The sequence below is a fragment of the Barbus barbus genome (genome assembly GCF_936440315.1).
Source record: "Barbus barbus genome assembly, chromosome: 25".
Classification (NCBI taxonomy): Eukaryota; Metazoa; Chordata; class Actinopteri; order Cypriniformes; family Cyprinidae; genus Barbus; species Barbus barbus.
The window spans coordinates 21,046,716-21,118,804 of record NC_136753.1 but is presented as its reverse complement, the minus strand read 5'-3'; the positions used below and the strand labels follow the sequence as shown (position 1 = coordinate 21,118,804).

General features: G+C 37.8%; 3 protein-coding genes across 3 annotated transcripts in view; 1 reads left to right on the top strand and 2 right to left on the bottom strand.

The window, feature by feature from the left end:
* Positions 1–3,780, bottom strand: part of LOC306844704 (uncharacterized protein) — a 4,768-nt gene extending 988 nt beyond the window's left edge. The window contains exons 1-7 of the mRNA XM_079377039.1: positions 3,647–3,780; positions 3,085–3,135; positions 1,721–2,053; positions 1,313–1,624; positions 763–1,098; positions 333–460; positions 31–211 (exon numbers count right to left, since the gene is read on the bottom strand). Coding sequence (XP_079233165.1) covers positions 31–211; positions 333–460; positions 763–1,098; positions 1,313–1,624; positions 1,721–2,053; positions 3,085–3,135; positions 3,647–3,767 — 1,462 coding nt within the window. The 5' untranslated portion in view covers positions 3,768–3,780. The remainder of the gene's footprint in view (positions 1–30; positions 212–332; positions 461–762; positions 1,099–1,312; positions 1,625–1,720; positions 2,054–3,084; positions 3,136–3,646) is intronic.
* A 17,701-nt stretch (positions 3,781–21,481) lies between these two features.
* LOC306845275 (rho guanine nucleotide exchange factor 25-like) lies at positions 21,482–31,757 on the top strand (the record flags this gene model as incomplete). Its single annotated transcript, XM_079377982.1, has 15 exons — positions 21,482–21,742; positions 23,119–23,245; positions 26,607–26,950; positions 27,415–27,489; positions 27,577–27,701; positions 27,785–27,851; positions 27,925–28,028; positions 28,119–28,188; positions 28,310–28,399; positions 28,481–28,573; positions 29,864–29,914; positions 30,017–30,094; positions 30,292–30,483; positions 30,569–30,749; positions 30,853–31,757. The coding sequence occupies 15 exons, from the start codon at positions 21,482–21,484 to the stop codon at positions 31,032–31,034; spliced, it is 2,040 nt and encodes a 679-aa protein (XP_079234108.1). The 3' UTR covers positions 31,035–31,757.
* Positions 31,758–34,862: 3,105 nt separating this feature from the next.
* On the bottom strand, positions 34,863–58,388 carry LOC306844706 (beta-1,4 N-acetylgalactosaminyltransferase 1-like; the record flags this gene model as incomplete). Its single annotated transcript, XM_079377041.1, has 10 exons — positions 34,863–35,077; positions 35,318–35,555; positions 43,676–43,816; positions 43,896–44,083; positions 48,305–48,403; positions 48,516–48,696; positions 48,789–48,826; positions 55,952–56,058; positions 57,201–57,377; positions 58,174–58,388. The coding sequence occupies 10 exons, from the start codon at positions 58,386–58,388 to the stop codon at positions 34,863–34,865; spliced, it is 1,599 nt and encodes a 532-aa protein (XP_079233167.1).
* Between the last annotated feature and the right edge of the window lie 13,701 nt (positions 58,389–72,089).

The window sequence follows — 72,089 nt, the reverse complement described above, 5'->3', positions numbered from 1 at the left end:
TCAAAAATTTAGTTGTTTATAGTCACTCACTGAAAATGAAGGCTGAATTGCTGGGCTGAGACTTTGGTTTCATTTTTGAAGACATAAGTTGGAATATGCATTCATACTCTCCTTGAGGAACTGGGGCATACTGTGTGATAGATTCGGTGTTGCCTGGTTTGCTGTAACTTTGACTCAAATAAGCACCGTCCCTTCTAAACTCAAAGTACCCCTAAACAGGAAAAAAAAAACAGTTTAAAAGACACGTGCTGTCTATGTACCTAAAACATAATTTGAAATGTAATTACAAAACAATTCAGTATAAAAGCAAAAGTGTGAATATGGTAATTTACATAGTCTTTTGAATTTAAATAAGCGGAGTCAATGGAGCAGGAGATTTTCACATTTTCTTTGTCCCTGACGTACACTTTGGTGGCAGGACCATGCATATCCACAGACAGTTTAGGACGGGGCAATGCATCTGGCAAAGTGGAGAGTGAAAGGAAGACATTTCTTAGAAAGATAAAAAGCATGAGGGAATTAGTCAGGGCCCATGAGTTTCATTTGTGGCTCAATGGACAAAATGTCGAGGATTAATTTTGCACTACACTGATTTTTGTCATCCCCCCCCCAATAGTACCTGGAGCTGACTACCAAGTAAACAAACAAATTACGGATAGTTAAAGGTAGTTTAATTAGGTCATGTCATGGGGCCGTTAAAAAATTTTCTGGTAAAATGTCATTGCAATAATTTTGTACAAATAATCTCAATAAATGTCTCACCTGAGCAAACTATATAGAGCATGCGTCTCTGTTTGCAATCTTCAATTTGCTCCACTGGACAATCCTTGATTTTTTTTTCTTTCCCAGTGCATCTGATGCCCCCAACTGTCTGTGTGAACAGCCGTCTGTCATCCAAAAGCCTTTCCCACTTCAGCACATTCCCACATCCCAGTTCCCTGCACACCACTTCAGCTGTGGCAGCAGCGGCAGATGAATCAGCTTCAGTATCGACTTCCCTCTGACAAACAGGTTCCCACTTGCCTTTGAGAGTGACATCCAGAAATCCTAGACAGCTCTCTCCACGGTCCTGCTCCCAGAGCCGAACCGGAAGCTCTTCTAATGGAGCACAAGGGAAGAAAATATACATACACACTGGACTTGTATCACAAATCACACTTGACTTGTATCCCAACTGTTTCTTCTAGACATCAATGAAATGAAAATTCTCAGATTTGGTAAATATACTGAATATAATTTCATTTAATTAATGAAACCACACACATAAACACTCCTATTTCCATGTAAAAGGGAATGCATTGCTTTTCTGTACCTGGGATGGCTTGCTCACTTTTGGACAGAGATGAATGTAAGACTTTTCCATTGTACAACATCTCCATACTGCAGGCAAACTCTATTGGGACAACGACATTCGCCTGTCTTAAAACAATACTAGTGTAATTTGTGAGAAACAGCGAACCAGCAAAGGTCCAGTTGGTGCCAGGGGTGACAGGGAGGATGCGGTAATACAGACTCAGTGTGAAGTTTGTGGCTAGGTTATTGGCTGGTTCACACTGTACAGTGTAATTTTCACCCTTACGAAAAAGATTGGGGTACACAGTCACTTTGGGATGAGAGAGGGCAGCTGGGAAAGAGAGAAAAAGAAACACAATGACATTTCAGTAGGAAATGTCTAATACATAATACATTAAGATATAATCATATGCATAATAAAACTTACATACGACTAAGGTAATAGGGCTGCTTAATTCAGAATATGGATTCTTTGAGTCAGTTTGAGTGGATTTGTACCAGCACACAATTTTTCCTTCATACTTGGCCGTTGCAGGGATTGTGAAATATATTATATCTGATCGTCTGATGACCTCAGATGTCACCCAGGCTTCTGTGGTTTCTGGGGTCTGCGAGGGGCTTTCCAACTTGCCCACAGACACAGTTATGGGATACTGAGCCCTCCAAGTGGTGCCACAAGCAACCTCTACTATAGAGTTTAGCTCAATATTACTTTCATTTATTCTGAATCGATAGCTGAATGTAGGGGCTGGAGCATATGCTGGAGGTGAGAGACAGAATAAAATGAAACAGAAAAAGAAAAGGGAGGACAACACTTATTATTAACAGCAATGTTGGATCAGCATTTCTGCAGCAGCTTTTCATTTAGTTTACTATGCGCTTGTTCATTTCAAATCGATTATTATAGACAGCAAATCCTATAAGAAACACTAAATAAAAACAAATCATACAGGCACACTGTTTCAAACATGAATTCTTGAGTAAAAGGTTTTTGGCTTAAAACACACAAAGTTTCTCAAGTTTGTGCAAGGAAGATTGTTTTTAAATAAATGTATATTTTTAATAAACAAGGACACATTAAATTGGTCAAAAGTGACAGTAAACACATTTATAATGTTCCAAAATATATTATATTTGAAATAAGTTCTGTTCTTTCTATTTAGCAAAGAATTCTGAAAAGAAATGCATCATGGTTTCCAAATACAAAGCAGCATTGATAATAATATAAAAAGTGTCTTGAGCACTAAATCAGCATAATATAATTATTTCTGAAGGATCATGTGAGAAACTGAAGATTGGAGTATTGGTTGTTGAATTAAAATTTCAGCTTTGCCATCACAGGAATAAATGACATTTTAAAATATAGCAAAAAACAAAGCAGTTATTATAAATAATAATAATACAGACTTCTTTCAAAAACATTGCGGGGCAATTAAAAGTGAAACATAAGCTTGGTCAAAATGTTACTGCAGGCATGATGAGCTGATTATTATTAATGCACATCCGACTGAATGACTATTCATGTTTTTACAGACACAGTATATTCTTTTTTTAAAGAATCCCAACAGCCTATATTAACCTTTAGTTAATGTATTTTTAACTAAAATATTTTTACTAATGTATTTTTATGAACAGGACAGGTTAGTGAGAATACTTCTGCACACAGCATGATAGATAAATGTAATATGACTTGACTGAAGAAGAAAAAAAACTGCACTTCCTTCTTCATACAACTCACCTGACCATATGTGTGTATCAGCTTGTGTATAGGAGTAGGTGAATGATTCTTACCCTGAGATGCTGTGTTTCTCACACACATTATCCAGCACACCACAGCTAGTGCTATGAAGAAAGAGTGATTGCGATATAGTGTGAAAAACAGGATTTTCCCAAATTAAAGTACATGAAATATGCATGTTGCAAAGTGCAACATGTAAGACATTAAAATAATATATGTAATTAAAAATATGTTTATATTTTACAGAGTTAGTTTTTAGGCCTAGTGTTTGCAAATACATTTGAACTTTACAAACATGTATTATTGTGAATCAAATTAACTCAAGATTTGGAAAAGTAATGTTTACTACATTTCTACACTGGCCTGACTGACCTGTCTAAATCTGATCAGTCCTGCTTACTCTATGTTCTATATGTTTCGAAGCAATAAAACTGATATACTTTCAGTGATATATCTCTCACTGTGAAAAACTGGGTACCCTCATTCACACCTTCTAATTTATACTGTTAGTTGCAATTTACTAAATATAATTAACTGAAAAAGTTCATTGGAATTCAGAGTAGTCAGTTAATACTCCAATAAGTTTAAACATCAGGAAAATTAAATATCCCTTACCTCCAATGTTGGGAAGAATCATTCTGACACCAGCAAATGAAACTGTGACACGATAAGAATGAAGAATGCTTAAATTCACAACAAAACCGAGCTGAAATTTCCAACTGGCGAAACACTGCATTGACTAACAGGATGTTCGTTGACCTCAAAACAGGATGTAACATTTTTTTCTTTTAGTCCACTATATTGTGGGTAAACAATTTGAAAAAGGTGTTTTTATCTTTAGTTTTAGTATGTAGATTTATTCATTCATATTTTGTTTTGCATAGGCTGATACAAGCTTAAATTAAGCACTAAAATATTTTTATTTGCACGCTTCATATATATTTTTTCTACTATTAACCTATTTTTCTAATTGACCTTAATTTATTTTGACACCTCTGTCCATACATTAGAAATCTTAAAGAAAAATCGAAAAAATTTTCTTTTAAATTTATATGGTGTGAATTCCTTAATTCTAAAATGTTATGTTGTCTCTATGGCAACTCAGTTCATTTCAGATCTAGTCTTTATGTTTTGTAATATTGGGAGCACAGACTTTATCTCTCCTTGCTGATATGGATCTTATCACTACAAAAGTGATTCCAGAGCATGTCCTTTAGAAGCCATGGCTCATGATCCCAGACTTACCTAGAGACCTCTGCTTGACCTGAGTGACCCGGCTAGATCTCTAATCCTGCATGGCTTTACTGCTGTTCTCCACATGGTTGTGTTGCATAACTGTGAGAGAGCAGATTACTGACTGTTCAGCCTCACGTCTCTCCCTGCAGTGCTGTCAGAGATGATACACAGGTGGGAGAGAGGGTAAGAGAAAGCCAATAAGACCATCTTTGTGTACTACGACAAACATAGTTTATTAAATCATATTTACAGTATGTTACAATGGATCATACATATTTACAAACATAATACATTATCAAGTCAGTCGTGATTACATTTGTTAGCTTTCACCCTGCACAAAATGCTACAACACACTCAGAAAAAATACACAAAACTGTCACTGGGGCAGTACCTTTTGAAAAATAATATGTATTATAATATGTATAATATATATGGTTCTCAATTCTAGTCCTGGAGTTTTGTATGTCTTCCTTCTTTAACACCTGATCTTCATCTCATTAGGAGAGAATCCATCAAGTGAACTGAGTGTGTTAGACAAGAGAGAAGGATCTCCTCAGGACTAGAGTTGAAAACCACTGCCTTTAAAAGTTACTAATATGTAGAGGTAAAGAAGATACAAGAATGTACCTTATAGCTTTTGTACTTACCCCAGTGAAAGCATTGTACTTTTTCTGAGCGTGCAGTTGCTGCCAAAAATGGTTCATTTTATTAGCAGGTGAACAGGGTACATGTTGTCACCTGACCAAACCGCAAAACAGGTCTCATCACATCCGCTTGCCAAGAAAGTATTAATAGCAGGATGGATGGATAGTGATATATGAACTTTAAAGGTAACCAAGTTATTTGTTTTTATTGCTGGAATTTATTCAGCTTTAATATCCAAATGTTAGTGAGAAGAAGAAAAATATACATTTTTAGATAGCAATCTGTGTTTATGATTGACATTGGTTATGGTTATCTTTGGTATCTGCTTTGAAGGCATCTTAAGTAAAAAAAAAAAGTTCCATATTTAATGAAGCACATACATAAAATCGTTCTGTGAAATAAAATTGTTGCACATAACCCTAATTGCTGTGGGATACAGTAGTTTTGCAAGTAAACTGTGGTTAATGTAATAGTTTTGCAAATAAACTTTTCAGTGATAGACTATAAGTAATAAATTAGTTAAATATGAACTGTAATATTTTTAAGCTTTTTTTAAGGTTAAGCACAATTCAGTTCTGATGATGTCTGTGATTATTTAGATGCAGCATTCATTCAGGAATGATTCTACATGTAAATCATCCAATCAGAGACCTTAAAGCCTACAAGACTGACTGAAATGGTCATAGATAAATTGCCCCAATAGGAAGTTGGAAGTGATTTTCGTGAGACAGGAATGCACCACTGAGATTTCAAAATGCTCTTCCTCTTTTCAGGGCCCATGAATTCTTCACTGCATTGCTTCACCGATTCTGTCATCACACATTTCCCCACACACAATTACACTGAAGGCATCTACAACCTCTTATTAACCAATCTTATTCATCATGCTTTTGCCTTTTTCCTTGTCTTTGCTTTTCTTATCCTTTTCCTTCTCTTCCTTTTCCTTCAACGCTTTCTTCTCTTTCTTCTTCTCATCCTTAGCCTCCTTATACTTCCACTTTGGAGGCTCAAGGTAACCTTTCTGCTTTTTATTCTTCTTCTCCTTTTTCGGGGTGGGTTCAGAGGATTTGGTAACTTTAATCTGTTTCCATCAAGACACATGCAACAATCACACATGCAACAACTGACCGGCTTGAGCTGCGATCATTAGAGCAGAATCATTGCCGTCATTGTCTTGGTGGTTAATATCCAGATGTGGACAGCCGTGCAGCTTGTAAACAATTGGAAGAAAGCCTTTATATGCAGCCACCATCAGTCCATTCTACAAGAAAGAATCATGGTGTGTTACAAACCTCTATCAATATAATTCTTAAACAGGTGAAAAGGTAAAGAGATATAGAAAATATATTCTGTAGAACATGGACACTTTACATCAACTGGTAACTATTTCATAATCAACCAAACCATAATAACCCTGCACTGTAAAAAAATATTTTGTTGACTTAACTCATTATTTTTTGTTATCTTTTTGCATGGGTTTTTTTAAGTTAAACTAACTTATTTGATAAAGTATACCTGACAAATATGGAAAGGTTTACCTGACAAGTTATAAAGTACAATTAACTGATTTTATTTAGTTAAGTAAACTTCGAATTTAAGTTCAGCCAACTAAAGTTTAAGTTTTCTAAACTACATCCAATAAGTTCAGCCAACTAAAGTCAAGTTTTCTAAACTACATCCAATAAGTTCAGCCAACTAAAGTCAAGTTTTCTAAACTACATCCAATAAGTTCAGCCAACTAAAGTCAAGTTTTCTAAACTACATCCAATAAGTTCAGCCAACTAAAGTCAAGTTTTCTAAACTACATCCAATAAGTTCAGCCAACTAAAGTCAAGTTTTCTAAACTACATCCAATAAGTTCAGCCAACTAAAGTGGTGTTTTGAAACTTTAAAACCTGCAGCAGTACCAAATAATAAATTACTACTCGAACATTAATTTGTATAATACATTTGATTTAAACAAAAAATTGATGGCAAATTAATGATCACTGATCCAATTTTCAATACAAAATTTATTGCAATGAACGCCTTAGTTATCAATTATCCATGCTCTCAAGCTTCAACAAATTCATCAATTGACCTCAACACTCTAAAATGTCACTCTCCCGCAACATACAATAGGTATATAAACATCCTGTTCACAACATTTCTTTCAAAAAGAAACTCTGAAAAGCATTAACACATTAAAAAAAACTATGAATTGGTTTCATAACACTTTAATCTCAACTAAGAAGATGCTTTAACAAATTCATTAATTAAATTGAACATTACTTGTAAAAAAAAAAAAAAAAAAAAAAGCCAAAAGTTAAAAGCACTTCACCGCATTAGTTTGTTTTTCAGTCCATGAACTTTTGCGGAGCAGTTTTCCGCATCAATCTTCATGACGATCCGCTGGATCACCTCAAAGGTGTATCGCAGCTCTTTTGGATAGTTGATAGTTGATATTTAAAGCGTAAAGCAGTCCAAACAATGTGACGAAGGCATTTGGAATGTCTTGGAGATCCACAATGACAATCTCCCCCTCCAGTATCACAGCCATATTCACAACATCGTCTGAGAAGGCACAATCTTGTCTGGTGTCCTCGCTCACTGACAAGATGCCCACCTTAACACTCTGTACAACATCAATATCATTGTCAGTCGGCTGAAAAAAAAGAGAGAGAGAGAGAGAGAGAGATTAAAGATTCAGCGGTGGACTAGAACTTTCATTACCACATTAAACATACATTACCAAAATGTAAATGTTGTATTTTTTAGTCTATGCCAATAAAATGTTTGTCTATGCCAATCTAATTTTTCTAGAATGATTTTCCAAATAGAGCTATTCAAGTAATCTGATAAATTCTTGTACTTTTTATAAAACAAAAATCACAGAAAAATGTCAAAAGGAGGTGTGCACTATGCACAATCAGCTGTGTTTTTAAATTCAGAATAAGGGTATGTTTACATGACAATGATGTACTAAAAACAGACAACAACGTTGTCAAAATGTTCCCCGTTCACACGGATCTGCGAAAACGATGGTAGTTGGCGATGTCACTTCATCAAAAAACACCTTATGAAAAAATAATATGTACACGTGAGCATTGTTCACTTCAGTTTTTGTGTAAACAGCCCTTAAGTTTTAGAATAGAAGTTATTGATAAATGATTATTTGTTTGTGAAAATGTTGGTATGCAGATTTCATACACAAACATAAATCATTTGTACATATACTTATTGAATGAGATCCAGTTTGCTTGGTACTTTTTTTTTGTCTTGTTTGACAGCGAAATAATTCAGAACAATTCACAATTAAAATTGATGATTCACAATTAATGATTCGATTCTGCATTTTTAATATAGGGAAATTAGTTTAGATGTACTGATAAGTAGTGTTGTTTTTGGCGGCCTGTTTTAATTTTAGTCTAGTCTTTGTGTCAAGCTGTCGTTTCAGTTTTTATTAGTTTGTCACGTTCATACTCTTTTTAGTCTAGTCAAGTTTCAGTCGACGAAAACTGATGACATTTTAGTCTAGTTTTAGTCAATGAAAATTGTATTTTAGTCTCTTTTTAGTAATGCAATTCTATTTAACCCAGTATTTCAAACAAGGTTACTTTATTATATTTAGGGCTGTGACTGTGGCAGTTTTTTTTTACCACCGCGGTGGTAATGGACCAACTACCGGCGGTGGTTGTTTAAAAAAAAAAGATATATTTTATATTTCCACACAAAGACGCGTGATATAGCCTACCACTCAGCGCTTTGAGAGGGATGTGGGACACATCTCTTTTCTGATATCTTCATATTTTCTACTTGATGTCAATTGGTCTGAAGAGCGAATTTTATCTTCCACAAGGGCAAGATATTTAGGCTATGTTATGTTTGAGATTGCGCTGCCAGAGAAAGTGGAACTAAAAATCACCCGCGCGTGTGAAGCGTGCTTTACAAATAAACTTGACGCGCCTTACCATGTCTAATAACAAGCACAAACTGTGTTAAAAAGAATTTGACATGCAAGTACAAATGTAGGCTCTCTGTACAGCGTTTTTCTAAAGAATATGAATATAATAGGCCTAATTAAAAGCGAACCCATGAAGAAACGTTTATAATCCCCTTAGAAAATGAGTGAGATGTGAGTGAAGATTTGGGAAAAGAAACAAGAGATTCCATGCAGGGATGAGTCACGATTTTTGAATATTCGATTAGTTTATTTAATTATAGAATATGGAATAGTTGTGCGATTATTCTCTCAAATAAAATCTGCATGTTCTAGTGTTGATGCGGTGGTGACGCATTCATGTAACCAGAGGGTGACGCTGCCAATAACGCACATAACAGCTGTCACATAAAACCGGCAAAAGTAATGATTATGAATATGTCAAATATATCAATGAGACATTTTAATGGAATAACTAATGGAATAATATTGTTAAATTCACTGATAATCGGGTGACTAGATCGCAAACCAGAATTTAAAGCCGATAAAGCTGGGTTCAAGCACAACTCTCTCATTCGTCGTGACGTTATAACATTTCGTCTCGTCTCGTTTTGGTCAACAAAAATGTAGAGACATTTTAACATAGTTTTTACGTTGTAAACCACATTTAGTCTCGTTTTTATTCGTCAACAATATTGCATTATATATTTATTTTAGTCATCGTCACATGACCAGCATTTACGTTGCGTCTCGTCTCGTTTTCGTCAGGTGATAAAGGTTCGTTGACGACTATATTTCGTCATAATTTTCGTTGACGAAAGCAACACTACTGATCAGTCACATGAAAAATAGTAAAACCAACATGAAAAATTATTGTGATAAAATCGTGAATCGTTATAGTCCTGAAAATAATCGTGCTGTGATATTTTTGCTATATCGCCTACCCCTAAGTTGAAAGAAAATATGATACAGCAATACAATACATTTTAAAAGGCATAATTAAGCATAAAATAACTGAAGGAAACAACTAAAAATAAGCCAAATAATGATTCATATTCTTATGGCTTCAATGAAAATACAGGCATCTACAGTGCGTGCAGAATTATTAGGCACATTGATTTTCTGATCATATTTTATTCCCAGGCACATTTTGCCAATTCCAAACCATATTAATCTTAATAACTACTATTAATTTTGTATTTAGTCATTTATAAGTGATATATAATTGTTCATGAAGGCTGGAAATGAAAAAAGCCTTGTGTCTTCTAACATGTGTCTTTTCTTCTCCACCTGTTTTTGCCTGACCCTGCTGACCTGATGAGCATTTCACTGTCCAATGGTCATGCCTTAACTGCAATCTCTAGTATATCATTAGTATTGTATCCTTCTCATGGGCATTTAATAATTTTTTGACTTTTCAGTCTTCGTTAAATCTCTTTTTTGGCTTATTTTATTATCTGTAAAAGAAAACGTGCCTAATAATTCTGCACACCTGAATTAAAGGCTTTTTTCATTTCCAGCATTCATGAACAATTACGTATCACTTATAAATGATTAAATACAAAGTTAATAGTAGTTATTAAGATTAATATGGTTTGGAATTGGCAAAATGTGCCTGGGAATAAAATATGATCAGAAAATCAACGTGCCTAATAATTCTGCACACACTGTATAATCGGTATCACCAAAATATAAAAAGTACTAAATAAAAGCATCACTATCATACTAAAGTGATATTGGTGCATCCTTATTCCAGTGTTAATAGGAAAAAAGTACTCAAGTTTTTACCTCACAAACTCTGAAGAAGTTTTCTGGATTCTCCCTCGTGTAGTATGGAAGGCCCAAAATAACTGCTCCCCTCTTCTTCTGGTTAGAACTCTGCAAAATAAGTGTTTTTCTTCTTTTTAATAGAACAAAAATAACTGAAGTCTACTGTTAAAAGTACTGGATCGATAATTATAGTAATAACGTTAAAACCTTAAGGATACCCATCCCTACTCATCTTCGGAAAAATCATTCTTTATCATATTGCATGAGAACTGTGACTTACTGTGAACAACTAAGTTATTTAAATAAACAATTAAAAGTGCCACAGAAGTACCTTGAAACATGCAGCATTATTTAGTGTTTACACAGTTAGACAAAGTAGGGTTGATTGAGCAGCTCAAATTCCATTTTAGTTGTATGATCAAAATTATGTCTAATTAATTGAATTCATAAAAACAGCTTAAATGTAGAAGATCTTATGATTTTATTTTATTTTTTGTTGAAATTCCTGTGTATTTTAATTTTTCTGGTAATCAAATGGAGGCATAAAACATTTATTTTTTAAACCAAATGAAAATTAAACAAACCCTTTTAAAATGCTGTTAAATGAATTGAAGTTTTTTTTTATTAATTTAAACGTTATTAATAATAATTAAGTATTTTTTATATAGTTTCATCTATATTAAAGCTGTATTTTGTTGTTTTATTAATATCAATGACAAAAAACTATATATATATATATATATATATATATATATATAAGGGGTGTAACGGTTCACAAAATTCACGGTTCGGTACGATACGATACACTTGTGTCACGTTTTTGATACAGCAAAAAGAAAGAAATGCCAGATAAATTTCCTTGATTTATTTTTTTTTTTATTCTTTTTTTTATTAAAACTAACATCATAAAGTATGATATATTTTTACTTTGAGCAATTCTAGAGCTATAATTGACTCTTCTTAGGAGCATATAAAACAAAAAAGCTCCTTGGAAAAAATTAAATGTAATATTGTAGTAGTTATAAATAAAGGTTTATTTTAGTTCAGATTGACATTTGAGGGCAGCAATTGTATTCATAATGTCAAAATAAAACCGACGTAATGTTACTTGAAGGCATTATGCCTACTATTCCTGCCAAACTTCCATGGTTGCAGTTAGTGTTTCTACAGTAAATCCATGGTGAATGTTGCTGATCTGTGGACACTGGATAGTTCATTCATGGCACAGTGTTTCTTCCTGCTTTCCGCGCGCTGTTTGATCCGTTAATAACGGAGAAATGTGAATGTTTCTCACTAGATCTCGCAGCGATGTTATTACTTCTGTGGCGAATTCAAATGCTTTCTTTACTGGATCTCTTATTAGCACTGTGTAGTAACAGTGTCGCATGATCACGATCGGCTCGCGCTGCACTGGTCCAAACTTATAAACGGTCCTTCAACCACACAATAACGAGCAGTTTCGTTCCGGCTGCATTACATTTGCCATTTGATGTTGGGCAATGTTGTGGTCGCGCCGCGGCGTCTCTTACATTATGAGCGCGCTTACCACGCGCAACGCGCCTACATTTGAAATAACGACGTTATAACCAACGAACCGTTCGGTTTGAAAATGCCTACCGAAAACCGAACCGAAAGCCTCGTACCAAACGGTTCAATATGAATACGCATATCGTTACAACCCAAATATATATATCCGTCCGTCTCTTTCTCAACTGTTCACATATGACATAAACAAGAGAATAATTGTCGAGACGGCCATTTAGACAGGTATTTTGACAATTTTGTGTTTATGTGTCTGTTCAAGGGCAAGGAAACGTGAAAGAGGAATCAATTCTGTATTCGAGAGCTGTCTGACACAGACAGCGCCTCTCTCTGCGCTTCGAGCGTGTGTGGCTGTGCGCACAGATAACACGCAAGTCCCGTTTTACAGATCTTCTTCCGTGATTAAAATTTTTGAATGTGTAAATTGGCAAGACAACATGGCAAGACAATACACATCCAAATGATAAACTTTCAATCACTGATGGTTAAATTTAGCAGTTAATCCGCGAATCACATGCGTGCCGAACCGAATCTAATGCGATCTGTTCCACCCCTGAATATCATTGGCAGAAATGTAAAAATGCAGGATTAAGATCACGTGAGGTGTTGAATCGAGATTGCGATCTTTTAACGATTAATCGTGCAGCTCTACTAGGAACTATGAAAAGGTTCCTCCTGTGCGAAAGCCCCTAATGTGAGACGGCAGAGGCTGAAAAAACACTGCAAGTGTCACACGTACTTCAGTATGTGCAGTAAACACAACTGCATGTCTGCGACATTTATTCACACAGAACATGCAGGATGTATATTTAAAGAGTCTTTTTGCGGTTTTGATTTGTGACTGGCCTACTTTTGATTTATTCATCTAAATATTGACAAATTCTGTGACATTCCATGCAATACAGTAAATTTTGTTTTTATTAATATATTTTGTGATTCCATCTGTGTTTTGCGCATAACAGAAATCATAGGGCCCAACTAACAAAATGAGAAATCATATTGTTTTTACCAGCGGGATTTTTTGCAACACTAGCAAATAATATAATTTTTCTGATGCAAATTTCTTTGAAAGCTAATAACAAATTAGTTTTGCTGTATAAATTAAATTGGACTTGCCTGTTCATCCAGACACTTCAACATATTCAGAAGTTCTGGAACTTCATTGCTTCGCTTGGTGTATAATTGCAGGAGCCTGAGTAGGTGCTTGTCAAGCCCTTCGAAGAATGCTCTTTTTAAATCAATGGAGACAAGCCTACAGAATTCAAGAATTAACCTGCAAGCAAAAAAAAAGAAAAATACTTTATAAAAAATCCCACTTACTTAAACTAAACATTAAAAGGGACCTATTATGCAAAATTCACTTTTTATAAGGCCATAAATCATAACAGTCTCTCAAAACAAGCGATTCCAGATTTCTCCCTATGTTAACGTCATCGTAGGGAAAAGCCCTGCCCACTGGTGAAAATCTCTGCCCAATTAGCAGTCTGCCATTGTTATTGTCACTGGAGCAGTGCAGGGATAGATGACATTGGTATTGGAGTACAGCTGTCCTGCACGGTTTAGCTCCACCCCTAGTCAAACACACCTGAATGTCTTATGAATAACTACAGCTACGCAAAGGAAAGGGAGTTGGGTCGGAGCTAAACTCTGCATGACAGCAGCACTCAGGATCGACCATCCGTGAACTTGTGGTATGTCTCAGCCAGTGTTAATTTCGTTGACGAAGAGGACGACGAAAAATATTCGTCGACAAACCTTTTTTCTGTGACTAAAACGAGACGTTGACGAGCTAAAACTAATATCTGATGATAAAAACTATGACGAAATTTATGCGCGTCTTCGTTAACAAGACGAGACGGGACTAAAATGTTATTTGAGGACTACCGGACATTCAAAATACATCCTATAGGCTAAGTTAACTGTCTTGTCTTTCAAAATGTGCTCTCCGTCATTGGATAAGGTGCGTTTGCATATCTAGTCTCAGTATGGCAGCCGCGGTGGACGGATAGGCTACCAAAACGCGAACTAGCGATCTGAAACAATGGCCTCAGCAACCGAAGGGTTAGGGAGTGGGTGACCAGACGTCCCATTTTTCCCGGGAGTCACAATTCATTGTCGATTAACTTAAAGCCAGTGAAGGTGCGTTAGGCGGAAACGCGCTGATAGAAGTGCTCTCTCTCGCGCGCGCTCCACTTCTTCAGTTCTCATACAGCGCGCGATCAGTTCTCAGCGCTCAAATACACACACAGCAGTCCACATGTCTCTCATGTAGAGTATCTCACGGAAATACAGTCCGTTATGGTTTAAGTGAGCTTAAACAGGTGGGTGAAAACTGAATGTATGTCAGTAGGCTATTACATGCATACCTTCCGTCTTCCTAATTATCTGTCATAAATGTTAACCAACAAAAGATGTTAAATAAATGTATACTTGTTAAGTAAACCTACTGTATCTGAAAAATTAGTTTAATTTATATTTCTACCAAAAAATTTATTTATTCCAGTTTTTCCAAATTCAATCCTTGATTCAAATTTCTCATAACTAAGCTTAATTGTTTTGGTCTAAAGAGAGAAGAATTTATGACTATTTTTGTTTGAATACTACATATAAAATAGCTACCAAAATAAATGTTGGTAACTGCAGTTTGACTAAAAGTAATGACTAAAAGTTGACAAAAATGCAATGACTTTTCGTCGACTAAAACTAGACTAAAACTATGAAAGACTCAAATGACTAAAATGTGACTAAGACTATTAAGCATTTTCGTCTCAAGATAAAGACTAAATCAAAAATGCCTGCCAAAATTAACACTGATATCAGCTACAGTATGTAAACATTATAACTGATTTGTTGATGCTGTAATAATAAACATTAGAGTCTCCATTAGGGATGTTGTTTCAATCCTTTATGAATTTCTTTCTTCTGCTGAGCAGAAAGGAAGATATTTAGAAGAATATCAGTAACCAGACAGTTTCTGGTCTCATTGACTTCCATAGTAGGAAAAAAATATACACTATGGAAGTCAATGGGACCAGAAACTGTCTGGTTACTGATATTCTTCTAAATATCTTCCTTTCTGCTCATTCTGCAGGCATTTTCATCTTTCCTTTTTAAATGATTCACATGATGAATTTAGAAAGATTGTTTAAATGTGTTCTCAAATTACAAATGACTCAAACATACATCACTAAAACAAACAGTCTGTCAATCATAACCATTTCCAGTATTACTAAAAACAATAACATTTAAAATTACAGATATATTTAAGCTACTTTTACCCACATCAATTCAAATTGATAGTCATTTAAGAATTTCCAGAGATTGCTGCGAAAACTCACCTGTATCTGGTCCTCTGCTAACCTAACAGTTAAGGTTAGTGACTGAGGTAAAAAAATCCGGACTGAGGTAAAACACTTGATGGAACCTGTGAGTCAGCACGAGAAAGTACAATGAGTGAATCTTCTTTGTGCAGAAATACACTCAATAATCTTACATTCGTGACAGCATCATGTGTAATTCGCCTTATTATCAAGATTTCTTAAAACTAACATGAACAAAAGCGCGATGAAATGGCGCGAGGACGGCAAGATCCAAACTCCGAATAGTAATGAAAACCGTGACATTTCAAACCACAGACGTATTCATTGTTATTTCTATCACCCATATCGATTCAATTTGACAGTTAAGTTACTTTTTTAATTCAAATATTGTGGTGAAAACTCACCTATATCTGGCGCTCTGCAAATGAGAAGTGACTGAAGTAAAAAAAATCCGGTTTGGTCCGGTTGGTGCACGAGCCGCTTTCAATCAGCTTGACTGAAGTGAACAGAAGGAAGTACAATCAGCGAATCATCTATGTGCAAAACACCCTGACTCGAAATGGATAATATAATTATGAAAACTGCTTTTACTAATGGTCATTTGCACTTATGAATTTAATGTATGATTTATTGTCAGAAATGACGGATTTGTTAACAATATTTAGACTGTGACTATAACAAATTTAATTGTGTGCTTTACAAGTCTTTAATATATTTTTAGATAACACAATAGGCTACTATAAAACGCTTATTACGAACTAAAAAGTTGCAACAATCCACTTTCACAATATAAATTGTCACACTTACTCACTCTTCTGTGAAGTGAAGACACGTGTAAGGTCCAACAATCATCCAGTTTCCGCAGGCTTCTCTCGAAAATTCTCAGAGAAAAAAAATGATTCAGCGAATCATCTAGAGCGAATCATTTTCATGAATCGCTCAAATCCGCCCATGATGGATTGAAATCTGACCATGAATAAAACAGCTAGACAAATTTTTGGTGTAATTTAATTAATCTGTGCTCATAATTGTAAATAACAGTGATGTTTTTAATGTACACACTAAAATAAAATACACTGTAATTAATTTATATATACCACAGTAGTGATAACTACAAGACAACCATTGACGTTGGCTTGAGAAAACCTGAGCAGAAAGTTTGAAATAGATGTAATGTCTTGAAGTTTGAAGATTTTGTTTAAAGCGGTTTAGGGTTTAAGACCATGCAGTCTACCAGACAGCAAGATAGATAGATAAATTAAGTTTAGTTTAGTGCTATTAAAGCATTAGATTATAATTGAAGTAAACCCTGCAAATTGAGTGCAGTTGTTTCAACTTACATTTATACGTTCAAATAACAATTATACTTGTTAATTCAACTGAAAATCTAGTGCAGTTGTTTAAACATACATTTTTGAGTTAAAATAACAATTTTACTTGTTCATTCAACTTTCAGTCTAGTTGAGGACAAGAAAACTTAAAACTTCTTGTTGTCTGGACAATCTAGTTATCTCTACACACAAAATTAAGTTGAAATAACTAAATTGCAAAAATATTTTTTACAGTGTGCAGCAATAATAAAATGATCTAAAACTGAGTTTTTTTTTCTTTTTTATTGAGGCATTGGTTTCCTCAGGAATTTCCAGTGATGAGTTACGAGTACAATATCTGTTAACATTGCTTAAATTGACTTTCTCTTGCTGTTAAGTTACAAGTGCATGTAGTCATCCCTCAAACATGAAAGTTTGAAAGTATTAACAAGTTGCAACATAAAGACTATGTAGTTCGATATTTCAAGTAAACACACACCCTTATTGCAGTTGTAGTTCACATTTCTTGGGGGCAATGTTTGTTAAATAAAGTCTTATCAAGAAATGTTATCCTCAGACATAATTCTACATATACAGAGAAAATTTTAATTTTTCAAAGGAAACCAAAATAGCAATCCAGGTTGACCTACAAATTTATACATAACCAGAATGTAAAAGTAACTTAAAATCTACTTATTTTTATTGCATTACTCATCCTTCTGCTCTGTGATTAGTCAGTCCGTCTCATGCTCTCTAATACTAATCTGTCTTACCCTGCCATTAATGTCAACTTCCATGACATCATCATAGGTCACACCTCGTTCCAACACTCTCTTCAGTGCCTCTGGGTCATTTTGGACGCAAGCCTCAGGCAGTTCCCTTTTTCTTTTCCTCATGTTCATAATCGGGAAGAACAGAATCATCAGACAGCATGCTTCCAGAGTCCGACTCTTGCTCCAACAATGAGATTTCATCCTCGTCCGGGCCTGACCCCAGATTTGGGTCCTCAAAGGCAGAGCTTTGAACTGCTGCCATGCCTCCAGGGTTCAATCTAGCCTAAATCATCTTTGCTGGCATTTGAGGAAAGTGTTCCAACATGGTTGTAGTGGGTCAGCAACCTGAGATGAAGGAATGCACTCCAAGCGTTTATGGCCCCTGTCTTGAGGTAAACAGACCAGATAAACCACAAAGCTCTCTAACCAAGTGAACAAACCTTCAAATAGATCAATAAACAAACAAATAAATCACTGTCAGTGATGGCAACCATTACCATTCAATTGACTCAAAAGCTTCTGATGCAAGAAAATGAGTTTTCATAGCTCCGGATTTAACCTGGGAGAGCTGTGCTTTAATTGTCAGTGCTAAATCTGGCCTGCGCAGGCTTAAAATACACAACTACCTTGTTTATACAACAATTTTAAGTTGTGAAACATTTAGTTTAGTAACAAAACTGGTATTTCTATAAATTAATTAATTAAACATTTCTCTGGTTGTGCGTGTTATATAAAATATAGCAAAACACAAAAACCAAAGGTTACAACAATAAAGCAAAAACATTTTCGTGCTCTAATGAGCAATTGAGAAAACAGCCAGAAGCTCTTAAATGCTTACTGGAAGGGATGCACGATATTATCGGACTGATATCGAAATCGGCCGATAATGACTTTAAATGTAAATATCGGCATCGGCCTGACATGCAAAATTATGCCGATATGTCTTGCCGATATGGGGAAGGGGTTAACTCGCATGTGCTCAGGGTGTGCTAGCGATTAGATCACGTCAGCAATGTGGCTCATTCTTGAAGCCTTTTTTGTCTGAATGATGAATAGATTGACTGTTTTGGATCGCTGCATTTAATGTGTGAACGCATGTACAGAAAGACGCGTTCGGTGTGGGATAGAGTAAACAGTTATAGCACAAGCAGGGGCAGCAGTGACAGCCTCCCCCAGGTCCTAATGCCCGTTCGGAAAGTAGTTTTAATAGTAGGGGCGCAGTTGGCCTACTTCTAATTAAATTAAAAGTAAAATAGCCTACACAAATAACATTTAGACTGTGTTTCTGATTAAATAAAGCAGTAATTGATGTAATAAAATAAGTATGTTTTGATTTAATGGTCAGAAGCTATAGCTTACATGAAAAAAAAAATCACAAACATGACACTTGTAAATTAAATAATTTTATATATACTGATTTATTCATTAATGTGTAACGTTTTATTTTTTAAACAAATCATGAGCTCTAAAAGATTTTCAGAATTTTTACAACTCTTTTGTTTTAGACCATCTACAAATGTTAAATCTTAAAATAAAATATTAGGGTTAACACTGCATCTTTCTGGGGGAAAAAATGCAGCGATTGATATAGTTGATTTATATTTATTTTCAAAGCTTCAATGTACTGTTAAAAAACCTTTATTATTTTTTATTTAATTCTAATAAATAAGTTCTTGTTAAAAACTAACCAAAATGAATAATATTTTGCTTATAATTTCTGCACAGGAGAGACTTGGTGTTGTTTCCAAACAAAAGGAAATATATCGGTATCGGCATCGATATCGGCCAAAATGAGTTGAAAAATATCGGCATATCGAATATCGGCAGAATTCCAATATCGTGCATCCCTACTTACTGGCACATACATTTTAAACTTGATTTAAAATAGAGATTTCAAAAGTATGGAGTATAACTCACCTGTGTTAACACTTTAGAAGAAAAGCAGTGTCTTCAGTGAATGCTGCCAAATCCCTTAAAAAACTTTCACAAGTCATGATCAGAAACCTTGGCTTGCAGAAAATACGGTAACACTTTATTTCGATAGTCCACTTTAGACATTCTACTAACAGTAAGTAACTTTGCAACTACATGTCAACTAGCAGTCATTAGAGTATTAGTAGACGGTCTGCTTAATATCTTCTAACATTTTATTTTGATGGCTCCACAACATACAACATACTGACTATAAGAAACTTTGCAAGTATATGTCAACTTACTCTACTAACCCTAAACCTAGCCTACTGAGAGTTAGTAGACATGTAGTTGCAAATTAATGAGAATTAGTTGACATGTTGTTGACATATAGTTACAAAGTTACTTATAGTTAGTAGAATGTCTAAAGTGGACTATCGAAATAAAGTGTAACCGAAAATACAACCATCAGCTTGACGTCTTCATAGTGTGTGTAGTAGTATGTGATGTGATCACAGAAGGGTGTATACATGCTCTGTAACACCTCAGGTCATTAGACTGACTAATGCCTTTCAGGATCAGAAAAGACACAAGGCTTTCGGAGCATAATCACCTTTCACACACGCATACTAAAAATGGTCTCTGTTTCTTTCTCTCCGTCTCATACTGACAAACAAAACCAATCATTCTCTCACTTGTTCATTAAAGTATAAGTATTAAAAGGATCATGCATTCAGTAATGCTGATGAAGTTTAACATACAGTGGGTGTGTTTCAGGGCTTTGGTTTTTTTATATCACAGGGACCCTGATTTTTACTGAGGATTATATGGAATGTGAGGAGTAGTAAAGTACAAGCTGTCTTTGATAAGATTTCAAGACAGAATGAAGTACCTTCACAACAAAAATGTCCTTACATGCACCAGTTGCAATGTTTAATTAGTAATTAACACTTTTCTGCCTTTTAAGACAGCCAAAATTGGACAATCCATCTCCATAAAGCAGTCCCACAGAAATTTGACTCATTACTGTGGCACAAATAAATACCAATAATCATTATGTAATTAACACTAACGTAAGTAGTACAACAACCTAAAAATATTTTGTTCTTAATAACTGAACATGCAGGCTCAAAATAAGATTTTACACAAAAATAAATAAATAACCTGCAATAAAATCGCAAGCAAATGCATTCATTCTTGCAATTCTGAAGGAACTGATAAAAATATAAAATAAAAACTACTTTATCATCAGATCTTCACAAAACAACACAAGTGCCTAAATTAAGCTCATATTAAGTTAATCCTCCTGCAAACCAGCAGCACTTGAGGAAATTAGTGATTCTCACACACACACACACACACACACACGTAACCCAGGACCACAAAACCAGTCATAAGGGTACATTTTTTGAAACTGAGATTTATTCATCATTTTGAATGGTTTGTTAGGATGGGACAACATTTGCCTGAGACACAAATATTTGAAAATCTGGAATCTGAGGGTGCAAAAATAAAAAAAATAAAAGAGAAGATGAGAAAATCACATTTAAATTTGTCCAAATGAAGTTCTAAGCAATGAATATTACTTAATTATCATTACTTAATAGCAATGAATAATAACTTAATGATCAAAAATTAAGTTTTTATATATTTACAGCAGAAAATGTACTAAATATCTTCATGGAACGTGATCTTTACTTAATATTCTAATGATTTAAGAAAAATCATAAAAAATAAATAAATAAAAAATCGAATAAAAAAAAACCCATACAATGTTGGCTATTGCTACAAATATACCCATGCTACTTAAGACTGGTTTTGTGGTCCAGGGTCACTATTACAAAATATGTTGCTGTTGCTGCACATTAGACTAACCCTAAGAAAAAACTAATTATAACAACCTGTACATGTCAAATAAGACTTTATTTAATTCCTTTATTTATAGTTGAGATTGGAGGTTCGTAGGATAACATTCTCAACCTTTCTCTCGTTTTACTCTCTCTCTCTGGCCCAGGGAGGTCATGATGGAGCAAGAGGGTGTTGGAGAAGAGGGAGGGAATGGGTGGTGGACAGCAGAGGGAGAGAAGATAAGAATGTGTGTCTGTGAGTCTGGAAGAGCTGAGTGGGGATTAAGCGGGACAGCACTGAGAAGACACAACAAAACATACCTGGAGACAGAGAAAGAGAAGATGAAGAGTTTGGCTAAAATTCAGGGAAACACAGAGCAATTGCTGATGTCTTTATCAAACACTCTCCCATCTTTGGCCCTGAGTAATCAGCACTGGGTGAGCAAACACACACATACATGTTAACCTTTAAATTGTTCTATTGATTTTTAATGAAATTCTCATTTTAATTACAAAAAAAACTCTAACTGGAATCATAAGCATGCATTTTTGCAAATTTAAAATTATTCATTTTTAGGCCACTTTTATAGACCACTTTCCACCAAATGAAATCCATGGCATGTACAAAGCATGTATTATAGACTACTATCTATATCAGTAAAAGTTGAAAGTTGACTCTTCATGTGAATATTCATATACTAAATGATGTGTTTTCGATGTGTGTTCTTGTGATAATGTACATTAATGTCTTTTACATCAATGTTTATTAAACTCCCTCACAGACACATTTCTATGTAAACTCTGTCTGTATATTACATTTCCCTATATAGATCTCAAAAAAATGCATTAGCAAAATGTAATGTTTTACACAGCAGCATTTCACACCCCAGGACATGTCAACTACCCTTATGCTGACTGTTTTAATCAGTACACTATATTATTATTAGTTTATTACCTTTCTTAAAGTATAGTATTTTCTCTGTTGTGTCGGTGTAAATAACTTGGATGCTTTAGCAATACCGTAATAATGTTACAGTCATGCCAACAACACTTTGTTAACTCAGACCCACACAGTCTGTTTCTCTTTTCTTATACCCAGGGATGCATGTTCTCTGTTTACTAGCAACACAATTAGCAAAAATTACATGGGCCGCATGAAAATCTGTCTCAAGTATTTTTAGTGAGTCTTTTTAGTTGCTGTCATTTTGAAAGACTGTTTGGGCTTCTTTGAACTTCTCTAAACAGAAAATGATTACTTCATAGACTTAAAGCCTTGAATAGAAATTTGACAAACTTGTCACAACAAGTTATCAGCTCAATACTGAGATTGCTCCAACTAGGCCAACCTGCCAAATGTTTACTGCAAACGAAGGAAGAAAGCACAAGAGATAAGGCCTCCGGCACACTGTAATTTGGATGTATTCCTACAATAAATACAGATACACTTTCTAGATTAACATGCATTGTCTGGATTGTCTGTTAATGGAAAGCCACGTAAAGACTGTACATCTCAACAAAAAGAAATACCTTAGGCAACTGCATGATTTTAAACTATTTGGACTGTCAATATATCAATATTTACGTCCTCATAGATAGGCAAATCTCAAGACACCAGGGTCATTTCACCCAAAATCCAAAAATGTTTTCTCGAGACTTACAGTGTCATTTTTGAGGAGGTATGCATTTTTTGAGGGTCATGTGAATTGCTCAGGTGTGGACATGCACTGTATTTAATAGCTGTTGTGATAATAGCCGGTTACAATTCTGCCCTTTCAGAGCTTGAGGATAACACTACATTTTATGACCTGTTTCAGATGCAAGAACACACCGAAGGGAGTCTTTTACTGCAAGACAGACAGGGTTGTTCAAAAAAGGGTACAGAATGGGAAAATGGAGAACAAAGCTGGAGCTCAAGACCAAAACACATACCTGAGGGCAAAGGTGAGGGGTCAAACATACCCTTTCATAATGATTATGAGAGGTCTTTTTTCCACTGAACAGGAATTCTTAATTACACATACACTCAAAACATGTAAACACACTAATTCTCAGTCTCAGTTACATGGAGATGTCCAAAAACAAGAACAAGAAACCTTATAAGGTTTATTGTTAGGTGAATATTTCCCTCTGTACAGGTACACATTATTCCAAGAAGCCAAAATAAGTGTTTTAGACAGTAGCCTATCATGAACGAGAAAGAGTAGCTCTTTATAGAAAGTGTTGCCTGATGTTTCACCATAAGATGGCAATATCGGGTTGTTTTTAAACTATGGGGTGAGATGTAGTACCTGAAGAGAGATATAATGCGGTATTTATTCGTTTCGCCTGTCTTTCCGTCTTGTACGTGGTCAAGCGTTATAGCCTTTCTAGACTGACTCCATCAACCATGAACTCGTGTGGACGCGTTCAACTCACATGCAATACAACTGATTTGTAGTACATCACCTGACCTGCAGAGGACAACACGAAGTCTGTTTATCTTTAAACTTTTTAAAACTAGATTTGTACAAGCGCGGATTCTTCCTGACCTTCTCGCAGTAGCTACTACTTTTGTTGCTTTCACCGTCACCTTCTGTTGCTTTTATTAGCGAGTGTTCCTCTTAGACAGGTTTGCATTGAGCACGAATGCTGTTAGTTAGAAGCGCATGCACAGCCAACGAGATCAGATGCATGCCATTGAAATTGGCAAAATTACCCGGGAATATAAACATTGCGGATTTTTGGCACATTTTTCAATGTTTTTATGGGCGGTAACGAGTGTTGAAAGTCGCCATGAAATCAAAATCGACAACTCTTATTCTTATGTATTAATGCAATGTTTATTATAGGCTAAATGAATTATCTGTACATTGTTTTCTTTTCTTTTCCTCATCTTTACTCAAAACATTAACTTTCCCTCCCCCTCCAGCAACCTGTCACATTTGAGCAATTAGTAAATTACAATAATGAAAAAAAAAAAAAAAAAAAAATCTAGTCCCTTTCTACTTTTTTGTTGTTGTTCAAGAAGCCATTTCACTCGCCTAAACGCCACAATACAGAAGAAAAGATTATCAGAATTTGCTGAAGTTAAAATTGACCCTATGTGACCGGTTCATGTAAATGTTTTATGCAATAAAACATTATGCTTCTATTTTTGAATGCAACACCACATCTAATCCAATTAACAACTGATGCAACCAAGTCCCAGCCCTACATTTTTTTTCTTTTTCAATAATTTGTTACATTTGGATATGTCACATAACATAGAAATATATCTTTCACGGTTTCCATTTCATTGTGACTTTAAGAAACGGTTATTATGTTTGCAGTTCCTTAGGTGCTGCTATTTGCACAATTAACAGCAACTAAAAAGCAAAGGTGAAGTGTACACTGGCAGTGGAGAACACATGAGGAGCCCAAGACATTAACCACAACCATAATCTTTCTCTGCCTCCCTCTCACAGTAGGATCACTGTTTTTAAATTCCGCTCCCTATCTCATTATTTCACTCTGACCCTCCTCATTGCCTCCTGAAGGTGAAGAGGCAGTCTGCAGAAAGAATATCTTTTTGAACCCAGTCATGATGTGATGTGGGTCTATGTGGATAAGAGCAGAGGGATTATACAGATGTTGCGTGTATATTCAGAGCTCAGGATTACCTCTGAACTGAGAGTAGGAGAGTAGGAGTAAACATCGTCACAGTGCCATGCTGCAGGTTGGAACAGCAGTATTTACTCGGCTGGTATGAAGGGGCATCGTGGCCCAGGGGTGTGTGGCTGTGCACGCTTCTGTCAGAAAGTTTTGGCCAGGTGTGAGTGCTGCTTCAGACAGCAAGGTAAGAGATCCATTAGTTGCTTTGTCACTTTTGACATTTGTACCTTCAATGTACTTGCATATTGGCGTTGCTGTTTTTTCGGGATTAACATTCTGAATAAATTCCCAGAAAACATGATTAGACCAAAAAGATGAATTAACAATAAGATCTTAATTTATATACTACACATTTTAGATCTTGAAAAAGATTGCTTGCATGTAAACTGAGTGTAATTATTACCATTGTTCTGTTGCTTCATAATAATACCTGCATTCGACCTGTAGTTTGTAGATATGCTGAACAGTTATTTTCTTAGTGTTATTTTTCATGGATTATCTATAGAAATGTATTATTGCTGATGCATTATGTGTGTGAATGGTTGTTGCAGGATTATGGTTATGTGGCCTTTATAGAAACAGCTAATCCATATTTCACACAGAAATTGTAAAATCCCGTCTGTTCTGTCCCACATTCTCTCTCAGAGGCAATCTTTATCTTCATGCCTTTCAGATAGGGCATGTTTCCCCATTTTTCACTGTAAAGCTTTTAAATCGGGGGTGGGGGGGGGGGGGCAAACTGTTTTAAGCTGTATCATCTGCTTATAATGCAGAATCTCTTCCATGTGCTGGCAGTTTTATTTATATTCCACCTTTCATGACTATGCAGAAAATTCAGCAAAAATAACTGCAAGATGAATATTAGTGAAGGAGCTGGAAATTCCCCTGCAATATATCAGCCTTATAACTCTGTCTCTCCTCACTCTCTTCTTATTAAATCACTGCACAACATACATGACCATTTCACCTACCACACTACCATTATATTAGTCGATCGATTGATTGAAAGAAATTAATACTTTTATTCAGCAAGGATATGCATTAAATTGATCAAAAGTAGTGACAGTAAAGACTATTAGGCTACACTGTTGCAAAAATATTATATTTCAAATAAATGCTGTTCCTTTTTACTTTCTATTCATCATGCTTTATGCAAAATATTAAGCAGCACAACCATTTTCTAAATGGTTATAACAAGAAATGTTTCTTGAGCACAAATAAGCACACTGCAAATGGCACTTTGCAGATGTGTCAACAGAGATTTTTTTTACAAAAGATAAATTTTAATGGTGAAATATTGTTAAAATTATTAATAAATAAAGAATAATAAATAAAAAAAAAACATGAAAATATTTATCACTTATTTAAGGCTGGCCAGAGTTAATGGAAAGTAAAGGTATTTCTAATGAACTTAAAGACTTTTATTCCCTGTTTTATTGTGGTGGTTTTCAGTACAATATCAGTGCATATTCACAATATATCATTTAATTAAGCATATAGATATAGTCTGTAATGTTTGTGGTCAACTGAAAATGGCATCCAATAATTTGTCAAATGTTGCAACAATATATATTTTAGAAATATGAGAAAGAAGGCCAATTTTTTTCTTCAGTGTAAATATGAATTTACACGGAATTTACCCCCCCCCCCCATCTCTCTCTGTCTATTGTAGAGACATACACACTGACAGGGCTCAGCGATGTCTCCTTGCCTCCTGATACACCTTCAACCTCCATCTCCATTGATGACCTTTCTCCAATCTCACCCAGCAACCATCAGTCTCTTTCCACTAGACAACCATCTACCACACCCCAACGCTCAATCAAAGCCCTCAAGAGATGGTTGAGCAGCCCAGTTCGGAGGTTTAGTCTGGGCGGAGGTGGCAAAAGTCAGAGCTCAAAGGCCATTCAGAGCCCAGAGGGGTCATCCTATATGTTTCACCCTCTCTCACCTGCTCAAAGCCCATTGAGCCCAACAGAGAAGTGTAACAAACTGCCCCATTCCTACAGATCTCTGGTATGGACATCGTTTACACTATACTGTTCAAAAGTTTGTGGACAGTATGATTTTTTTTTTTTAAGTAATACTTTTCTTCAGCAAGTGTGCTTTAAATTAAACAAAAATGACAGTACAGACTTTCACTTTGTTACAAATCCATCAAAGGATCCTGAAAAAGTATCACCGGTTCCACAAAAAAAATAAACAGCACAACTGTTTTCAAAATCTGCATATTATAGTTATTTCTTAAAGGTCATGTGAACATTTTAAATATTTTAAAGTAGAAAACAGGTATTTTAAATTGTAATAATATATCACACTATTACTCTTTTAATAAACAAATACAGCCTTGTTTTTCTTCTTTTTCTAAAAATCTTACCAACCCCAAACTTTTGAATGGTTCTGTTCATTACAGAGACAGGGTAAATTTTCTGTTATTTTGATATATTGTACTATGTACTCACTTTGTCTGTGGCATACAGGACTGTGCTGAACTTTCAAGGCCAACATCTCCTGACAGTCCCTATTACCCAAGATACCTAAATCATATCTTTCAGGTACACAACACTGAGTCCTGGACCGTAGAGTATTTTTATACATGATTACTGATTTGTGCTTGTGATGGCTAATGAATCTTATTTCAGAGGCATCAGTCTTGTGATGTGCATTCTGGGGAGAGAGATCTCGACTTGACTGACGAGACACAGGTACAATCGCAGAGTCTAGAGGATGATGAGCAGGAGAGAAAAACTGCCTTAGAGAAAAGCATGTGGGTATTTGATTGATGGTAACCCAAACCCAGGGCTTCTGGAATAAGATATTGTTAATAATCCTTCTCTGAATCTGGCATAGATATGTGCTGACAGAGCTGGTAGAGACAGAGAAGCTGTATGTGGAGGATCTGGGGCTTGTGGTGGAGGTAACATATAAATGCATTCAGTCAGTTGATCTTACTCATTCTTCTTTTAACTCTCATTTCCTCCCTTTTCCAGGGTTATATGGCTACAATGAATAGTGTTGGGGTGCCTGAGTATTTGGCGGGAAAGGATAAAATTGTGTTTGGGAACATTCATCAGATCTATGACTGGCACAAAGAGTAAGCTACCTATTGATAGGAACTGTGCCTATTGAGGCATGCAAACCTGACCTTCTTACAGCTGCTACCTTTAATTTTGTTTTGTCTCAGCTATTTTCTTGGAGAGCTGGAGAAATGTGTGTGCGAACCTGACCTGCTGGCACAACTGTTTATCAAACATGTACGTCTATTTTTTATTTCCAGTTAAACTGCTGGTGATATAGTCAACATTAAATGCTGTAATCCATCTTCAATAAATTGAAAGAGATGTTAAGAAATGAATATCTCTGTGTGTTTTCCAGGAGAGGCGGCTCAACATGTATGTGGTTTATTGTCAGAACAAGCCAAAGTCAGAGCACATTGTCTCAGAGTACATTGAAACCTATTTTGAGGTAAAATCTGAATATAATTATAAGGCAATGTTTGCTTGGTGGTCAAGGTCTATGACTCTCCTGTGCTCTTTCTCCATGTAGGAACTGAGGCAACAGCTGGGTCACAGATTGCAGTTAAACGACCTGCTCATCAAACCTGTTCAGAGAATCATGAAATATCAGCTGCTGTTGAAGGTATTTTTGTGTAAGCTTTTGCAAAAATACATGTGCTTTCTTTTTTCCAAATGATTTAAAAACAAATTATGTATTAAAATTAGTTTCTGTTCATTCTCTATTTCCCTCCTCTGTCAGCCTCACTTTTGGACTCCAAAGAGGGAGCTTCTGGGTGTTTTTACCAAAATATACTATTCTTTTACATATTCAAATTTTTATCAACTTTGGGGTCGGTAATATTTTTCGAAAGAAGTCTCTTATGCTCACCAAAGTTGCATTTATTCAATCAAAAATACAGTAAAACCAAAGTTCAAATATTATAATTTAAAATCAATGTTTTCTATTTTAATGTATTTTCAAATGTAATTTATTCTTGTGATGGCAAAGTTGAAATTCAGCAGTCATTTCTCCAGTCTTTAGTGTCACATGATTCAGAAATCATTCTAAAATGCCGATTTGGTACTTAAGTAACATTTCTCCTTATTATCAATGTTAAAAACTCTTATATATTTTTCCCCACAATTCTCTGATGAGTAGAAAGTTAAACCCCCAAATTTTGAATGGTAGTGTTTGTATTCCAGGGATTATCCTCAAACTTGTTTCGTCATTGTTATAAATCTTGTCATTGTATGTGCTGATACCAAGTACATTGCAACAAACAGGTATTTACGAAAGTATTATGATGGCTTTTGTTGCTAAATAGTGATGTGTATGAAAATCAAACGTAGGGTTAGTTCTGGCAGGTCACATTAGTCAGGCTCAAATCAGCTGACTCTCAGCTGATCCCCATCTACCTATAGGAAGACGACACCTATCTAAGAATCCATATATAAGGTCCCTCAGTATTATCAGCAGTTTCCGCATTGCTCAATAGCTAATTACCCTGCTCCATCCTCAACTCCTCCTCTGTCAGTCAGGATTCAGCCTTCTGATTCTCCTTTGAATCAGACTAATTCTAAAATATGTACATACAGTATATTACTGAACTTTAACAATATCTGCTATACATTTGTTGGTTCTGTTATGTTTAGAACAGAACCATACCGCCAATACAAACTGTATGCTAATTGTCTATCATCTGTGATGATAGTGTTCCTGACAGAATTAAAATTGACCATGCCTTGTTGAACCCTGTTATGTAGATGAAACTGGATCTGATTAAGTAAAAAAACAACAAAAAAAACAGGAATTTTTAAGCCATCACCTCAATTTTCCATATATATTCTTGTCCTTCTTTATAAACTAACGAGCTGAGCTAAAATGTATGCCTGTTCATCTAATATCCTCCCTATATTCTGTGTTTATTTACAGGACTTCTTGAAGTACTACACTAAAGCAGGCAGACAAACAGAAGATCTTGAGGTAAGTACAGTCTGTACTTATAAGACTGAGCAAAAGAGAGTAAACTCATTATTAGGTGACACTTAATTATTATTCTGTCCTCTTTTTGTGTCCTTATCTCAGAGTGCAGTGGAGGTGATGTGTTTTGTTCCAAAGCGATGTAATGACATGATGAATGTTGGAAGACTACAGGGTTTTGAGGTAATATGACACACAAATACACTGTTTACTTCACCTTGGACTGCTCCAGTATCCAAAATGAGCACAGCCCAAGTCCATTATTTATAAAATAATTATCTGTTTATATAATTTATAGTTCCTTTAGTTTTATCAGCACGCCTACCTATATTTGAGACTAAAAATTAACATGGATGATCCATGATTGAATGGGTTCATAGGGCCAGCTGAGAGCACAAGGGAAACTCTTGCAACAGGGCACCTTCACATTCATCGAGAATGAGAACAGCATCCTCTCCCGTCCCAAAGAGAGACGGGTGTTTCTCTTCGAGCAACTTGTCATCCTCAGTGAGCCAATCGACCGCAAGAAAGGCTTTTCCCTGCCAGGATACATCTATAAAAACAGCATCAAGGTGAGGAGCAGAGGAGAAAGTGGAAGATTGTAGGCCAAACAAATATGAGGACAAATGTTTATTTCTATATTTGTATCTTTCATAGATTAGTTGTTTGGGCATTGAGGATCTTTTCCCAGATGATCCATGTCGGATGGTGTTGATATCTCGTAACATTGATGGAAGCATGCACCGTTTCATTCTTCGTGCATCATCTCCAGAAATCAGAATGACCTGGGCAAATGACATTATACAGATGCTGGAGACACAGCGCAACTTCTTAAACGGTATCATCATCATACCTTCCATGATCTTTCTGTGACCTTGCCTTAGAGCAGAATTCTTAATGTACACTGTTCTGTTTCTTCTCCTCTGTCTCACCTGTCACAGCCCTGCAGTCTCCTATTGAATTCCAGAGAAAAGAAATTAAATCTCTCAGCCCGGAAAAGAGCTTGACAACTTCACCCTCACTGAACTCTGGCTTGCAACCCTACAGCTCTTCCTCCATAGACCGCCAGGGTTTGCCCTGTCTGCGCTCCTGGAATTCTTCACAACCTTCTACGCCTCATTGAAAGGCTAGTGTTTGCTGGATTGTGAAGTTGCATTATAATTTGCATTATGAATAACATGATTTCACTCTTCAACTATAATTTTCAGCTTTCTGTCAGTCCTGAAAAGGCATTTTCTCATCTTCCTCTGCCATCAACTCTTAAAATGCCTATCTGTTACCCTCAGGAGAACATTATAAGGAGATAAAGAAAGACTTTAGAAGTCCATTTTTGAGTTAATTAGGTCCGATAAAAAGACTGAATTGATTTAATCATTCATTAGAATATAATTATTCTTCTGCCTGCCATTTCAATATGATAATGCACACAAACTGAAAATCTACCACAACCTTCAATATTTCACAATGGTAACAATCTGAGGATTTTGAACCTACAAGATCACATTTTTTGCTACCATAACAAATTTAAGGTATTGGACTGTATAAGCTAAACTTTATGGCACTGACAGGGTATAATTCATGAAATATTAAATGTTATATTTGTAGCTACTTCTAATTCTATATTACTGAAATTGTGAATGAGGAGGTGATATATAATGTGACACAATGAATGATTTTAGGCAATTGCAATGTCAGGTACTGCAAATATGAGGTGTGTACTTGATCATTTTTGTAAAAAGCCAGAATATCAGGCTATATCCAATGTGTTTGCTTTTTCTTATTTCAATTTAGACATTTTCATTAGTAGTGTATATTCACTGAATGACTCTGTCAATTAAAAGATTTTCAAGTTATCCCAGACATTTGCTTAGTTCTTCAGGAAAACAGAAGACATGCTACAAAATGTTATCACCAAAGCCTTTATCTCATTCCATTCGACAACAAATGTATTTTCTTACATTTACAAAAAAGAAAAAAAAAGAAAAACCCTCCCTCTCCCCCCCCCCCCCCCCCCTTTTATATTTAAGGGACTTTTGCATACTACATTATGTTCTTTTAAAAAATGATCAATATAGGCAGCCACACTTTTTGGGGGGGTCAGAGAATAAGCTACCTACTGGTAGAGATACAAAAAAAACACCAACAAAAATTAGGAGTCATGCAGACAGTGAGAAATTCAGAGATGAGGAGACAGAATCATTGCAGTGAAGTGAGGAGGAAGCAGGGAGGTTTTTGAGAAATAGTATCATCAAAAAGTCAATCTCATCATTTAATACGCAGCCAGAGAATCAGATATTCAGCTTCCTATATCTGTTCAAGCCCCGATCACCTTAAGCTAATCTGAAACTAACCGTAAAAATCAAGTAGACTTAGACCAATGCTTTTACATGCTCCTTTTTGACCTTGCGCTCATGCTTACACCGGAATATGCAGGGCAGATAAATAGATGCATTCTCCAAACAGAATACTTAGTATTGAAGGACTGCATCCTTCACTTGTCTTTTTCAGGACTGAAACAAGCTCAGTGACTGGTAGAGAGCGATAAAGAACAATTTAAAAGGATTTTATACCTTTTTTCTGTTTTGAGGGGCATCATATGGCATTGAAGATACAAAACAAGTGCACAAGAGTTAGTTTTCAATTCCGTTTTACACCATTGCTTGTTATATTTAACCTGTGATTTTTATACTGAACCTCTTGGTGTTTTTTCACTTCCTTAACCTCTTCTAAATCTTGCTGGACAGTCTTGCACTTATTTACTCCTGTATGGCACCGTTTTTAGACAGGGTGTAACAGAAAGATTGGGGGAAACTATCACATACTCTCACACACTTTGAGAAGGCCATAATGTTGAACATTATTTGAAGAGTTTGTGGTTCAATGGATAATGCAGCAAACAGTCATTAGGGCCTCATACTGTTCATGAGCGACAATGTAAAGCCCACTTGATGTAGTTTAGAAAACACTTATCTCTCTCTCACACACACATATAAAACAAACAATATGCAGACAAACATAACTAAAATTATGCATGAGGATGCTGTACTGTATATTGGATTAGACAGCAATTACATTGGCTTCTTACGTGCTTTTACTTACAGAAGGTGGCTGCATACAGTCCAGGTCATTTTTTAAATTACTATTATTATTTATTTGTATCAAATATAGAGTACAAATCAAGGTTTGAACATATTTAAATTGTTTACCATTACCTTTTGATCTTAAAGTTTAATTTTTGTTGAGAAATATACATAGTGTCTGTTTATGAATGTGTTTAAAAACCTAATTTCTTATTTTTAAAATGTATTTTTAACGGATTCCTGGGCAAAGTTTGACTACTTTAAACAAGCTAGGATATAAAGTTTAATTTAGATTTTTTTTTATTTTATTTGACATTTTCATCACAAAATGTATTATAATATGTGAAAAAGAATTAGAATGAATAAAGTATCAGGTGTGTCCATATTTTGAACCGATGATGTAAATACAACCTAACATTTCATTAACCATTTTATTTGATAATAATGTTTTTTGTTATTTGCACATCAGAGCCATCTACTCTGAAAAGTCTATTAATGTTGCTTTTTTCATTTAATAAGGGTAGTTATCTCAAAAGCAAATAGTTTTTAAAATAGTTAAATAGTTATAGCAAAAGCCACTAACTGGACTCCCCCCCCCCCCCCCCCCCCAAAAAAAAAAAACTGGCTTTGGATGAACTTCAGCTCAAATAAATAAATAAAGCCTTTACAGTAACTGCCTTTGGAATATATGCTTATGATGTGTGATAGCTAACTGAATTTATAAAAGGCAGCATTGTAAATTGCTGCTTCACATCTGGCTGCAACTGAAATCAGGCTGCATGCTTCAGTACAATAGGACACTATTTTAGAAAGACCCCAGAATAAAGGAAATAAAAAAAGTACAAACAATAAACTATTCACACCAGGACAGTGATTAAGCCTTTGGCACAGTCACTCTTTAGAACAGAAAAAATATCAAATTCAGATTTTTTTTCTGATGTACAATGAATCACCCCTTCATCTCTCACTGAGAAATCTGTTAAGAGTGTGTATGTGAGAGGGAGAGAGAGAGAGAATGAAAGTGATATGTTGGATTGTCTATGGTTTTAGCTTGCTAATGATGTTCAGTCTGTTCCTTCTTTTAGTGACGCTGAGGGTCGGGTCTCTCCAATTGAAGTCCATTTGTTTTAGTGCAAACGTACAGAGAGATGACCCTCAATAAAACGCACACAGACAATCATACAGAAGTACACACACAATTAATGCCAGTCAGGGAGCTGATGTGACAGTCCATGTGAATGTCCCAAAGAAGGTGTCTGCTTTTTGCTGGATTTAAAAATTCTAAAAGTCAAAAGTTAAAAATGTTTACCTCCACAGTCTTCTCTTGTTCTTCAGTTTCAAAAGAAACTTCTTCTGTATTCTCTTCAGTTAAAGTACTAGTTCACTAAAAAATTACAATTCTGTCATAAGTTAAGGAGCTTGAACATCTCCTTAATAAGTCTGAAACAACATGATGACAGAATCCATTTTTGGTCTCATTATCCCTTTAAATGTGATACTGAAACATGATTGGCTGAGGAGAAAAAGATGGCTGTGCATAATTTACGGAATGGTTTGATCTTTATCTAAAGAATTCTTCTGAACAAAAATAAAGCTAAAGAAAGGAGACACAAAAATACGACATCTTCAGGTTTAAAAAAAATCTTAATCAGCCATCACTGGCAATCTCATCCGTCAGTCATGTTTGATCACATTATGACCTTTTCCAAAAGAAGAGGCCTATTTGAACTCCCCCATACTCACATGGGACCATATACAGTACATCCACAGCACACTTCCAGTGTCTTCACAGGCCCCTTTAGCTACTCAGGGAGAGAGTGTTCATTTGAGGGAGGATGAGAGAAAGGGAACAAGGCATAGTCAGGGAGTGTTCAGTTGTGTGTTAGACACTGGAAGCGGTTTTTGAAGTACAAGAGGCCATTTTTTGTGTGTGTCGCGTCGGATGAAGCAGGAGGGTAACGGAACTTTGCGTAAGTTTTGTCGCTTTCCGACTGGCCCCACGGCAGCTTGATCTTGGTGGCGTGGTTCACGATGACATCATCACAAGACCCAACATGCAGGGAGCCGAGCCCATCAATAAAGAACTCTGTAAAGCAAAATAATTTTTTGCCTATAATTTTTGCCTAAATTTAGATAAAATAGCATAGTTTTAATACAGGCCATAACATAATTAGCAGCATAACACAAAATAATTATCAGCATGTCGGTATCTTGCGTCAGAATGTAACATCGGTGCAACTAATGAGTTCTTGGGATATTTTGCTGCAAAATACACCACAATCCAACAGCCACCTACTTTTGTGTTTGGACTCCATTGACAACTCACCCAAATGCGCAACACGGGCTAGTCGGGGGTCAAAGCCCACCTGCTGCACTTTATCTGTCCTGGCAAGAAAGAAATTGATGACTCCATCAGTGACAACACAGTGAGGAAAGCCCTGGATGATGTGATGGAAGCCTCGCCGCATGTGCAGACAGTCCCCGTCTTCCTCTCCAGCTTCGATTGAGATCGTCTGCCTGTAGGTGGCAGTGTAGCCTGTGGCTTCACGCACAGCTCCTCCAACCTAAACACACAGCAGCCAAACACTAAGAACAACGCAGGGAAGATAAATTGAACTGGAGGTATCCCTTCCTATTAAAAAACACCTTTCATCAATTTTGGTCTCTTTCTGTTTAAAAATGCAGATGTGCTTGTCTTTGTCTCTAAGGCATGACTCCAGCTGGGTGACTGTGAGCACAGAAGACTCGTTCACTGGAAAGGTCACATAGCTGACCCATTCCAGAGCAATAATCTGCCCTAGATCTGCTGCCGCCTAAAGCAAAATGTAATGCAAACTGCATTTATTTTGCCCTTTCATATTTTGTGATTCAAACATAATCCAACTAAATAACCTTTACCCTTCAAAACGCTTTCTCAGTAATCAGGGTTTTAAAAATTCAACAAAATTCAAACAAAAAAAAATTTGTTCTAATTTTTGGACCATTTTGACCTCAGCAGAATTGAACAATTGTTTCCTCTGTTTGAATTCCACAGCAATCAGTGCTAGAGACAGAGAGTAGGAAGGTCTCCCAAAGCCTGTTTCACTAGTAAATACTGCTCAATCCGAAGGCCAGAGGGCGCTGAAACTCATGCCCCGCAGAAGATAGGTAATGCAGGTCATTCCTGAAAATAACTATGGCTGTAGCTGAATAAACAGAAGTTTGAACTGCTTTCATTGATTCAACTTGACTAATAAACACACAACTACGACAATATATGGTTTATCTGAGTTCTTCAAGCCTTCTCATGGATTTTCATTGTACTAAAGTACATTTATAATGCAATGTATAATGTTAGGAAAGATGTTTGAGGCGTATTGCTTTTTCAAATGCACGTTATAAGCGACTCAATCATTTACTACTCAAGCATTTACTACTGATCACCGAGCTGTAGGCTACTTCACTGACAATCTGCACACAACAGCTTTCCCAATTTCAGAATCAGAATGAGCTATATTGGCCAAGTATGTTTACACATACAAAGAATTTGTTATAGTGACAGAAGCTCCACAGTGCAACAGAAAGACAGTAACAGGACAGGACACAGGTAATAAAACAAAATAACAAGAAATAGCCAATAACCAATGTACAAAGCAGCAAAAAAAATAAAAAATACACAATATATAATATATAATATATAATATAGGCGACTATGTATGTACAGGTCAAGTACACTCTTAAAAATAAAGGTGCTTCAAAAGGTTCTTCAAGCGATGCCACAGAAGAACCATTTTTGGTTCCACAAAGAAACATTAAGTCAAAGGTTCTTTAAAGAACCATCTCTTTCTTACCTTTTTATAATCTGAAGAACCTTCTTTTGCCACAAAGAACCTTTTGTCAAACAGAAAGTTTCTTCAGATGTTAAAGGTTCTTTATGGAACCATTTAGACAAAAAGGTTCTTCTATGGGATCGTGAAGCACCTTTATTTTTAAGAGTGTATGTGCAAATTAGAAATGAGAAAATAAAAATAAAATAAGTGAGTGTGGTGAATGGATAATGAATTAGTTGTGTGTTCTACGTTTATTTATTGAGTGTTCATGAGATGTATTGACTGAGGGAAGAAACTGTTCCTGTGTCTGGTCGTTCTGGTGCTCAGAGCTCTGTAGCGTCGACCAGATGGTAACAGTTCAAAGAGGTTGTGTGCTGGATGTGAGGGGTCCAGAGTGATTTTACCAGCCTTTTTGCTCACTCTGGATAAGTACAGTTCTTGGAGAGTGGGGAGGGTTGTACCAATGATTCGCTCAGCAGTCCGGACTACCCTCCGTAGTCTTCTGAGGTCAGATTTGGTAGCTGAGCTGAACCAGACAGTTATTGAGGTGCAGAGGATGGATTCAATGATGGCAGAGTAGAACTGTTTCAGTAAGTCCTGTGGCAGGTTGAACTTCCTCAGCTGGCGAAGAAAGTACAACCTCTGCTGGGCCTTTCTGACAATGGAGTCAATGTGGATATCCCACTTCAGGTCCTGAGAGATGGTGGTGCCCAGGAATCTGAATGACTCCACTGCAGTCACAGTGCTGTTCATAATGGTGAGTGGGGGGAGAGCAGGGGGGTTTCTCCTGAAGTCCACGATCATCTCCACAGTTTTGAGCGTGTTAAGCTCCAGGTTGTTGAGACTGCACCAGACAGCCAGCTCCTTAACCTCCTGTCTGTAAGCAGACTCGTCACCGTCCTGGATGAGGCCGATCAGTGTGGTGTCGTCTGCGAACTTCAGGAGCTTGACAGAGGGGTCTTTAGATGTGCAGTCGTTGGTGTAGAGGGAGAAGAGCAGTGGGGAGAGGACACAGCCCTGAGGAGCTCCAGTGCTGATGGTTCGAGTGCTGGATGTGAATTTGCCAAGCTTTACTAACTGCTGTCTGTCTGTCAGGAAGCTGTTGATCCACTGGCAGACGGAGGTGGGGACGGAGATAATGGTGTTAAAAGCGGAGCTGAAATCCACAAACAGGATCCTCACATAAGTCCCTGGTCTGTCCAGATGCTGCAGGATGAAGTGCAGTCCCATGTTGACTGCATCATCCACAGACCTGTTTGCTCTGTAGGCAAACTGCAGAGGGTCCAGTAAGGGTCCAGTGATGTCCTTCAGATGAGCCAAAACCAGTCTTTCTAATGATTTCATGGCTACAGACGTTAGGGCCACAGGTCTGTAGTCATTAAGTCCAGTAATTTTGTGTTTCTTTGGGACGGGGATGATGGTGGAGCGTTTGAAGCATGAGGGGACTTCACACAGCTCCAGTGATCTATTGAAGATCTGTGTGAAGATGGGGGCCAGCTGCTCAGCACAGATTTTTAGGCAGGCTGGTGACACACCATCTGGACCAGGTGCTTTCCTTCTTTTGTTCTTCCTGAAGACCTGGCACACATCATCTTTGCTGATTTGAATTGTAGGTGTGGGGGAGAGAGGGGTTGCTGGAGGTGTGAATGGTTGTGTGGAGGGGTGTTCTGGGCGGGTGTGGGGTGATCGTTCAAAACGACAAAAGAACTCGTTTAAGTCGTCTGCCAGGTGTTGATTCTCCAGAGTGCTGGGGGGTGGTGTTTTGTAGCTGGTGATGTCCTTCAATCCTAACCACACTGAAGCCGGATCACTGGAAGAGAATTTGTTCCTGAGCTTGTCAGAATAATTCCTCTTTGCCACTCTGATCTCCTTTTCCAGTGTGTATTTGGCCTGTTTGTACAATACTTTATCCCCCTTTCTGTGAGCATCTTCTTTGGCCTGATGGAGCTGTCTGAGTTTGGCAGTGAACCATGGTTTGTCATTGTTGTAGAATAGATGAGTCCTGGTAGGAATGCACATGTCCTCACAGAAACTGATATAAGATGTTACAGTCTCTGTGAGCTCGTCCAGGTCATTTGCCGCAACTTCAAAAACAGTCCAATCAGTCAGGTCGAAACAGGCTTGTAAATCCCGCTCTGTTTCGTTAGTCCATCTTTTAACAGATCTTAATACAGGCTTTGCAGACTTAAGTTTCTGCCTGTAGGATGGAATAAGATGAACCAAACAGTGATCAGAGAGTCCTAAAGCTGCTCGTGGAACAGAGTGATATGCGTCCTTTATCGTTGTGTAACAGTGATCCAATATATTACTGTCTCTGGTGGAACGTGATGTGCTGTCTGTATTTTGGCAGTTCACGGGAGAGATTTGCTTTATTAAAGTCCCCGAGAATGATTAAAACAGAGTCCGGGTGTTGTTGTTCACTCTCTGTGATCAGATCAGCGAGTTTCTGTAAAGCTGTGCTCACGTGCGCTTGCGATGGAATGTAAACACTCACGAGAATGAACGAGCAGAACTCCTGCGGCGAATAGAACGGCTTGCAGTTAATGAAGAGCGTTTCTAGATCTGAACAGCACATCTTCTTTAACACAGTTACATCTGTACACCACCTCTCATTGATGATTTCATAATCACACTAAACCAAACGACTTCGAATAATTGTGCAGCCCTAGCCTGTTCAGCTCTGATGTTAAGCTCTCAAAAGTAAACAAATTAACAATGAACACTTCCTGAGATTAAGAGATTTGCCAAAACTTTGGTTCTGATTCTCAATAGAAATAATGTGTTCTCTGAAGGAGTTTCTGCTCAGAAATAGTTTGTCAACTCTAGTTCAGGCAACTCTACACAGTGAAAACACAACAGTGAGGTTATGAGAAGTGTGTCTACTCCTACTGCTGTTGGCCTTACCAGCATTTTAAATAAATGCTCCCCCATTAAATATCATGAAGAGACAGCAAATCTTTAAGTGCCCTGTAATTTTGATGATACAGAAAATTTGCTCTAATATGTGGTGATATTATCACAGTATTTTTTTTCATTGTATCATACTATATAGATATTTATCATGATATTAATGTACCATTAATGGGGAAGGAAATGCTTTCCAGATGATCATTAGACCTTGAGAATAAATGTAAACCCTAACTTGTTTGTTTACAATTAAATTCCAAGAGTAGCTACCAACAGAACTGTATAAATAAAAACATGGATGAAAATGTCTCGGTTGTATGATATTTAAAAAAAAAAAATCTTATTGATAATTTCTTATCTTCATTTTATGAATAATTTCTTCAAGTTAAACGGCACTTTCATTTTTGGTAGTTTGTTGTGAAGATATTTGAGTTTCAGTTTGTATTTGACAGAAGTTTTTCTCAAGTGAAACGGTAAAAAGCTTGTGAGGTGACACTCGGAACAGTTCTGGAGATGAAGTTCATGTGTTTATGTCCTCATATACTAAGGTATCAGATGCGGAAACACTACTAGCATTGTGTATTTGAGTTTGTGCAGCAGACAAAACTACACCATTCATTCATGCAGACTTATTAGCAATATGAACTGACCGGCTGTAGTCGAGTTTCATTCTGCTGTGTGATAGGCTGTTAGATTAATCTACTGTATATCAAGTAAAACTGTCCACAGTTCATAATCGTAATCAACATAAATTTTATCATGATCTCAATATGATCTTTTTTATCGCCCAGCCATAGAACTAACCTTTTCAATTATTTTTAACCAACTAGTGATTTTAGCAGGTGTTTGAAGTCAGTTCCCTTTATATTCACACAGGTGACCTAGAAAAATAACCACATATTACTGATGAAAATAATCCACAAACAACCAGAAAACATTCCAAATATATTTTTAAACAATCTTTGTGTCACATGTCGGTTTTCCTTTCAGTTCTGTTTGACCTTATTTGGTAGTTCCTGTTCTGATTTAGTTAATTAGTAATCATCATTTAGTCTTGTCACCTGTGTTTGATTAATTATCTAGTTTGCTCCTTTATTTCCTGTTTCTTTATAAGCATTCAGTTTTGTCTCAATCCTTGTCGGATCTTAAGTTCATAATGGTTTATAGTGTGTTGATGCAAATAAAAGTACCTTTCGTTATTCTCTGTCGTGCGCTCCCGTTTCTACAACCACCAACCGTTACAGAAGATCCGACCGCTTACCGAAGACGAGATCACTGCTCAGGATGCTTGAGCTTGTGCCCGTCGTTTGCGGGGGTTCACGCCGCCGTTCGCGGCTCGCCCCTGCCCGTGCTGCGTGGGATGTCGGGCTGCCTGTCGCGGCTTACCCAGGCCACCCGTTTTGGGGAGAACGGGTCGCCATTCGCCGCACGCCCTTACCCACCGCCCAAGAGAAATTCGCTCCGCCTGAGACGGCGAGGAATGTTCCGCCCGCGGCGAGGAGGATTCCGCCGCAAGGGGCGATGAACGTTGCGCCGTCGGCGACGAAGAGGATCCCGCCGTACACGGCGATGAATGTTCCGCCCGCGGTGAGGAGGATTCCGCCGCAAGGGGCGATGAACGTTGCGCCGTCCGCGACGAGAAGGATTCCGCCGCCTATGACGGATCACCCCGAGCCGCCGAGGGAGGAAGTTCAGGTGCCAGTGGGGATTTTAATTGAGTTTGAGGGCATGTCATTCCCTCCAGTGCCTGCTCCTCGCCAGTGCCATCCAGTGCCTGCTCCTCGCCAGTGCCATCCAGTACCTGCTCCTCGTCTGAGCCCACCAATTCCGGCACCTCGCAAGTGCCCACCTGAGTTCCCGCTGGTTCCGTCCAGCCCACCTGAGTTCCCGCTGGTTCCGTCCAGCCCACCTGAGTTCCCGCTGGTTCCGTCCAGCCCACCTGCGTTCCCGCTGGTCCCGTCCAGCCCACCTGAGTTCCCGCTGGTCCCGTCCAGCCATCCTGAAGTCCCGCTGGTCCCGTCCAGCCCACCTGAGTTCCCGCTGGTCCCGTCCAGCCCACCTGAGTTCCCGCTGGTCCCGTCCAGCCCACCTGAGTTCCCGCTGGTCCCGTCCAGCCCCGCGCCTCCCGTGTGCCCTCTAATGTCCGCGCTGCAAGAGCGCCCTCTAATGTTAATGTCCGCGCTGCAAGAGCGCCCTCTAATGTCCGCGCTACAAGAGCGCCCCTTTGAATCCGCGCTGCCAGAGCGCCCCCAAGTGTCCGTGCTGCCAGAGCGGCCCCAAGTGTCCGCGCTGCAAGAGCGCCCTCCTGCGTCTCCGCTGGTCTCGTCCAGCTCTCCTTCGTCTCCGCTGGTTCTATCCAGCTTCGTGCCTCCCGTGCGCCCTCAAGTGTCCGCGCTGCAAGAGCGCCCTCAAGTGTCCGCACTGCAAGAGCGCCCTCAAGTGTCCGCGCTGCAAGAGTGCCCTCAAGAGTCCGCGCTGCAAGAGCGCCCTCCTGCATCTACGCTGGTCCCGTCCAGCTCTCCTTCGTCTCCGCTGGTTCCGTCCAGCTCCGCGCCTCCCGTGCGCCCTCAAGTGCCCGCTCCTCCAGAGCGCCCCCAAGAGCCCTCTCCTCCAATATGGCCGCCTGAGGGGAACTTTCCCAAAGAAATTTTGGGGGGGGGCCATATAGCCTCAGTTTGTGTGGCCAGGCCAAAGGCCAAGGCCACAAAGGACCCAGATCCGCCATGGTCGTCCAAGGACCCAGATCCGCCATGGCCGCCCGAGGACCCCGATCCGCCATGGCCGCCCGAGGACCCAGATCCGCCATGGCCGCCCGAGGACCCAGTCCCGCCATGGCCTCCCGAATCTCCAGTCCCGCCATGGCCTCCCGAATCTCCAGTCCCGCCATGGCCTCCCCAATCTCCAGTCCCGCCATGGCCTCCCGAATCTCCAGTCCCGCCATGGTCTCCCGAATCTCCAGTCCCGCCATGGTCTCCCGAGTCTCCAGTCCTGCCATGGCCTCCCAAGGCCCCTGATCCGCCCTGGAGGCTTCCCTGTTCTCCTCCCTGTCCTGATCCTATGCCAGCCTCCAGGACGCCCGCCCCCCCTCCCCGATGTTACTGTTACGGTGCGGGACGCACCTACCGGGAGGGGGGCGATATCTGTCACATGTCGGTTTTCCTTTCAGTTCTGTTTGACCTTATTTGGTAGTTCCTGTTCTGATTTAGTTAATTAGTAATCATCATTTAGTCTTGTCACCTGTGTTTGATTAATTATCTAGTTTGCTCCTTTATTTCCTGTTTCTTTATAAGCATTCAGTTTTGTCTCAATCCTTGTCGGATCTTAAGTTCATAATGGTTTATAGTGTGTTGATGCAAATAAAAGTACCTTTCGTTATTCTCTGTCGTGCGCTCCCGTTTCTACAACCACCAACCGTTACACTTTGTGCTATGCTTCTTTATATAAATGCCACTTAGTTTATATTTTGTTAGATGATACAGTATCATTCATACAATTTAAGTGTGACATGCACAATTATATTTTGGAACACTTGATATATAGTAACAAGAGAAAGAAGGTAATTTTTCTAAAAGCATTGTTAAAGAATAACATGATGTCTAACTTCTCTACCACTTGAGATTTTTAATTAACAAAGACTGAGCCTGTTGTTGTGGATATCGTGAGGTGGGACTGCACCTTCTTGATTAAAGATTTAACTGGGGACTGTGACGGTTTCAAAGGTGTAAGTTCCTTACTACAAGAGGGACCTGAAGAAACACCTTGCTTCCTGTGCAATGGAAAAAGTCCTCAAGGGGTTTTTAAGCTTTTGATGCGCACCTGCCCCACTCAACACATACAATGTCTCTGCAATGGCTCTTCAATATATAAGACTGAATTACAATATGGACAATATTCACAGTACTTAAGAAAACCCTTGCATTAATGAGTTGTCACATACTCTACATATCATGCCACATTTATTTTCTCACCAGGTCAAGTGTGGTTATCTCCAGCACATCCACCAGCTTCTCCAGCTTTGTGTTGGCAGTAAAGATAAAGTCATCATCCACCCACAGCACATACTTGGTGGTGACCTGTGACACGGCTAGGTTACGACCAGCAAACCAGCCCTGAGACACAGACATACATATTCAGATCCCATCATACTGCCTGCAAACACATAATCATAATCTCAATGAAGTGACCCACCTTTCCGAAGGGCATGATGTAATGTTCGATATAAGGGCCTGATACTGTTTTTGGGTGCTCACTGTCATCTGCTATCACTATTGTAACTGTTGGATAGTACTGTCGTATGCTGTCAATTAAATCTTGGAGCTTGTCATAGCGCAGGAATGTTTTAGTTGCTATGGTCACGAGAGCGCTGATGTTGTACTCTGAAATTGGACAAACAGAAAGGCAAATGGAAATGGAAACATGTGGCTTTGGTTTCCTTGCTATATAAATAAGAGTGAAACATTGTTTTGCCACGAGCAGGTGTAAATCTGCTGACACATCTAATATACAAAGAATAAATGAAACTGTAGCAGCAAACAATAGCTTACTACATTATTGAGTGTTAGACAGGAACCACTTTCTGTAATCTGATTATAACTGGTGGCTGATAGTGAAATATGTAATTCTCTTGGCTTGCACTGTAAGCACATTTCTAGTGTAGAATATTCTTTAGTATGATTTTGTCTCATACTGCGAAAACAAACACATACAAATCATACTTATCCCTGCATATGTCCACTACTTAAAAAATTCCCAGGCTGATAGGCGGCCAAGATAGTCAGAAATGGAAGGGAATGAAAGCATGCTCTCCTGGCAGTGTGTAGTGGATAATAGAAATAAAAAAACATGCAGTGCTACATCTGGAAACTTCACTTCACAAAAATGTGAAATAGAATTTTGAAATAGAATTTTTTCCACAACAATATAAAAGGCTTTACTGTCCCTTTTAAAGAATGTATTGCTTCCTCGCTAAATAAAAATATTCATTTAAAATAAAAAATCACAAACAAAAATCTTACTGTAGTTTAACTGAATAACCAAGTTTGAACTTGGGGGTGGGGGTGGGGGGTGTAGGTATCTGATTTTGCATCTCAAAGCATATGGAAACGCTTTAGATTACAGCCCGCAATGTACCGCGTAATTAAACAGAATTTACAGCATACCTATTTTGTAACTATAGAGTACATCCACAGTACCTACTCGTAGGTATAAAGGAACAATATGCAACGTTTGGGGAATAAGGGTGTAATAACCTGCGGAATTATAAAGCATTCATACTGTAAGTATTTTATAACTAAAGGGTACCTATTCTGAAATTACGTGGTATATATGACACACAAAGCACAATTTTCCCGCATGAGCATAACTTACAGCTGTACGTACCTGTAGGTAAACGGAAACAATGTGCAAAGTTAAAAGTATTTATACTGTATTTCATATGTAATGTAACTATTCTAAGATTATGTGGTATGCATGACCTACTGTGTTTGGCAACAATATTATGATTTGTAACAAGTTGCCTTATTATAACATAAAATGGTAACACTTTATAATAACGTCCAGTTATAAGTAATTTATAAGTGATTAGTTAATGATTAACTAATCGTTTACAAAACATTCATAAGCAATTAATAAGTGATATGCTAACAATTTGTGTATGTTTTGTTAATTCATTTAAAAGTCATTTACAAGTAATTAGCTAATGATGAACTAATCATTTACAAAACCTGACTATGCATTCATAGATGATTAATAATTGATATGTTAATATTTTTATCTATGTTTTGTAGAATAAGTTTTGAATCATTTACAAGTGATTAGATGATGATGAACTAATCATTTACAAAACATAACTATGCATTCACAAATGATTAAGTAATATGCTAACAATTTATAAATCTGTCATAAGTTATCTTTAAATATAGCATCATGAAATAATCAAACATATCCTTAATGGTTAATAGTTAATAGTTCATATATTATTAATCACTTATAGATCATTGAAATGTCAACATTGTACTATTATCTCAATAAACATTATAAATCATTTACAAAGCTTTCTGCATCCCCTAATCTAAAGTTTAAACTACTCATCAGTTGTAAATGTTATACAAACCTTCCAGGTTACAGGTTGTTTGTGAATGAATATATATATATATATATATATTTATAAAGATAACTTATGACAGATTTATAAATCGTTAGCATATTACTTAATAATTTGTGAATGTATAGTTATGTTTTGTAAATGATCAGTTCATCATCATCTAATCACTTGTAAATGATTCAAAACTTATTCTACAAAACATAGATAAAAATATTAACATATCAATTATTAATCATCTATGAATGCATAGTCATGTTTTGTAAATGATTAGTTCATCATTAGCTAATTACTTGTAAATGACTTTTAAATGAATTAACAAAACATACACAAATTGTTAGCATATCACTTATTAATCGCTTATGAATGTTTTGTAAACGATTAGTTAATCATTAACTAATCACTTATAAATGACTTATAACTGGACGTTATTATAAAGTGTTACCAAGTATGGGGAAATTTTGTAATAAGTTTCTGCTATGATTTGGTTTAAAAATTACCTGATAAAAAGAGCATTGCATATGGTAATCTCAGCAGCGAATCATGTCCATTGAGGTGCAGTAGTGGAAAACTAGATTATCTGTCTCCAGCTGCTCCCAGGATATAACATATAAATATAACATCATAATACACATGTACATTTACCGAATTGATATTTTTTTGCACTTGTGCTTCCGTATGTGGTTTGAGGCAAGTAGAATAAAATGTACAACATTTTTCTTAAGTACTATGCAAACATACACCCTTGTTACGTGTAGTTACTGTGTAAGTGTAACATCTGCGGGCTGTAATCTAAAGCGATGCCTTGTTACCCTCTTGTTACGTGTAGTTACTGAGTAAATGTAACATCCGCGGGCTGTAATGTAAAGCGATGCCTTGTTACTCTCTTTTAAATTAGTTTTTTTCTGCATTCTGTTCTTGGAAAAGATTGTTAAAAATAAAAATATTTATTTGTTAACCTAAGGTCTTTGGACCTTACATTTAACTATGTAATACAGTTCATTGTTAATAACTTTGAAACACATCTATTGTAGCATAACTAAAATTGTTTAATGTTACACTTACTCAGTAACTACACGTAACAAGAGGGTAACAAGGGCTCACTTTAGATTACAACCCGCGGATGTTACACTTACACACTAACTACACATAAAAAGAGGGTAACAAGGCATCACTTTAGATTACAATCCGCGGATGTTACACTTACACAGTAACTACACGTAACAAGAGGGTAACAAGGCATCGCTTTAGATTACAGCCCGCGGATGTTACACTTACACAGTAACTACACGTAACAACAGCACTACAGCTATCAAAAAACATAAATTATACAGTAATTATACGTGTTGTGTATTATGCTGTTATATATCCTGGGAGGAGCTGGAAACAGGTAATCTACTTCTCCATTGTATTGTACCTCGACAGTACAGTGCTGGTGACCTGACTCCCTGCTGAGGTGACCATAAGCAACACTCTTTCATCAGGTACATTTTCATATGGGAATTTCTAAACCAAATCATATCAGAAGCTCATCACATAATTGCCCCATACTTTCAGCTGATTTGTTCAGTAATCTCCATGACCCCACATAAATAACATTAGTGAATAATATAGCTTATATTCTTTAGTAAACTGTGGTAAAATTTTATAAAGACTATTGTGGTTTTGAACTTAACTATAATTGCTAAATTATACAATAGTATAATACAGTTTACTATTTGTATAATGTCATGTAAGATATATGTTGTAATAATACAATAAGTAGGCTACCCATTACATAGTGTAAAAATATGTTGCATCATATATTTTGTGTTATTACAATAAGGCAACTTGTTCTAAATCATAGTACTGTTGCCTAACACAATAGGATATAAACACCACGTAATCTTAGAATAGTTACACCTTACTTATGAAATACTAACAGTGTAAATACTTTTAATTTTCCATGTCATTACCCCCTTATTCCCCAATTGTTTCCGTTTACCTACATGTACCTTCAGCTTTAAATTATGCTGACGTGGAAAATCATGGACTCTATATACACGTAATTTCAGAATAGGTACCCTTTAGTTCTCAGATAGTTACAGTATAAATGCTTTATAATTTTGCAGGTTATTACCCTCTTATTCCCCAAACGTTGCATATTGTTCCCTTATACCTACGAGTAGGTACTGTGGCGGTACTCTATAGGTACGCTGTCAATTCTGTTTAATTACGCGGTACATTGCGGGCTGTAATCTAAAGCGTTATCAAACTTATTTATTCAGGGAGCATTTATAATTTTCATTTTTATTTTTTTCATCTAATAATTTTATTTAATTTTATTTCAGCTCACAAACAAAAATTTTACTTACTTACAATAGCTACCGGTTTGGCCACACCCTCCCTTCGCAGGACGCCCTTCACTGGGACGGCCCGTGGGGGTGCGACTTTCCGAGTTGTAAGGAAGCTCGTCTCCCATAAGTTTAGTTAAAAATAACAGCAATGATGAATTCACCTTTATCTGCATCAGATCCTGTGTTGTAGAGTTTGGGTGTTACACCATGACGAATCTTGATGGTAAAAAGAGCTTGATGTCCTTCTGTGTCTAACTGCACTGAATCACAAGCACATAAAAACTACATATCAAAATAAAGATTATCCAGTGTATTTACATGTACATTTGGGATAAGTATTTTTTTTACAAGAATTACCCAGAAACTGCATACCTGTGTCAGCTGTGCTGGGGTGGAACAGCGTGTTAGTATATGTGATAAACTGGAGCTGTCGATTCAGACTGGACAAAAGGGTGCTGCTCAGGGTCATGTGCATCTCGCCATCACCTCTGACCTTTACCCCCTCCACTTCTGCTGCCACATTAAATGTGCCCAGCGATGCTGAAAAGTTCAGCTACAGAGAAAGATGAAAAGCATAGTGTTCAGAAAGCATCCACAACACAAAAACACAGGGAATTGATATAAATTATTCATAATATCACTTACAGTATAGACATCTCGGGGCAGCTCTTTTAAAGCCAAACCTGAAACACATTACAGCCATGTATTCAGGGCTGGCTTTACCTCTTATTGTGACATAGGCAAAATACATTTTGGGGCTCCCCTTGCCTATTAATATATGATATTAAAACTCCAAAACAGCAAATAAAAATAAATTGCAATCCAAGGAAACCACTGCAGTGTTCACAAGAAGTACAAAGTCATTCTGCTTGCATTCAGTCATTTCAGATCAAATGTAGTTCTTCACTCATTTGAGAAAAGAGAAAGACTGTTTAATTAAGTTAGCAATAACTGACTACAGCGTTGTCACTGCATTACCATTATGTACTATTTTTCTAATAACTGAACGGCCCGGAGTCAATTATGCCGCTTATACTATGGTTATCACACCAAAGAGATTGTTCGCATTTTATTTGAAGACATTTGTCACATTTTTGTCCTTAAAACACTCTTGTGTGTAAGGCTAATTTATCTAATCCTAAGCCTCCTGTTGCTAAATATAAAACATAATTTTAGAGCTAATAACAGAGGCTTGAGCAATTGATATGCAGAATAGGCTAAACAAGTTATTAGAAATGTGTTTAGTATTAGTATTTTTTAGTTATTAGAATGTATGTGAATTACCTGAGCCAGTGCGTCTCTCAACAGTGTTTGGCTATTGCGTCTCTACTAATAGCAAAACTGAAAGTTTAACTGCTTCAAAAACAGCTACATTAAAAATAGCATGGAGCTTTTCAGCTGTGAAAATATTTTGATAAAGTTGCAGGGCAGCGTTAACAAGTTCCTGTACGTATGTGTCAGCACTGTAATAATACGTTAATAATTGATATTCCTTTGATAATACAATGTAATTTAATTTGGTAAAAGTTTGGCATTTTTATTTTTTTGTTTTTTATATTTATTGGTCAGTGTCTTTTGGAGTTTTGGTTCTTTTGATAGACACGTGCCTAAAATCCAGACCTGCATGTACTGCTACTGTCCAGCCTCTATAACTAAATGAAATGCACTCAACTTCCTTCTATTACAGTCACAATCCATTCAGTAATTTAATAATGTGCTCTCAGTTTTCAGTTGTGAGCTTCACATATTTATTCTGCACAAACATATATCACACTATCACTGCATATATCACTACAGTCTGAAAAAAGCAATACAGGCTCATTGGAAGTAATTGCTGTGGCTACATTAAAACGTACACACATTTCACTGCAGTTTCCAGGAGAAATTAACACTAAAACACCAACAACCTTTGTTCCTTTTCACTCAAATAATGATTATGGGGGCAGACTATCTCTCTCTACATATATACTATATGTTTGTGCAGTTCCTTGTACAATGCTATGTTATTATTATGTAAACACTTTTACCATAGTGCATGATTTATAAATAATAAACTGTTGAATAAACCTGCATCTGTAATGGAGAAAACTAATATAGCTTATAGTTCCTCTTGTTGACGTGTTGTCTGAAAAAGACAGCGAAATGGACCCGGAGCAACATATTTCAAGTTTTTCAGAAATATAGCCACAGTAATGTATTTTCAATTAGCCTGGGTTGCGAAAATTTTTAGTATCTATGGATGTAACAGTATTATCAATATCATGGTATTGCAATAGCAAAACTGTCTCGATATCATCGTGGTCACGTGAAGATATGAAACGATAGGGCAAAAAGTGTAGTTTTTAAAATATATTTAAACTTCTTATTGTCACCTGTTGGTTTCAGTTTAGTTCCTGTTTGTCCTTATTTGGTCGGTTCCCTGTCATTAGTTAATCATTGTTTATTCCATTCACCTGTCTTGTATTAATCATCTTGTTTCCTCATTAGTTTGTGTTCTTTATAAGCCTTGAGTTCAGTGATCTTCTTCGTCATGTCTTAAAGTTATGTTTCTGCTGTTTATTCTGTTGTTGAATACGTTTGCACGATTAAAGAACCTGATTATTCTGAATCCCTCGTCTTCCTGCCTTCTTGATTAGCATCTCATAACAGAAGACACGACCAGAACCGAAGATGAGGAGGCTGAGATTAGTTCCCCGCAAGGTTGGCCCGCATCTCGTAACACTTATTCTAACATAAAAGGTCTTTAAAGTTGTTTTGGGCCATTATGCTTTGGCACAGTATCTGTCAAATCAAATAAAACTGAAAGCACAATATGCCTTAATCCCTTCATAAAGTCAAGTGTTTTCTCTGCATGTTTCTAAGTGAAGTGCGCAATTCGTTCAGATGATCAGCTTGTGATCCGGTGATTTCTGCCCCTCAGAATGGCTCCGTTTTAAATTATGTTTATATAAATACACACACATACAGAATACATTTAGAAAATATTTACATGTATATGTATATATATATATTTGTGTAATTTATATTAAATATAAATATATTTAACATAAAAATATAACATATTTTTTATTAAATATATACATGCATGTGTATTTATATATACATAATAAATATACACAGTGCACACACATACATTATGTAAAAAAAAAAAATTTGAATTTTAAATGTGATTAATCGCAATTAATCGTTTGACAGCACTATTATATTCTAATTTGTCTGGTTTCCTAAAACACCATTGTGAATGTAATTTAGACTGAGACAGTACCACAAATAAAAAGAGGGTTGAATCCCCTTTAAAGTTAAGGTACCCCTTACAAAAAAATTACTGCAGTTTTTAAAAACTAATACTGCCGTTTTTGTTACATGTAGAAAAATGCAGTTTTTTGGACACGAAAAAACTGCATTATTGCCGTTTTACTGCAATACAACTGAAGTACTATTGAAATACAACTGCAGTAGAGCTGTAGTATTACAAACAAACAACTGCAATAGAACTGCAGTATTACTGCAATATATAATACAACTGAAGTACAATTCAATACTACCGAAGTGCAATACTAATAAAATGCTATACAGTAACACTGAAATGCAACCAGAATATTCAGAATAACAAATTTTATTTGCATACATCTGCAATATAATGGATTAAGGTAAAAAACAACAGTGAATGTCTCAAACAGCAATGCAACAATAAATTATTTTACTTTTCTTTTAACTTAAACAGGCTGAGAGTTACACTAAATGTATTTAATGTTTATTTACACCACGCAATCATGCACATTTCTTCCCTCGTTATTCAGCCAGGTTTCATTTTTTGAAGAGCTTGTCCTCATCGTTATGCTTGGTTCTTATGACTGCCTTTATCTCAGATGTGGAAACACTATTTTGGATGTAGTCTGGAAAAACAAACAAACAAAAACTATCAGAAATTCTCAAGTTTCAGTTACACTTTTCACTACGGGCATATTTAGTATGCTTAAAATAAATCTTGAATTGTGATGTCACCATGTGTTTGTGAAAAGTATTTATACTACTCCCAGTTCATTTCTTATGACATATTGGTCAGCATTAATAATGTCTTTGAACACTCCAGGTAAAAGAAGTTAAAAGGTTGGTTCATCCAGAAATGAAAATTCTGTCATGAATTACTCACCCTCGTGTCGTTCCAAATCCGCAAGTCTTTTGTTCATCTTCAGAACACAAATTAAGATCTTTATAATGAAATCTCAGAGCTTGCTGTTCCTCCACTGATAGTCCATGCAACTACCCCTTGCACAATAACATGCATTTCTGGAAAGAAGCATAGACACAATCATGTTGAAATACTGTACCTACACAAGTCCTACACGATTATTTGCCCTCTTTATCATTTAGTTTTTTTGTTAAAAATTCTAACCTTAAATTGAAATAAATTAATAATTGAAAAAATATATATAATTTACAAATATATGTAAATATACTATTAGAATACAGGATATAGAATATATGTTTTCCACAGTTATTGTGCCCCCTTCATTTAATACTTTGTGTAACCTATAACCTTCTTCACACATAAGGGCTAATGCATGGCTACATGATTTTAATGCATGAGGTGGAGGCAAAGAACCACCCGACATGAAACGGGTTGCCTCCTCCATTGAAGTCAATTTAAATAGTGTAATACACACCTGTTAAAGCTAGGTTAAAAAGATAAGTTAAAGCTGCCCTCAAAGACACAGCTAACCCACAAATTAAAAAATCTGTCATTAATTAGTCACCCTTGTGTGGTTTCACAGCCATAAGACCTTCATTCCTTTTTGGAACACAAACAAGGATATTTTTAAAGAAATCAGAGAGCTTTCTGACCCTGCATAGAAAGCAATGCAATTTACACATTCAACTTCCAGAATGGTAGGAAAGAAATCGTTAAAGTAATTCATGTGACTCCAGTAACTCAATTTGATGAAGCGACACGAGTGTTTGTGTCCAAAAAAACAAAAAAAACAAATTTACTACTTATTTACAAAAATACTGATCTATAATGTGCATTCACGAGAGCATCACAACGCATGAGTGTTGTGTTCATGCCACAGAAGACAAAATTGAGGTTAAACCACTGGAGTCACATGGATTACTTTTACAATGTCTTACTGTTCTGGAACTTAAATGAGTAAGCTGCCTATAGAGGAGTCAGAAACTTCTCGGATTTCATCAAAAATATCTTAATTTGTGTTTTGAAGATGAACAAAGGTCTTACGGGTTTGGACCGACATGAGGGTGAGTAATTAATGACAGAATTTTCATTTTTGGGAGAACTATCCCTTTAATGTTGTGAAGTACAGTTTGACTGGAAGGGTAAGCCTAAGTTAATTTTCATTAGTTTGTTTGGTTACAGGTCATTAGATCTAGTGTTCTGACTGTATGTGTCAGCTACAGTAAAAGCAGCGCATCAATATAAAATGGTGATTGAACTGATTGTAATTATCTGCATTCATTGTTTTAATGCACACCTTCCAGTCAATCAGAGAGAATCAAAATCCAGAAAAAAACTGTTGAGAGCTGATGTTAAGCATTGAGAATAATTGCTGCTATAACTAGAAATTCATTACCTTTCCACTCCCTCAGCTCTCTCTCTGTTTCCATACTGAATCGGCACTAATATTGTAAATCTTCTTTTAACTCCTTGATTTCATTTAACTCCTCAGTCTCTTCATGTCTGAAGATCTCTTCCATGGCTGAGGAGACAGAGGACTTGGTACACTTGATTTCTCCAGCACTCCCACAGGTCTTAGTTCCTGAAATACAATAGCAGTTATTATGTATTCTAAACTATAAAGATAATACGTTATAAAAGATAAAATAAATAAAGTAGATTTCCACATTTCCACACATTAATGTCACACTACTGAATATACCTTAAATGCTGGTCCAGATTCCAGAAATGAAGTCTCACCAACATCTGTTGAGTGCCTTTTCACTTTCACTTTCTCTCTTCTCCTCGTTCCTGATGCTTCCTCTGTTGCAAAGAGGGGTGCACAGTACTCTGAACACTTTTCAATTATTTTTTCCTCCTGTCAGTTAGGGGTTGACACTCTCCTAGAAACAAGCACACAGTATTCAGTACAATTTTGTTCATTCCATTATTATAAATGATGTACTGATGCTATTGAGAACGAAAGTGAACTGGACAGTGACATGACTAATTTCTACAGATCTGCTTATAATAAATTGCTGAGCCATAGCATAATTAAATGCATCTATACAAGGGTTGTCACTAGTTGGATTGAGATGTTGATGTTTTATTAGATTAGATTTTAAGATTTTATAGGGGGGATTATTTTATTATAGTAAAAGTGTAGTAAAACAGCATTAAACCAGTTGTTTTGTCTCTCTATAAGACTTCAGTTCTGTGTTCTGTGTATCATAAGCACCTCGTGCTCTACAGATCAGCATGAGTTTCCTCTCATTTTCCTAATCTCAGCGATTTGAATACGATATCCGTGAAGTCTTTTTACATCTCTCTAAAATCATAACTAAAGATATATGAGGACATTAGACGGTATACTCACCGCTTAACTGGATGACTCGACTAGTCAATGCTCCAACTCGCCTGATGAACTTCTCTTCCGGAAAGCGTTTCTTCTCTTTTGTCACACTTGATAATGGCCTTGGGGTGTAATGTTGTTATGCCTTTGTGCTTTAATTGTGATAGTTCATATATGAACGATGTTGTCAAACCAAAACGTATTTTATACTTTTATATCCATCCTGCAGTAGACACTACGGAAAAGACGAGTAATCAGCTGCTGGCTTGACTCGTTGTCAGGACAACGGCTGTTGGCTCAAAGGAAGAGCTCACGTGCGGGCTATTAATCTACATGATTAAGCGGGTGAAATATTCCATAGGCAAATATTGTTTGCTCAAAAATATTTTTGTACGAATATTTTATAGGAAGTCTACATTACAAATAAATAAATAAATAAATAAACACTTGCCAAGTCTACTGTAACCATGGCATTTGCTACATGTTGCACAATACAGCATAACTGCAGTACAGGGCCTATACAAGAAGACTTTATTGGCAATGAAAAGAACCTCTTTGCCATTAAAGTGAAATTACTGAACCTAATCATATGAGCTTTATTTTTTTTTTAAATGCTCATAAAAAATAAATATGTAAAATAAATTTAATCAGACAAAGAAGTTTTTGCATCTGAAATCGTCACCTGCATTTCAGCGTATCACTGAACTGCGGTTATATTGTATCTGTACTTTATTATACTGCAAATCTACGGTTGCACTTCATTGTACTTCAGTTTTACTGCTGTTGAACTTTAATGAACTGCAATTATATACTTCATTATACTGCAAATGTCCAGTTGTACTTCATTGTACTGCAGTTATACTACTTTGTACCGCAGTTTTACTGCAGTTATACTTTAATGTACTGCAATAAAAAAAAGTATTTTTTCTGACTTAAGTTTTCTTAGTTAAAGACATGGGTTGGAACGCTTAATTATGAACTCTCAAAGTGCATTAGACAAACAAAATTAACTTTAAAATGTACAAAATGTTAATTTTTTTCCCAAGTCTTCATTTGTCTTTTTTATTTTTTAAATATCACAATAAATATTGTATCGTGGACTTGATATTGAGATATTATCATATCATGAGATTTTGGTATTGTTGCATCCCTAGTAGTATCTAATCTAGACCATAATATTCATTTAATTAGATTGAAGATTTATTATTATACTGCTTAGTCTCATCACAGTTCTTCAGACACATGGCAATACATTAATCTTACTAGAAACAAAAAGTGTAATACCTGGTATAAGGATAGTTTTAAGTGGCCGAACCTCCACACCCTGTGTTGGGTACTGCAGAGGGTTGTTAGCTTCAGCTACAATCAGCAGATTAGCAGGGGTCTGCGACCTATACACACCAGGGTTACTATTGTTAACTAAAACTAAAACCATAAAAAGACTGTTTTCAAGATCAGACATTCTCATTTCATAACTTTTATCACGTTGAAAAAAACAGCATATGCTGGTTAGGTATGTTGTGAAGCATGGCAGCTAGTGTGAGCTGGTTTAAGGTGGTCCTTAGTTGGTCATGATCTGGTTTAAGATGCTCCTGAGCAGGGATGGATACCGAGAACCGGTATTTTTTGGACTGGTATGTAATTGGGTTAATACCGGTCTACCGATAAGCTTCAGGTCAAACGATACTGTTATCAATACTTTCGTTGTTTTATCTCTGTATACTTAGGTGTTAATGGCGAATTAGAAGCTGATCTCATAAACCAATCTCAAGCTGACGACGCGCCTGCCGTGAGAGGCTTGGCATGACACACAGTGGCACCGTCTTAATCTCTGTCCAGCACAGGTAAAATAATTATAATGCCAAAGGTGAGGTACAACAAACATTTCTCTTTTCAACAACTTTTCACATCCTTTTTACACCAAATTGTAGAGCGAAGTAACAGTATCGATAAGCAATATCGGTATCGGTATTGATATCAATAAAATGTAAATGATACTCGTCCCTGGTCCTGAACTGGTTATAAGCTGGTTATTGTCAGATCCCTCTCGGGAAACAAGGGACCGCGGAGACAAGGGGAGTCCAATAATTCTTTATTTAGCCACAGACAGACGAGGAGCTTGGGGAGAGACAAACACATACGACGTTCAGACCGGACACAGGGCTTATAAACACTAGGAAATCAACAAGGAACAGGTGTGGACTAATCAAACGGGGCTCGGGACTAATTAACTAATAATGACAGGAACAGGAAGGAAAAATAGAGACACGGGAGGAAGGGAAAACAAGACACAGGACTGACAGTTATGAGCTGGTCCTGAGCAGGCGCTACTTGCTTTGGACCAGCACATAACCAGCAAAGGACCACCTTAAACCAGCTCATGACCAACTAAGGACCAGCTTAAACCAGTTTAAACCAGCTGCCATGCTACAAAACATACCTAACCAGAATATGCTGATTTTTTTCAACAGGGATATGGATTTATAAATCAAATAACTGAACATTGGCACTGGCATAAATTGATTAAATGCACCTCATTTGGAAGCTCTGATACTCTTTGGCACGCCGTTTCTTCATCTCATGGAGCTGGGAGTCCTGGAAGGCAGTGTGCAGGGGATGGGCAGACACTCTAGGGAACAACAGCTGAGCAAAGGGCAGGCTGACCCCTCTGCTTTCTCCTTCACAAACACACCCGTTGCGAGCCAAAAGCCTTGTGGAAGAGGAGGAGAGTTATCACATGATCAATCTGTCGATTTTTGACCGGAAGGAAAATGTTTGCATCTTTCTGAGGTGACAGTAGACAGTCTCTGTGTACAAATGTACATAAAAGATTTACAGGACATCAACATGTTAACAAACATGAGTTAACAAAATAAATTCATGTACAGAATTTACATGTTATTATGAATTTACAAGTGTTTATGTTTAGAGATAAGTAGTCGATTTCTGAACAACTTTAAAAGTTTATGGTCATTAAAATGTTTTTAATGAGAAATGAATTATTGTATACAGCAAGGATTACATTAAATTGATCAAAAATTACAGTAAAAATATTTATAACGTTATGAAATGTTTCTATTTCAAATAAAATAAAATTATGAATAAATTTTAATTTAAATGCATTGGGCTTGCACAAAAAAATGAAGATATTAATGTTTATTAATAGAATAATAATGCTTCCGAAGGATCTAACGACACTGAAAACTGGAGTATTGGCTGCTGAAAATTCAGCTTTGCCATCACAAAAATAAACTACATTTTAAAGTATATTAAAATAGAATAAAGTTATTTCAAATGTAATAATATTATACCAGCTTTACTATATATTTCATCAAATAAATTCAGCTTTGGTGAGCATAAGAAAAGTTTTTAAAAACTGTCCCATGAAATGAAAGTTTGAGATAAGTAGCTATTAAAAGTTGCAGGCTTTCTACAACCTTCTCCCTCTATTTGAACCAATGTTTTATGGAAAAACATGACACATCAGCTTGTGAAGACTTACTGACCTGGCCACACTTTCCCTCACTCTGTAAGGGATGGTGCTAGTGCTGGGATCCGGTTCAGGAAGTCTCTCCTCCAGCAGCCGCTCAGCTCCAGGACCCGGTCTGTACCGGATATCCACAGTGCTGTAGACCCGTGTGGGCCAGGAATGTAGCACTGCCAAAACCAGCACCACTGATGCTACCAGAGCTAACAGCACAGTCTTACGTAGGGAACGCATGCTACAAGCTACAACACAAACAGAAACACAATGCTGTTGAAACTTCATTCAGTGTAATTAAATTAATTTAATTACAAAAATGGTATGGGTTCTTCATGTGAAACTTCACAAATTAGTATTCTCTTAAATCAAATAATGAAGCATTAACTTCAATTCAATTTTCTAATTAGCCTTCATTTGATTTCCCTTCACTTAATAACAATGTGGAGGGAAGCACTTTAGTAATTCCACAAACACTTCATAATACACTCACTCTATCCAATCAGAGCGAGAGGTACAGCAAGTTGCCATTACTGCTCCTAAAGGTCCATGGTACTGATTGGCTCAATCTTGATGTAACTGACAGTAGCTGATGAGGCTGATGGAGGGCTCGCTCCATCTGCTGAGATGAAAAAAAAAAACCTTAGTCATGTCAGTTGTAGCGCATTCATTTACTGTATTCATTTACTGTACATAAAGCAGTCCCATGTACACTCTTACTTAAAAAAGGTTCTTTATTGGGAATTGTGGTTCCAGGATGAACATCAATTGCACAAAAGTTTATATATACACATATATACTATTAAAACTTTCTTCACATAAAGGAAAAAATCTTTCTTTTATTAACTACTAACTGGTAGCCAAAGGTATCTACTATGGCATCGCTGCGAAAACCCCCTTTTGCTGTCATGGGCCGGGTTTGATTCCAGTTTTCTTTTCCTTTCTATTTCTTGCTCTGCCTCCTAGACTCAGCTGTTCGCGTTCACAATCAGCGCTCGCTATTTCTCTCTGTGTGTTTATAGACTTTATTATTCAAGATTATTGTGCTTCACAGCCGTTCTGTCAGATCTCTCTCTAGACTACCGTCTCTCTGTTAAGTGTTTGTCAAGTACTATCCTGTCCAGTCTAAGTGAAGTTGAGTCATGTCGAGTGTCTGACCTGATCTCGGCCCAGTCTCCCAGTTGCTTGTGGCCAGTGGATCGTTTGCCTCCGGGTACAGCCCTTTGGACTATTCAGTCTCCTGTGGAAGTCGCCGCTCGCCTCTCTGGCCAGGACCATTCGCTCTCTCGTTCAAGCCAAGCTTGTTTCTATGTTCCAGTTTGTTTCCTTAGTTATTTTCCTGTTCTGCAAATGCCTGATCCGGCTAGTGAACAACAGACTGCCTGAGTTCGTTTTTGGACAATAAATTCTCTGTTTTGACTTGCCTTTGCCTCTGGGTCCCTTTGTGACATAACAGAATAATCTGACCTGAACATGGGCCCTGCGAAGGAGACTCCCATTTGTTTTGCAGTAAGACTGCAGGGCGTGATGCTGGGCCGACATGAGGTGGAGCTTGCTGCCATCAAGCACGCCGTTCAGATCCTGTCCGCCCAGGTTACGGAGCTAACCGGTCAGTTAAAGAATCTGCGTCTTGCCCAATCTGCTTTGCAGCAGCCTCGTAATCTCCCTGAACCACGTATCAACTATCCTCCCTGTTATTCTGGACAGCCTACTGAATGCCGAGCCACAGTGTGAGGTGATTTTTTTCCCTCCAACCCACGACGTATGCCGAGGACCGCTCCAAGGTAGCTTTTGTGCTTTCTCTCCTGACTGGGAGGGCACGTGACTGGGGAGCGGCTGTGTGGGAGTCTGAGGCCAGCTGCTGTGAACGGTTTTCTGCTTTTAAGGGAGAAGATGATTAAGATTTTTGACCGCTCTGTCTATGGACACGAGTCTTCTCGACAGCTTGTGACACTTCGCCAGGGGAGGCGGTCAGAAGCCGATTATGCAATAGAGTTCCGAACCTTAGCAGCCACCTGCGAGTGGAATGAGCAAGCTCTCACTGCGCGATTTTTCGCCTTCCCTCCAGGAACACGTCCAGCACGTGCGTTGTGTGCTTCAACGTCTGTTAGAGAATTGTCTGTTTGTGAAGGCTGAGAAGTGCGTGTTTCATGCCAGTTCGGTTTCGTTTTTGGTTTCAGTCGTGTCTGCCGATGGCATCAGTATGGATCCAGCTAAGGTGAGCGCTGTTATGGACTGGCCTGTCCCCGACTCTCGTACAGCTCTCCAAAGATTTTTGGGGTTTGCTCATTTTTACCGTTGCTTTATCCATAATTTCAGTCAGGTGGCTGCCCCTCTTACAGCCCTCACGTCGACGAAGTCCCGTTTCTCGTGGTCCAACGCGGCTCAGGAGGCTTTCGATCGTTTTAAGAGATTATTTTTTTCTGCACCTATCCTGATTACCCCTGACACGTCAAGACAATTCATAGTAGAATTTGACGCATCTAATGTAGGAGTGGGAGCGGTGCTTTCACAGCACTCATCACAGGACGACCGAGTTCACCCGAGCACTTTTTTCTCTCATCGCCTCTCACTAACAGAACGTAACTACAATGTGGGTAACCGTGAACTCCTAGCCATTCGGTTGGTGCTAGGCGAGTGGCGTCATTGGTTAGAGGGGGCAGCCCAGTCATTTATTGTTTGGACTGATCACCGAAATTTTGCATACATTCGTTCGGCTAAAAGATTAAGACGCTAGACAGGCACGATGGGCTTTATTCTTTGGGCGGTTCGACTTTACCATTTCTTACAGACCCAGCTCAAAGAATACCAAGCCTGATGCGCTTTCTCTCGGCTGTTCGGTTCTTCTGAGGACGGCTCTGCCACAGAGACTATTCTGCCCGATGGTCTTGTGGTAGGGGCTGTGGTCTGGGGAATCGAACGGCAGGTCAAGAGAGCTCTCGTTCATGTCATGATTCCTCGAGAATGTCACACTGGTAGAATGTTTGTCCCCAGGTCCTTTCGTCCCGCGGTTCTCCGCTGGAGTCACACCTCCAAGCTCGTTGCACACCCTGGAATTAGGGGTACTCTGGCCACCACCCATCAGCAGTTTTGGTGGCCGGCCTTGGCCAGTGACGTACGCCGTTTTGTAATCTCTTGTCCTGTCTGTGCCCAGTCCAAGTCTAGTAATTATCCTACTGCTGGGTTGCTTCGTCCTCTCCCTATTCCGTCTCGCCCTTGGTCGCACATCGCTTTGGATTTCGTTATGGGTTTGCCTCCCTCCGCAGGAAATTCGGTAGTTCCCAAGCTCCCTGCGGCCAAGGAGACGGCTCTAGCTGTGTCCGATCACGTTTTTAAGGTCCATGTGCTACCCACTGACATTGTCTCTGATAGAGGGCCTCAATTTGTCTCTCAGTTCTGGAGGGAATTCTGTCGACAGATCGGAGCTACGGTTAGTCTGTTGTCGGGATTCCACCCACAGACTAATGGACAAGGCGAACGCGTCAATCAAATTTGCGGGCATTTGCTCAGTACTCTAGCTGCTCACAACCCCTCTTCCTGGTGTGAGCAGCTGGGTTGGGCCGAATACGCCTATATCTCCATTTCACTGTTGTCTAGGTTACCGGCCACCACTATTCTCCGCACAGGAATTGGAGATCTCTGGCCCCTCTGTCCAATCGCTTATTAAGCGCTGCCAGCTTACCTAGAAGAGGGTGCGGAGGATATTGTGTAAGACTAGAGAACACATATGTCGGGCCGCTAATCGCCATCGTTCTAAAGCCCCTAGATATGTTTGTGGCCAGAGAGTGTGGTTGTCTACTCGTAAACCTACCCCTTCAGTCTCCATCGCGAAAGTTAGCGCCCAAATTTATTGGCCCTTTTTCCATAGTCAAGGTCCTTAGTCCGATGGCGGTGCGGCTTAATCTACCTCACTCTTTACAACGAGTTCACCCGGTTTTCCACGTCTCGTGTATTAAACCCGTTATTCGCCCGCCCTCCCGTCCTTCCGCACCTTCCCCCCGTCCTTGTCGAGGGCCCTCCGGTGTATAGAGTCAAGAAATTGTTGGCCACCCGCCCTCAGGGAAGGAGTTTTCAGTACCTAGTCGATTGGGAGGGATACAGCCCGGAGGAGAGAAGCTGGGTCCCGGCTCGAGACATTCTGGACCGCTCGCTCATCGAGGACTTCCTCGCCAGTTTGATTCCAGTTTTCTTTTCCTTTCTATTTCTTGCTCTGCCTCCTAGACTCAGTTGTTCGCGTTCACAATCAGCGCTCACCTGTTTCCTTTTGATGCTGATTTGTTCCTCTATTTCTCTCTGTGTGTTTCTAGACTTCTTTGTCAGATTATTGTGCTTCGCAGCCGTTCTGTCAGATCTCTCTCTAGACTACCGTCTCTCTGTTAAGTGTTTGTCAAGTACTATCCTGTCCAGTCTAAGTCAACTTGAGTCATGTCGAGTGTCTGAACTGATCTCGGCCCAGTCTCCCAGTTACTTGAGGCCAGTGGCTCGTTTGCCTCCGGGCACAGCCCTTTGGACTATTCAGTCTCCTGTGGAAGTCGCCGCTCACCTCTCTGGCCAGGACCGTTCACCCTCTCGTTCAAGTCAAGCCTGCTTCTATGTTCCAGTTTGTTTCCTAAGTTATTTTCCTGTTCTATGAATGCCTGATCCGGCTAGCGAACAACAGACTGCCTGAGTTCGTTTTTGGACAATAAATTCTCTGTTTTGACTTGCCTTTGCCTCTCTGTCCCTTTGTGACGTGACATTTGCAACCTTTATTTCTAAGAATGTACTCATTCACTATATTCATTAGACCTCTGAATACAATACACATTTTATGAGGAAAAGGACCAAATGCTAGGTTTTATTATTTGAAAATGTTGACACAGTAGTGGCCATTTCAAAAATTATTTTACACAAGATAAACTATTCAGCTAATATTAAACATAATCATTTGGTTTCACTGAAACAATGCAACATAAACATGTTTTACAGGAAACTAACTCAGCTACAGCCATAAAGACATAATGGTCTAAACTTTAATGATAATCCATGCTAAGTGCTTTCCTTTGATAAACCAACTGACCGACACAGCTTTCCTACCCTCTCTCCAGAGAATCATCATCATCAATGCTTGTGAAGCTCTAAGCACACCGACCAGTGGAGCGGAAGTAGGGGTGGATTGGAAATATAAATATATGTGTGCACTGGTTCGGGTGGTTTATGGGGACAAAAATGTTTATAATGACACGGGTATGACATAGGTATTATAATGTGAAGGTGGTTTATGAGGACACTGCCTATGTTCCCGTAATTCAAAAGGCTTAAAAAACATACTAAATGAATGTAATTCATGTATGTAAATGAATGTAAATAATTTAATTTTTTTAAATCTAAAAATTCATAATTTTTTCTGTAATGGGTAGGTTTAGGTGTAGGGTTGGTGTAAGGTGATGGAAAAAACTTTGTACAGCATAAAAACCATTACGCAGAGTCCCCGTAAACCACCAATACAAATGTGTGTGTGTGTGTGTGTGTATGTGTGAGCTGTAATTTTTTGCAATTACACGGAAACCATTAACATCAAATTTTCAATTTACTTTTTTCATTATTTTTAATAATTAATGATGAATATTACGCTGAGTGATATATTGATATATTATCAGTTGTATACAAATGTCAAAGGTTTCTCTCTTGGGTTCACCGCTAAAGGAGGTACAGAGGAACTAGTGATAACCCAATAGTTCCTGTGGTATAGCCAGAGCTGGGTAGGTTAGATTAAGAAAACATTATTAATAACATGAAGTGCATTGCACATTATATTATGTCAAGGTTTCCCAGACTAGGATTTGTGAAGGAACTGTAAGGGGTTTATGAGTTTAAAGAAAAACTAATTTTTAATTTAACATTTTTATGATTTCATTAATTATAAGCCATTATAATTCTTGAAATTATAATTCTTCAAAGTCTTGAAGTTCAGTCGTTCATCAGTGGACCACTCCCAGCAAGGGGAACTAACATGTTTTCACGGTTGCTTGGCCTAAATATATGGCTACAAAGAACCTGCAGTATAAAAGGAGTCAACTTCATCGACAACTTCAATCTTTTCTGGGGCCACAGGCAACTGTTTAAACCGGATGGCCTCCACCTAAACAGACTCGGTGCAAGAGTGCTAAAAGACAATATCTATTTCTCCCTCCGTCATCCTTCAGCGGTGTGTGCCAATCTACTCTGCCTGAATGGCACACACACACCTGGACAGAATATGAGTGACCACAGGACTTCATGTCAGCTTTTGAGTCAACTTGTGGCTGACACATTCCACAAGGATACTGATAACACCACGCAGCCACAACAAGCACTGCTCATGGACATCCCAGCTGAGCCCTGCCCACAGAGCTCATCACATGCAGACTGTGACGTATTACAACAGCTCCAAGACTCAGCACCCAAGGACGACTTTCTGGAAAACAGCGAGGGAAGACAGGACAACATCTCACAGCCACCGGAAACACCAGAGCCAGAGCCCTGCTCACCAGACACACTTTCCCTCTCTCCAGCATCTCCACTTCTAAGCTTCTCACAGAAAATGGAGGAACTGGTGTATGCTGGGACCAAACTCTCCCACTCTCTCACTGCAAGCCCCCAGAAACCAACTAACAAACGGCGGGCCCCACAACCACCAAAGACTGCAGGACCAGCTCACCCTCCTCCTCCTGCGAGAGCTCTCCGGCCGCTGCCACAACGCCAGGGCCCAAACCCCTCTCCATCTGGTGTAGGTGAACCAAAAACAACTGATAACAGCTCTCAGTGATATGTGTCGGGTCCCCGCTATATTAGCCACAACATTCACAAATGTTTACAGATAAAGCGGGAACCCACTGTGCCTGTGCCTGTAGCCTCCTCTATTTCTGTTTTATCACGCGATAGAAAGTCTAAGGCCTTCTCAAGCCGTACGGCTGACCCATCTAACCTGCGGCCTATAATGTATCAATCTAAGATTGCTGTAGAGACAAAATGTAATTCCATCAAGTTAGCATTTTTAAACATTCGCTCACTTAAAAATAAATCATTTCTGATCAACGATTTAATAATCACAAACAACCTGGATTTTATGTTTCTAAATGAAACATGGTTAGAAGACAGCTACAGTGCAACAGTCCTTAATGAAACAGCCCCTCCTAACTTTAATCTTATAAGTGTCTGCAGGAATGTTAGGAGAGGTGGAGGTGTAGCTGCTCTGTTTAAAGATGTTTATCAGTGCAAGCAAATGTCATTTGGTCAGTATTTGTCTTTTGAACACCTAGGCATTGTGCTGAAAGGTGCTCCACGCACCCTGTTTATCATTAATTACAGACCTCCAAAATATTCTCCAGCCTTTGTTGAGGAGTTCACTGAACTGTTATCAATGATTTCCTTAGAGTTTAACTGTTTTGCTATTGCAGGGGATTTAAATATTCACATAGATAATGCAGAAATCAAAACTACAAAAAAAATTAGAACTATTTTAAACACTTTTGACCTGTGTCAGCATGTGCACGGACCCACACACAATCGTGGATACACGCTAGATTTACTCATCAGTAGAGGTCTAAACATCTCATCCATTGTAATTAAGGATGTAGCACTATCTGATCACTTCTGTATTTTCTTTGATATATTGATCTCAGTCACCACTGAATCTAGATCTGTCTCTATCAGTAAGAGATGCATTAATGAGAACACTAGTGCGCTATTTATGAAGGCAATATCATTAACACCAAGCATTTCTGCAGACCCTGTTGATCTTCTCCTGGAGTCATTTAACTCAAAAGTTAAGAATGTTATTGATGATATTGCCCCGATAAAGGTCAGCAAGAAGACGGGCAAACAAAAATCAATTTGGAGAAAATCAACAGCAGTTCAGAGCATGAAAAGACAATGCAGAAAAGCTGAGCGGATGTGGCGGAAGACGAAACTCGAAATTCACTATAGCATCTATAAATACAGCCTTCATGCTTTCAATGTGGAACTAGCCACAGCTAGACAGACTTTCTTTTCAAACCTTATAAACAGTAACTTAAACAACACTCGCCCTCTTTTTGCGACTGTTGAGAGACTGACAAACCCCCCAAGTCAGATTCCCAGTGAAATGCTCTCCGACAGCAAATGCAATGAGTTTGCTTCCTTCTTTTCTGAGAAGATCAATAATATCAGAAAGGAGATTGGCACATCCTCAAGTTATGCAGAGGTCACACACAAAAAAAATTGATAACAAAATTTTGGAAGAAATAGTACAGCACCTTAAATCTTCAACCTGCTATCTTGACACACTTCCCACATCCTTTTTCAAAAATGTGCTTAACTGTTTAGAAGCTGATCTCTTAGAAGTGGTGAACGCCTCACTTCTTTCTGGGACTTTTCCAAACTCCCTTAAAACTGCAGTTGTTAAGCCCTTTCTGAAAAAGCGCAATCTTGATAACACCATGTTGAGCAACTATAGACCCATATCAAATCTTCCTTTCATAGGTAAGATTATTGAATAGGTAGTTTTTAATCAGCTGAACAACTACTTAAACTCAAATGGATACCTGGACAATTTTCAATCTGGTTTCCGAGCGCATCACAGCACAGAGACAGCACTCATTAAGATAATAAATGATATTCGCCTCAATTCTGATTCTGGCAAAATATCAGTGCTGGTACTACTAGATCTTAGTGCTGCGTTTGACACTGTCGATCATAACATACTTCTAGAGAGACTGGAAAACTGGGTCGGGCTTTCTGGGATGGCATTCAAATGGTTCAGATCATACTTAGAAGGGAGAGGTTATTATGTGAGTATAGGAGAGCATAAGTCTAAGTGGACGGCCATGACATGTGGAGTCCCACAAGGCTCAATTCTTGCACCGCTCTTGTTTAGCCTGTATATGCTCCCACTAAGTCAGATAATGAGGAAGAACCAAATTGCCTTTCACAGCTATGCTGATGATACCCAGATTTACCTAGCCTTATCTCCAAATGACTACAGCCCCATTGACTCCCTCTGCCAATGCACTGATGAAATTAACAGTTGGATGTGCCAGAACTTCCTTCAGTTAAACAAGGAGAAAACTGAAGTCATTGCATTTGGAAACAAAGATGAAGTTCTCAAGGTGAATGCATACCTTGACTCTAGGGGTCAAACAACTAAAAATCAAGTCAGAAATCTTGGGGTGATTCTGGAGACAGATCTTAGTTTCAGTAGTCATGTCAAAGCAGTAACTAAATCAGCATACTATCACCTCAAAAACATTGCAAGAATTAGATGTTTTGTTTCCAGTCAAGACTTGGAGAAACTTGTTCATGCCTTTATCACCAGCAGGGTGGATTACTGTAATGGTCTCCTCACCGGCCTTCCCAAGAAGACCATTAGACAACTGCAGCTCATCCAGAATGCTGCTGCCAGGATTCTGACTAGAACCAGAAAATCTGAGCATATCACACCAGTCCTCAGGTCCTTACCCTGGCTTCCAGTTACATTTAGGATTGACTTTAAAGTACTTTTACTTGTTTATAAGTCACTCAATGGCCAAGGACCTAAATATATTGCTGATATGCTCACTGAATATAAACCGAACAGACCACTCAGACCATTAGGATCGAGTCAGTTAGAAATACCAAGGGTTCACACAAAACCACTGTTGCCAACTAATTTTCAGAGGAAGTTGCTAAAGGTGGAACGATTTGTTGCTAAAAGTTGCTAAATGACGCTGTGACGTTACGGCGTACGTAATCGCAACGCAAATCTGCATCTTTATGTAATATACAGAAAACACAAGTCAGTCTTCTCAAATTGACTGGCCACCTCAGCAAAAACATTATTTAAAATGTTAATTTAGATTTGTTTGAAAAAATTATATACGTGTAGTAGGCTATTTGTAAAAGTAATACAAACACAAGACCTTTTTGATCAGATATTTTTATTTTTAAATAGAACACTGATATTGAACAGTTACACTCTTTTGAACAATCACAGTTTATGTAGTCTATTTTCTTTTTAACTTGTGAAATTAACAATTAACAACAATTAAACAACAATTAAAGCACTGTATTGGTAGTTAATATGCTACCTAAATGAACAACAATTATACATGTTAATAACAAGGTATCAGTAAATGAACAATTATATCAAACAATTGTAGCTAGCATTTTAACTTGTATGTGATATTATGTGTCTGTTGCTAGGCATCTCTTAGGATGGTGGTTCTTCTTGTCTGGTTAGCTGCTCAGTGTTTCCTCTGGCACTTTTTTCATTCACAATGCAGTGTACACTGCCATTGATTCCAGTAGTTCCAGAAACTCCATTCATTGATGATTCATAGGTTAGCAAGCAAATCATCTTCATCTTCACTGTCCAGCTGCTCTGTCAATGAGCTGGTATCAGCAGAAGAGGATGGAATGGCTTTAAAACTGTATGCTGCGGTGGTGCCAAACTGTTGTAGAACGTCATTGGGTAGTTTATGCTGGTAACAAGTATAACCAGCCAGCTTCAGTCCATACCGCACAAGGAGTATGGAGTTAAGAGTGTGCAGTGACAGTCTATTTCTTAACTTTGACTTGACCACACTCATTTGGCTGAACAGCCGTTCAACCTCTGCATTTGAGTGTGGCAAGGAGAGGGCAGCCAGTGCAGCTTTGCACAGTTCTTCGAATGGTTTTGACCCGGAAGCATCTGTGTAGTTATACACTTCGCTCCAAAACTCAATGGTATTTTCAGTTGATTCCCACCTCAACAAATGTATGTTTCTCCATTGGGAAACAATTTTATCAATTGTCTGGGGCTGGTACCCCAGTAGCTCAGCTACATTTATCATTTCAGTGTTGCTTTTATTGTGCTTCATTGTTTCCTTAACACTGAACAGAGCCATGTTTCGTAAGATTTCAAAATTGTCTGGGAGCCTTGCTTGCAGCTCCTTGCTTAGAGCAACAACATAGTTGATGCATCGTCTCCGAATGACCTTTTCGTCCTCTGGAGCAAGACTGAGTTGGGACAATGTGCTTTCAAAAAGGTACCCAAGATATGGTGCTGGACTGAGATGACCATCAATGGCATCCTTCAGGACATCAATCTTTGCCATAGGATTGACTACTCTGCTGCAAACTGATGATAAGAGGTGAACCAGATTTTCCAAAAGCTTGACAGGATCTGTATGTTCACCCTCAAATGACTTCACTGCAACTTGTACTTCGGACAGGATTGATTTTAAGAATGTAAGGTAGACATAGTTGGTCTTGTCCATGTACATGGCATGGAGCACATCTGCCATGTAGCAATGCTCACTGGTCTTGGTCAACTCAAAGTGGAGTTTCAGTTCTTCCCATTGGTCCAATATGCGAGTTACCGCAGGCTCAATCGATAGCCAACGTGTGGCACACACTTTGGTGATCTGCAGGGGTTTCTGACCACAATTAATGGTGGCATACACTGCTTTGTATGCCTCTCGCCGTTTTGGGGAAATCGAAAACCAGTTGTAGGTTTCCCTGATTAAGTATTCAACACATCTAGGGATGGTTTCTTTGGATGCTGCACTGACAGCCAGTTGTAAAGAATGGCACACACAGCGAATGAGTACCAAATTGGGCAAAGCACATTCTTCTTTTAAAATCTTGTGGACTCCATTGTGCACCCCAGTCATCACAGAGGCATTATCAGTACCAATACCCTGAAGATTCTCTTTTTTAAGGTTACACTTTCCGAGAAACTCAACTATTGCCTTTGCTATTGATTTTGCATCACCCGCCTCCAATTCAACCAGCCCAAGAAATGTGGACACAAGAGTTCTTTTTTTAGCACTAAAATACCGAATCACCACACCCAGGTATTTTGAGACACTGACATCAGTCGACTCATCCAAAAGCAGACTGAACTTCTCATCCCCCACATCTGTTGTTATAATTTTCAGAAAATAAGGAGCCAATACTCCCTTAATCATTTCTGTGCATTTGGTGCGGTGCATGTGGAAGTTTGTTGCTGCCACAGAATCTGAAAAGGCAGCTTTGCAAGCCATACCTAAATGGTCGCATGCTAGCAGTGAGCAGTGTTCCGCAATGGCCATTGCCATAGTAGCTTCTGCACTTTTGCAGTTATCCATTTTCTTAACCATTTGTGGTAATGTAGACTGCTTTGCGGGGTTATATGGTTTTGATTTATTTATATGCTTTGCTGTAGTACAATGTTTTTTGATGTCATACATTTTTGCAAGCATATCTGATTTGCAGTATGCACAGTATGCTCGGCAGTCATCCCCAACTACTGGCTTCAGCCACCCTTTAAATTCAGGTACAGACTCCCACTCTTTTCTGTATTTCTGGCTGTACAGTTTTGATTGAGACATGTTGATAGATGTAGTTAAGTCTCTTCCAGATCAAAAATTCATGAACAGCTACATTCACTGAGTTTTAACTGTGGTTGTTGTTTTAATTATTTTACCAATTTTTTTTTTTAAATGCGTGCTACTGCTGCTGCACCCAGCCAACAATTTTTGCTGCTGCTGCAGCTTCTGTGCCTGGCTATTTAGACCTTATATAGCCACGCTCCTGCACTCATTGTCTTTAGTCTTGGTTTGTATTTCTACAGCGATCTTAAGAATTTATGAATGAATCGCTCATCTTGAGTTAAGTCTGCAGTCACTAGGCTACTGCTCTTTAGATTTGAGTCCCTTTTCAAAAGTTGCTAAAAGTAGCCAAATAAATTTTTAAAAATTGCTAAATTTGTTGCTAGGTGCTTTTTGAAAAAAAAGTTGCTAGGGTAGTCTGAAAAGTTGCTAAATCTAGCAACAAAATTGCTAAATTGGCAACACTGCACAAAACAAGGGGAGTCTGCTTTTAGCTATTATGCGGCCCGCAGTTGGAACCAGCTTCCAGAAGAGATCAGATGTGCTAAAACATTAGCCACATTTAAATCAAGACTCAAAACTCATCTGTTTAACTGTGCATTTGTTGAATGAGCATATGTCCGAACTGACTGCAATGAATTTTATGTATAATCATTTCCTTTAAATTGATTTTAAATCAATTTCTATATCATTTTAAAATTCCTTGTTTTTATTATTTTTATTCCCATGTTTTTATTGATTTTTAATGTCTATTTCAATTTCTTTTATGTAAAGCACTTTGAGTTACCTGTGTATGAAACATAATATATAAATAAACTTGCCTTGCCTTGCCATTATAAAAGCCTTCTGAAGACATAGAAATACATGGTTAAATAACCTACAGAGTTATAATTCAAATAAAAATTTATGTGTTCATCAGTAGTTGATGCGATTTTGAAACACTTCTTAAACCTGAAATGATTGTTGTAAATCAGTAGAGTATTTTAGAAAGGAACATTAAAAGAGGAAAAAGAGAAATTAGGTAGAATCAATAAATTATGAATAATTTATTGCTATTGTGTAAATAGTATGTAATCATGTAGTCCATAAAAAAGTAACTGTAGTCTGATTATGAGTATTTAAAAATGCAATTTAATCTAATTAGAAGTACTTAATTTTTGGAATCCGATAACCTAATCCAGATAAAATGTAATCAGTTACTACTAGCCTAATTGCAATACTCAGTCTTCACATGATCTGAGATTACTGAGTATAACAAGGATGTAAAATTAAATTTAAGACACAATTCAATTTTCTTTATCTCTACAACAAAAATATCTTTCTGTAAACTGAAAAGGTCTTTTCAGTACTTCAGTAATATCCTTTAACGTTACTGCAAACTCCTTTTTAATACAGTAGCCTACCACTTTGGTAAACGTGGTAGGCTATTCACCTTAATTTTGTTTCCCCAGAAAAATAAGTCAACGGCATGTCGCTGTCAGCTGTATACAATTATTTAAAACAGAAAAGAAAAGAAAATAGACCACAAGAATTCATCAACATAAACAGATGGTTTGACTTTAAAAACTTTTTTTCCGTTTGTCTTGGAAAACATTCCAAGATAAATGGAAAA